This window comes from Moschus berezovskii, chromosome X (genome assembly GCF_049115385.1).
Source record: "Moschus berezovskii isolate FMDL1 chromosome X, NW_MosBer_1.0, whole genome shotgun sequence".
Lineage (NCBI taxonomy): Eukaryota > Metazoa > Chordata > Mammalia > Artiodactyla > Moschidae > Moschus > Moschus berezovskii.
The window spans coordinates 8719030-8791118 of record NC_142488.1 but is presented as its reverse complement, the minus strand read 5'-3'; the positions used below and the strand labels follow the sequence as shown (position 1 = coordinate 8791118).

Sequence of the window (72089 nt, the reverse complement as noted above, 5' to 3'; positions counted from 1 at the left end):
CAAAAAATAGCAGGAAAAAATAGAATGAGAAAGACTAGAGATCTCATTAAAAAATTAGAGACACCAGGGGAACATTTCATGCAAAGATGGGCACAGTAAAAGACAGAAATGGTATGGACCATTTCTGAAGCACTAAATATTAAGAAGAGGTGGCAAGAATACACAAAAGAACTATACAAAAGAGATCTTAATGACTCAGATAACCATGATGGTGTTATCACTCACCTAGAGGCAGATATCCTGGAATATGATGTCAAATGTGCTTTAGTAATCATCAATACAAACAAAGCTAGTGGAGGTGATGGAATTCCAACTGAGCTATTTCAAGGCCTAAAAGATGATGCTGTTAAAGTGCTGCACCAAATACGCCAGAAAATTTGGAAAACTCGGCAGTGGCCACAGGAGTGGAAAAGGTCAGTTTTCATTCCAATCCCAAAGAAAGGCACTGCCAGAAAATGTTCAAACTATTGCACAATTGCACTCATCTCACACACTAGCAAAATAATGCTCAAAATTCTCCAAGTGAGGTTTCAACATACGTGAACCAAGACCTTCCAGATGTTCAAGCTGGATTTTGAAAATGGAGAGGAACCAGAAATCAAATTGCCAACATCCACTGGATTATAGAAAAAGCAAGAGAGTCCCCCCAAAAAATCTACTTCTTATTTACTGACTATGCCAAAGCATTTGACTGTGTGGATCACAACAAACTGTTGGAAAATTCCCAAAAGTTGGGAATACCAGACCATCTTACCTGCCTCCTGAGAAATCTGTATGAAAGTCAAGAAGCAACAGTTAGAAACAGACATGGAACAATGGACAGGTTCTAAATTGGGAAAGGTGTATATCAAGGTTGTATGTTGTCACCGTGTTTACTTATGTGCAGAGTACATCATGAAAAATATCGGGCTGGATGAAGCACAAGCTGGAATCAAGATTGCCGGGAGAACCATCAATAACCTCAGATATGCAGATGACACCACCCTTATGGCAGAAAGTGAAGCAGAACGAAAGAACCTCTTGAATAAAGTGAAAGAGGAGGGTTAAAAAGCTGACTTAAAACTCAGCATTCAGAAAACGAAGATCGTGGCAACTTGTCCCATCACTTCATGACAAATAGATGGGAAAACAATGGAAACAGTAACAGATTTTATTTTCTTGGGCTCCAAAATCACTGAAGATGGTGACTGCAGCCATGAAATTCAAAGATGCTTGCTCCTTAGAAGAAAAGCTCTGACCAACCTAGACAGCATATTAAAAAGCAGAATCATGGGAAGGGAACAAGATGGCAGAGGAATAGGACGGGGAGACCACTTTCTCCAACACAAATTCATCAAAAGAACATTTTAATGATGAGTAAATTCCACAAAACAACTTCAGAATGCTGCCAGAGGACATCAGGCACCCAAAAAAGCAGCCCATTGTCTTTGAAAGGAGGTAGGAAAAAACATAAAAGATAAAAAGAGAGACAAGAGGTAGGGACAGAGCTCTGTCCCAGGAAGGGAGGCTTAAAAAAGAGATAAGTTTCCAAACACCAGGAAACACTTTCACTGGCGAGTCTGTGGCGAGCCTTGGAACCTCAGAGGGTCACATAACCGGGAGGAAAAAGAAATAAATAATTAAACCCCACAGATTATGCACCCAATGGTAACTCCCAGCGGAGAAGCAACGCAGACACCTGCATCTGCCACTAGCAAGTGGGGGCTGGGCAGGGAGGAGCAGGCTGAATTGCTGAGTGAGGTCCAGGCCTGAGTGCCATGAGGGCAATCTGAGAGAGCTAACTGGAGATAGCAAAGCAGACTGTGGGATAGCTACCCTGTGAAAAGGTGAAAAGCCCTAACCTATTTCAAATCTTGAAAGATGATGCTGTGAAAGTGCTGCACTCAATATGCCAGCAAATTTGGAAAACTCAGCAGTGGCCACAGGACTGGAAAAGATCAGTCTTCATTCCAGTCCCAAAGAAAGGGAATGCCAAAGAATGCTCAAACTACCACACAATTGCACTCATCTCACACGCTAGTAAAGTCATGCTCAAAATTCTCCAAGCCAGGCTTCAGCAATATGTGAACCGTGAACACCCAGATGTTCAAGCAGGCTTTAGAAAAGGCAGAGGCACCAGAGATCAAATTGCCAACATCCGCTGGATCATGGAGAAAGCAAGAGAGTTCCAGAAAAAACATCTATTTCTGCTTCCTTGACTATGCCAAAGCCTTTGACTGTGTGGATCACAATAAACTGTGGAAAATTCTGAAAGAGATGGGAATACCAGACCACCTGACCTGCCTCTTTAGAAACCTGTATGCAGGTCAGAAAGCAACAGTCAGAACTGTACATGGAACAATAGACTGGTTCCAAATAGGAAAAGGAGTACGTCAAGGCTGTATATTGTCATCCTACTTATTTAACTTATATGCAGAGTACATCATGAGGAACGCTGGGCTGGAAGAAGCACAAGCTGGAATCAAGATTGCCGGGAGAAATATCAATAACCTCAGATATGCAGATGACACCACCCTTATGGCAGAAAGTGAAGCTAAAATGCCTCTTGATGAAAGTGAAAGAGGAGAGTGAAAAGGTTGGCTTGAAGCTCAACATTCAGAAAAGAAAGATCATGGCATCTAGTCCCATCACTTCATGGGAAATAGATGGAAAAACAGTGGAAATAGTGTCAGACTTTATTTTTTTGGGCTCCAAAATCACTGCAGATGCTGATTGCAGCCATGAAATTAAAAGACGCTTGCTCCTTGGAAGGAAAGTTATGACCAACCTAGATAGTATATTAAAAAGCACAGACATTACTTTGCCAACAAAGGTCCATCTAGTCAAGGCTATGGTTTTTCCTGTGGTCATGTATGGATGTGAGAGTTGGACTGTGAAGAAAGCTGATCACCGAAGAATTGATGCTTTTGAACTGTGGTGCTGGAGAAGACTCTTGAGAGTCCCTTGGAATGCAAGGAGATCCAACCAGTCCATTCTAAAGGAGATCAATCCTGGGTGTTCATTGGAAGGACTGATGCTAAAGCTGAAACTCCAATCCTTTGGCCACTCATGCGACACGTTGACTCACTGGAAAAGACTCTGATGCTGGGAAGGATTGGGGGCGGGAGGAGAAGGGGACGACAGAGAATGAGATGGCTGGATGGCATCACCGACTGGATGGACATGAGTTTGAGTGAACTCCAGGATTAGTGATGGACAGGGAGGCCTGGCGTGCTGTGATTCATGGGGTCGCAAAGAGTCGGACACGACTGAGCGACTGAATTGAACTGAAGACTCCACCAGACCCACTCACAGAACAAAGGACTGAGCAGAGCTAGCATGCTGTGGACGGCCCATCCCCCACCAAGACAGGCAGGGAGTGCAGCCAGAGCCAGAAGGGGGCAACCGCAGCCCCAGAGAGGCATCAGATACCAAGCTGTAAGCAGGCTTCGTTGCTAACCAAGACTTCTTGGGTTTCTGGCCGGTCGATATCTGCCTGAGAAGGTGCACCATTTGTACACCCAGAAAACCCAGCGGCAGGGACCAGGGAGGCGATAAGTCATAGTGACTGCGCTCGCCAAACGCCTGATCATCTGAGCTGCTCAGACCAGGGAAGGGCACAAAACAGAGGTCCAACCAAGTCTGCGCCTTTGTGGAGTACCTGGGTACCTGAATCTGAGCGGCTCAGACCTGGGAAGTGCATGCAACCCAGTGCTGGCCTCAGACAGTTCCCAGCAGAGCAACCTAGAGCCTGTGCAGTGTAGACCGGGACAGCACAGACAGCATGAGCGGGGGCAAACCCAGTGTGACCGAGATATTGCTAGCACTCCCCACAGACGCCAGAGATATTTGTCTGCAGCGTTCTTCCCTTCTCACAGCACGACTGAAAAAGTGAGCCTTAAAAAGTGTCCACCACAGTCCCCTAGTGTCAGGGCAGAAATTAGACACTGAAGAGACCAGCAAACAGAACCTAAAACAGAGTGAACCACCTTGGAAGTGATAGATGGAGAAGTCTTGAGGCTACTGCAAGAATAAGGCTGAAAACCAGAGGCAGGAGGCTTCAGTCCAAATCCTGAGAACACCAGAGAACTCCTGACTCCAGGGAACATTAATCGATAGGAGTTCATCAAACGCCTCCAAACACTGAAACAAAGCACCACCCAAGGGTCAACAAGTTCCAGAGCAAGACATATCATGCAAATTCTCCAGCAACACAGGAAAATAGCCCTGAGCTTCAATATACAGGCTGCCCAAAGTCACTCTAAACCCATTGACATCTCATAGCTCATTACTGGACACTTCACTGCACTCCAGAGAGGAGAAATCCAGCTCCACCCACCAGAACACCCACACAAGCTTCCCTGACAAGGGAACCTTGACAAGCCACCCGTCCAACCCCAGCCACAGTGAGGAAACTCCACAATAAAGAGAACTCCACAAACTGCCAGAAGACGGAAAGGCCACCCCAAACACAGCAATATAAGCAAGATGAAGAGGCAGAGAAATACCCAGCAAATAAAGGAACAGGATAAATGCCCACCAAACCAAACAAAAGAGGAAGAGATAGGGAACCTACCTGATAAAGAATTCCGAATAATGATAGTGAAAATGATCCAAAATCTTGAAAACAAATTGGAGTTACAGATAAATAACATGGAGACAAGGATTGAGAAGATGCAAGAAAGGTTTCACAAGAATTTTGAAGAAATTAAAAAGAGTCAATATACAATGAATAATGCAACATATGAGATCAAAAACACTCTGGAGGGACCCAACAGTAGAATAACAGAGGCAGAAGATAGAATAAGTGAGTTAGAAGATAGAATGGTAGAAATAAATGAAACATAGAGGAAAAAAGAAAAACGAATTAAAAGAAATGAGGGCAATCTCGGAGACCTCTGGGACAATGTTAAACGCCCCAAAATCCGAATCATAGGAGTCCCAGAAGAAGAAAAGAAGAAACACCATGAGAAAATACTTGAGGAGATAATAGTTCAAAATTTCCCTAAAATGGGGAAGGAAATAATCACCCAAGTCCAAGAATCCTAGAGAATCCCAAACACGATAAACCCAAGGAAAAATTCCCCAAGACACATATTAATCAAATTAACAAATATCAAACACAAATAACAAATATTTAAAGCATCAAGGGTAAAGCAACAAATAACACACGAGGGGATTCCATAAGGATAACAGCTGATCTTTCAATAGAAACTCTTCAGGCCAGGAGAGAATGGCAGGGCATACTTAAAGTGTTGAAAGAAAATAACATACATCCCAGATTACTGTACCGAGCAAGGATCTCATTCAAATATGAAGGAGAAATCAAAAGGTCTACAGACAAGCAAAAGCTGAGAGAATTCAGCATCACCAAACCAGCTCTCCAACAAATGCTAAAGGACCTTCTCTAGACAGGAAACACAGAAAGGGTGTATAAACTCGAACCCAAAACATTAAAGTAAATGGCAACGGGATCATACTTATCAATAATTACCTTAAATGTAAATGGGTTGAATGCCCCAACCAAAAGACAAAGCCTGGCTGAATGGATACAAAAACAAGACCCTTATATATGTTGTCTACAAGCGACGCACCTCGAAATGAGGGACACATACAGATTGAAAGTGAAGGGCTGGGAAAAGATATTCCACACAAATAGAGACCAAAATAAAGCAGGAGTAGTACTCTTGCCTGGAAAATCCCCTGGGCAGAGGAGCCGGGTCGGCTGCAGTCCGTGGGTTCGCTATGGGTCGGACACGACTGAGCGACTTCACTTTCACTTTTCACTTCCACACATTGGAGAAGGAAATGACAACCCACTCCAGTGTTCTTTCCTGGAGAATCCCAGGGATGGCGGAGCCTGGTCGGCTGCTGTCTATGGGGTTGCACAGAGTCGGACACGACTGAAGCGACTTAGCAGCAGCAGCAGTAGCAGCAATACTCATATCAGATAAAATAGATTTTCAGACAAAGGCTGTGAAAAGAGACAATGAAGGACAGTTCATAATGATCAAAGGGTCAATCCAAGAAGAAGATATAACAATTATAAATATATATGCACCCAACATAGGAGCACCACAATATGTTAGACAAATGCTAACAAGTATGAAAGGGGAAATTAACAATAACACAATAATAGTGGGAGACTTTAATACCCCACTCACATCTATGGATAGATCAACTAAACAGAAAATTAACAAGGAAACAGAAACGTTAAATGATACAATAGATCAGTTAGACCTAATAGATATCTATAGGACATTTCTCCCCAAAACAATGAATTTCACCTTCTTCTCAAGTGCACACGGAACTTTCTCCAGGATAGATCACATCCTGGCCCATAAATCTAGCCTTGGTAAGTTAAAAAAAAACTGAAATCATTCCACTGGGACAGTGTAAAAGCAGTGCTAAGGGGAAGGTTCATAGCAATACAGGCAAACCTCAAGAAACAAGAAAAAAGTCAACTAAATAACCTAACTCTACATCTAAAGCAACTAAAAAAGAAAGAAATGAAGAACCCCAGGGTCTGTAGAAGGAAAGAAATCTTAAAATTACGGCAGATATAAATGCAAAAGAAACAAAAGAGACCATAGCAAAAATCAACAAAGCCAAAAGCGGTTCTTTGAGAGGGTAAATAAAATTGACAAACCACTAGCCAGACTCATCAAGAAACAAAGGGAGAAAAACCAAATGAACAAAATTAGAAATGAAAATGGAGAGATCACAACAGACAACACAGAAATACAAAGGATCATAAGAGACTACTATCAGCAATTGTATGCCAATAAAATGGACAACTTGGAAGAAATGGACAAATTCTTAGAAAAGTACAACTTTCCAAAACTGAACCAGGAAGAAATAGAAAATCTTAATAGACCCATCACAAGCACGGAAATTGAAACTGTAATCAGAAATCTTCCAGCAAACAAAAGCCCAGGTCCAGACGGCTTCACAGCTGAATTCTGCCAAAAATTTAGAGAAGAGCTAACACCTATCTGACTCAAACTCTTCCAGAAAATTGCAGAGGAAGGTAAACTTTCAAACTCATTCCATGAGGCTACCATCAACCTAATCCCAAAACCTGACAAAGATGCCACCAAAAAAGAGAACTACAGGCCATTATCACTGATGAACATAGATGCAAAAATCCTTAACAAAATTCTAGCAATCAGAATACAACAACACATTAAAAGATCATACATCATAACCAAGTGGGCTTTATCTCAGGGATGCAAGGATTCTTCAATATCCACAAATCAATCAATGTAATACACCACATTAACAAAATGAAAAATAAAAACCATATGATTATCTCAATTCAGTTCAGTTCATTTCAGTTCAGTCACTCAGTTGTGACCGACTCTTTGCGACCCCATGAATAACAGCACGCCAGGCCTCCCTGTCCATCACCAACTCCCGGAGTTCACTCAAACTCATGTTCATCGAGTCGGCCTTTGACAAAATTCAACATCCATTTATGATAAAAACCCTCCAGAAAGTGGGAATAGAAGGAACATTCCTCAACATAATAAAAGCTGTATATGACAAACCCACAGCAAACATTATCCTCAGTGTTGAAAAACTGAAAGAGTTTCCCCTAACGTCAGTAACAAGACAAGGTTGCCCACTCTCACCACTACTATTCAACATAGTTTTGGAAGTTTTGGCCAGAGCAATCAGAGCAGAAAAAGACATAAAAGGAATCCAAATTGGAAAAGAAGAAGTAAAACTCTCACTGTTTGCAGATGACACGATCCTCTACACAGAAAACCCTAAAGACTCTACCAGAAAATTACTAAAGCGAATCAATGAATATAGTAAAGTTGCAGGATATAAAACCAACACACAGAAATCCCTTGCATTCCTATACACTAATAATGAGAAAATAGAAAGAGAAATTAAGGAAGCAATTCCATTCACCGTTGCAACGAAAAGAATAAAACACTTAGGAATATATCTACCTAAAGAAACAAAAGACCTATATACAGAAAACTATAAAACACTGGTGAAAGAAATCAGAGAGGACACTAACAGATGGAAAAATATACTGTGTTCATGGATTGGAAGAATAAATATTGTGAAAATGAATATATTACCCAAAGTAATTTATAAGTTCAATGCAATCCCTATCAAGCTACCAACGGTATTATTCATAGACCTAGAACAAATCATTTCTCAATTTGTATGGAAATACAAAAAACTTCGAATAGCCAAAGCAATCTTGAGAAAGAATAATGGAACTGGGGGTATCAACCTGCCGGACTTCAGGCTTTACTAGAAAGCCACAATCATCAAGACAGTATGGTACTGGCATAAAGATAGAAATATAGATCAATGGAACAAAATAGAAAGCCCAGAGATAAATCCACGCACCTATGGACACCTTATCTTTGACAACAGAGGCAAGAATATTCAAAGGAGAAAAGACAATCTCTTTAACAAGTGGTGCTGGGAAAACTGGTCAACTACTTGTAAAAGAATGAAACTAGAACACTCCCTAACACCATGCTGCTGCTGCTAAGTCGCTTCAGTCGTGTCTGACTCTGTGCAACCCCATAGACGGAAGCCTACCAGGCTCCCCCGTCCCTGGGATTCTCCAGGCAAGAACACTGGAGTGGGTTGCCATTTCCTTCTCCAATGCATGAAAGTGAAAAGTGAAAGGGAAGTCACTCAGTTGTGTCTGACTCTTAGCGACCCCATGGACTGCAGCCTACCAGGCTCCTCCGCCCATGGGATTTTCCAGGCAAGAGTACTGGAGTGGGTTGCCATTGCCTTCTCCCCCTAATACCATACACAAGAATAAACTCAAAATGGATTAAAGATCTAAATGTAAGGCCAGAAACTATAAAACTCCTAGAGGAGAACATAGGCAAAACGCTCTCCGACATAAATCACAGCAGGATCCTCCATGACCCACCTCCCAGAATATTGGAAATAAAAGCAAAAATAAACAAATGGCACCTAATTAAAATTAAAAGCCTCTGCACATCAAAGGAAATATAAGCAAGGTGAAAAGACAGCCTTAAGAATAGGAGAAAACAATAGCAAATGAAGCAAGTGACAAAGGATTAATCTCAAAACTATACAAGCAACTCCTGCAGCTCAATTTCAGAAAAATAAATGACACAATGAAAAAATGGGCCAAAGAACTAAACAGACATTTCTCCAAAGAAGACATACAGATGGCTAAAAAACACATGAAAAGATGCTCAACATCATTCATAATCAGAGAAATGCAAATCAAAACTACAATGAAGTACCATTTCACGCCAGTCAGAATGGCTGCTATCCAAAAGTCTACAAGCAATAAATGCTGGAGAGGGTGTGGAGAAAAGGGAACCCTCTTACACTGTTGGTGGGAATGCAAACTAGTACAACCACTATGGAGAACAGTGTGGAGATTCCTTAAAAAACTGGAAATAGAACTACCATACAACCCAGCAATCACACTCTTGGGCATACACACCAAGGAAACCAGAATTGAAAGAGACACATGTACTCCAATGTCCATCGCAGCACTGGTTATAATAGCCAGGACCTGGAAGCAACCTAGATGTCCATCTGCAGACGAATGGATAAGAAAGTTGTGGTACATATACACATTGGAGTATTACTCAGCCATTAAAAAGAATACATTTGAATCAGTTCTAATGAGGTGGATGAAACTGGAGCCTATTATACAGAGTGAAGTAAGCCAGAAAGAAAAACACCAATACAGTATACTAACACATATATATGGAATTTAGAAAGATGATAACGATAACCCTGCATATGAGTCAGCAAAAGAGACCCAGCTGTATAGAACAGTCTTTTGGACTCTGTGGGAGAGGGCCAGGGTGGGATGATTTTGGAGAATGGCATTGAAACATTTATATTATCATATGTGAAACGGATCACCAGTCCAGCTTTGATGTATGATACAGGATGCTCGGGGCTGGTGTACTGGGATGACCCAGAGGGATGGGATAGGGAGGGAGGTGGGAGTGGGGTTCAAAATGGGGAACACATGTACACCCGGGGCAGATTCATGTCAATGTATGGCAAAACCAATACAATAATGTAAAGTAATTAGCCTCCAATTAAATAAATAAATTAAAAAAAAGAGAAATGAAAGATATGCCCACACAAAGACTTGCACTGAAATGTTCTTATCACTTATTTGTAACAGCCAAAAACTAGAAACCTATAGATTTCTATCAACACATGAATGAATAAACAAATTTGGTATAGCTATACAATGAAATACCACTTAGCAGTAAAAAGTAATTAATATAGACACATGTAACAACAAAAATGAATCACAAAATAATTATGCTGAATGAAAGAAGCCAAACAAAACAAGGATACCTGCGATATGATTCCATATATATAAAACTGTAGAAAGTTCAAACTAATTTGTAATGAAATACAGATCAGTGGTTGCCTGTGGATGGGGGGGAAGGTGTAGGGAGGGAGAGATGGGTGTCAAAGGGTCATAAGGAAATTGTTAGGGGTAATGGATATATTAATTGTTTTTACCGTAGTGATGGTTTTCAAAGTACATACATATGCCAAAATTCACCAAATTGTACACTTTAAATAATTTCCATTTACTATATGTTATTATACCTCAATAAAGTTGTAAAATATATTTTGGAGACAGTGAGAGAAATTTGAAAATGGACTGGAATGCGATATCATATTCAATATCATATGAGAACTAGATTGATAATGATAATCTAGGTATGGGGGTGAATGTCCTTATTTTTAGGCGATGGATGCTCAAGTATTTGAGTGTAATGTTCTCATGTCTGTAATTTGCCTTCAATTACTCAGGAAAAATTTTACGTATACACTGTTGAATCTAGATGAAATTTATGTCTGTTAATTGTACTGTTCTTTTGATGTTTGTACATGATTGAAAATTGACATAATTAAAATGTACGGAAAACACACACACACACAAACAAAAATAAATAATAAAAACCAGAATCATTACTTTGTCAACAAAGGTCTGTCTAGTCAAAGCTATGGTTTTTCCAGTAGTCACCTATGGATGTGAGAGTTGGACTATAAAGAAAGCTGAGTGCTGAAGAATTGATACCTTTGAACTGTGGTCTTGGAGAAGACTCTTGAGAGTCCCTTGGACAGCAAGGAGATCCAACCAGTCCATTCTAAAGGAAATCAGTCCTGAAGATTCATTGGAAGGACTGATGCCGAAGCTGAAGCTCCAGTACTTTGGCCACCTGATGCAAAGAACTGACTCATTGGAAAAGACCCTGATGCTGGGAAAGATTGAAGGTGGGAGGAGAAGGGGATGACAGAAGATGAGATGGTTGGATGACATCACCGACTCGATGGACATGAGTTGAGCAAACTCTAGCAGTTATTAATGGACAGGGAAACCTGCCGTACTGAGGTCCATGGCATCACAGAGTCGCACACAACTGAGCGACTGAACTGAACTGATAAGGGGAAAGAATATGAAGAATAGATATCTATATCTATACCAGACCAGCTGAAATGTAAAGGATGCTGATGGTGACTGATTCTGACCCTCAAGACTTCAATCAACTGAAGGCTGGAGTCTGCCACAGGCCAAGACCCTTAATGAACATATCTTAAATTTAAAGTGTTATTCACTCACTCATGTCTGACTCTTTGCAACCTCATGGACCACCAGACTCTTCTGTCCATGGGATTCTCCAGGCAAGAATACTGGAGTGCATTGCCATGCCCTCCTCTGGGAATCTTCCCTACCTAGGGGTTGAACCCGGGTCTTCTGCTGTGAGCAGATTGCTTACCGTCTGAGCTACCATGGAAGCCTGAACATGCCTGTTCCCATAGATTAAAGCTTCCCCACCTTTGGTTTAGAGAGACACTGCTCTGGAAAGCTGCATGGTGTTCTCCATAGTTCTGCAAGTAATACACTGTTCCTTCCCATGAGCTTTGCCTGGGTTTTATCTTCTGGCTCAACACCCACTAAGATGTAAACTCACTTTTCTGGTAACATTTCTCCATCCAGAGTCCCAACCACCACTAGATACTAATTCTACAGTCAGTCGTCTTGCTTCCAATACATGGAAATCACCTTATTTTTCTGTAAGCAAATTTACCTAACGGCCAGAAACAGTGTCCCTGTTTTATCTTGTGAGACCAATAGGTGTCAAGCAAACTCAGCTCTGTGGATCCATTGTCCTCCAGTTTGATGCCTCGTTTTACAGAAAACACTTGCAAGACTTTGAGTTTTACTTATACTTCATTTCTGAAGGCTTTTGATACCTACATTAAATACACAGATTACTCATCAGTGTCATTTCTGAGGTTAAAAATCCTCCAAGTTTTTTCTAACATACCTATTCCATCCATTGCATTTCAATCTTTGACCATATGTTGTTTATCTTGTGTCTCATCAGAAGTTAATTACACCTTTTTCCCCTGAATAATGCAGTACTCACCCCATAGGAGATCTTGCCAAAACGATTTGACAAAGTAGGGCACAGGTGGGTCTAGGAGAAAGTCCGGGTGCACGACTGCCATCTGGTGGAGCCAAGATTCTAGTTGAGGGCACTGGAAGGAAACATCCAGCCTGAGGACAACCCTCCCACTTGAGGATACAGGCCTAAGAGGCAATGCCTAAAAACAAGCAAAGAAAATGGCCCAGATGCGCCTGCGCACTGGAGGCTTCTCAACAGACACGCCCCCTGAGCAGCCAATCCCTGAGCAGTTGGGTGGGGCCTCCTTCTCTCTCCACACCCTTCCGGTGCCTATTGGCAGGACTGCCTCTATTACAACGCCGATTGGTCGCTTGTGCCGAATAGGTACAAGCCTGCTGCTTGCCCTTCACTTTACCTCAGGGCGGGAGGATTCCATGCCACTGAGCTGTGAACGAGCCTAGGGCCGGGGTTGGTAGCATCGCAGGACAGCTGGGAGACTGACCGGAACGCACCCTGCACAACCCTCACAAACCCTTTCCCTGACGGCTTCAAATTACAGGGTGAGAGGCCCCAAATCCTGTCAGCTTTGAAGAACCTGGGTCCGAACCTGAAGGGAGCTCGCGTCTCGTCAGCTTCAGGGACTACAAGTCCCTTCACCTCAAATACCTAGAGTAACCCCAGTTCCTCTCAGACTGAGGCACCTTCAAAATAGCACCCGCAGAGAGACCAAATTTCCTTAACCTCGGAGACCCTGAATACCTCAGCCTGGGAGCTCTTAAAACTCTGTCCTCAAGACTCCCACTGTCCTTCCTGTCAGAGACCTAAAGACCCTTAATAAGAAACCTCCGGTTTCCTTAGCCTCAAAGATCCCAAATTCTCTCACCCTGCACATTCTACATTAGCCAAAATATCCCCAGTGCCCTCTGAGGATCACAGTTCCTTCAGCCCCTGTGTCGCAGATCTCCTCAAGCGGAGCGACTTGTCCCTTAAACGGAGAACCCATGTTATGCCCAGGTTTTTCCAAGTTCCCAGGCGGAGATCCTCAAAACCCTTCTTGGAGAAATATTCCCTCTCCTGCACTGGAACAGAGCCCTGATTTCAGCCTGACCCCAGTATAGAAGTTAGGGACTTCTAGGTCTCCTCAGGTGGAGAAGGACATGGCAACCCACTCCAGTGTTCTTGCCTGGAGAATCCCAGGGACGGGGGATCCTGGTGAGCTGACATCTATGGGGTCGTACAGAGTCGGACACGACTGAAGCGACTTAGCAGCAGCAGCAGCAGGTCTTCTCAGGACTCCCTCTGTCACCCACAGACACGTCCCTCCCAGTGCCTTTCCTCAGAGGGGCTGAATTGTAGGGGAACCATAGAAAAAAAAATCTAGTTAACATTAGGCTGGCCTGTCATAGCTGGTCAGGATCCGTCCATCCCACCAACACCCTCACTCCGACTTTCCCCACACCTTCCTGCCCTGGACACTCCACCCAAGGAAGACAGACCAGGCTCTGGACAGTGGTCTGGGCTATCTCAGCATCTGCTTCTTCCACAGACACCTTGGCATTGAGGTAGTCCCATGGCCATGAGCCCAAACAGGTCTCCAGAGGAGAGCACTGAGGGAGATGCTGGGAGAACAGAGTGGAAGCCCATGGTGAGAGGCAGAGGCAGCAAAGCTGGGCTCTAAGCCAGCTCTATAGGAAGTACCTGGTGCTGGTCCCTGAAGGACCACAGACTACTTGCCTGGGCAGCTGAGTGAACTTCTCTGTGAACGTACACAGGATGGGAATGCCTGGTCCTGTCTGAGATGGTGGGGTGGAGTGGGACAAAACAAGACACTAGCATCATCAACTGCTCTGTGTCCAGGGAGAGTTAGGAAAATGCTCAGTGTTCAGTTAAGCAGGACACAGGCAGGAAGGAAAGTCCTCATCCCTGTCTCACAGAGACCATCCAGTAGCTTCAGGCTACTCCCTGCACAAAAGGTGGAGAAGTTAGCTCTAAGGTCTGGCATATATTAGTAAATCACTGATGGAATCTACTATTTTCCTTAGGCCAAAGATGATTTCAAAGACATTTCCATATACTTCACCAAGGAAGAATGGGCTGAGATGGGAGAATGGGAAAAAATCCGATATAGGAATGTGAAAAGGAACTATGAAGCGCTGATTACTATAGGTAACAGTAAGTGCTGGGTGCCTGTGAGCCTGGGAAACATGAAACAGGTCTTCACCCTTAGTGTTTCCTTGGCCCTCTCTTAGGTGGCTTCTTCTGCTCAGAGTTCCCTTTTGTGTGGAGACTAACCTGGAGGAAATTTTTATTATTTTGTACCAAGGTGGGGTTGACCCTGGCAGTGCAGAGCTCACCTCTTGCCTTGTTCTATATTCTTCCAGCCCATCCTACTGATTTCCCTGACTTTGTGACACTTTCCATTGCTTCTGTGCTTTGTGCCTCCTCCTTAGAACATATATTTTGCTTCTCTCCAGGTTTCAGAGCCACTCAACCAGCCTTCATGCATCACCGCAGGCAGGTCATCAAACCCCAGGTAGATGACACTGAGGATTCTGATGAAGAATGCACACCAAGGCAGCAAGGTGAGGGGCCAGAAGGATTTAGAGTTATCTTCAAGAAACCAGCCTGGGCTTAGGTCTCAACTGCATCTCAACCATTAGCAAAGAAAACATAATTTTCAGCATTCTGAAGTGGTTGTGGCCGAGTATTGACATGAGCCTGAATGAAGGTGAAGGTATAGGTTTTCCAGTGTAATTCTCAAAAGTATTATGTTTAAAATTTATCATTCTTTGTAAAAAGAATTATTTTTGCTAAACATCCTTAATGAAAGGCAATTAAGCATACCCTAGACTATAAATTCACCAAAGAGATTTCTAATACTAATCTCATAATAATTTGGTTATTGGATTAAATCTCTTAGAAGAGGAAATGATTAACATATTATGTCAAGATACATTATTTTTGTCTATATAAAAAAATAACACCACTTAAGAGTTGGACTGTGAAGAAAGCTGATCGCCGAAGAATTGATGCTTTTGAACTGTGGTGTTGGAGAAGACTCTTGAGAGTCCCTTGGACTGCAAGGAGATCCAACCAGTCCATTCTAGAGGAGATCAATCCTGGGTGTTCATTGGAAGGACTGATGCTAAAGCTGAAACTCCAATACTTTGGCCACCTCATGCAAAGAGTTGACTCATTGGAAAAGACTCTGATGCTGGGAGGGATTGGGGGCAGGAGGAGAAGGGACGACAGAGAATGAGGTGGCTGGATGGCATCACCGACTCAATGGACATGAGTTTGAGTGAACTCCGGGAGTTGGTGATGGACAGGGAGGCCTGGTGTGCTGTGATTCATGGGGTCACAAAGAGTCAGACACGACTGAGCGACTGAACTGAACTGACCCTAAGGTGAAACTAATACTTTGTTTTGATTCTTGGAAAGGGTTTGAGAGAACTATTTATTCTCCCTGATCTTTCCCACATTTCACTGACCAGAGACAGCATCAGGTAAATAAAAAATGAAGTACAATCATTATAAAATAGAAGTGAGCAGCTCACTTCCTCTTCCACTGCTCAGAGAGTTTATAAGAGTTAATCTGCCCATACTAGAGAAAACAATTTAGATAGTTCTAGGATATTCCATCTATGGATTTCTGTTCTCCCAGATTTTAAAAAATTATTTCGTTTTGGCTGCACTGGGCCTTCGTTGCTGTGCATGGACTTTCTCTGGTTGCAGTGACTGGCTTCTTGTTGCAGAGCACATGCAGGCTCAGTAGTTTGTGACACACAGGCTTAGTTGCCCCGCAGAAAGTGGAATCTTCCTGGACTAGCCATCAAACCTGGGTCCTCTGCATTGGCAGGCAGATTCTCATCCATTGTGCCACCAGGGAAGTCCATCTGTTCCCTTAGGTTATCAAAACTAGTGTAAGAAACATGAAAACCAAAGATTTTGACATGAAGAGAGATTCTTCATAGGGAATAATACCCCACGGTTCACTGTGTCTCTACACATCTTTATTTTCTTAATTTATGAGTATATGGTACACTATTGCTAACTATGTACACATTGTTCTACAGCAAATCTGTAGAACTTTTTCATCTTGCATGCCTGAAGCCCTACACCCATTGAGCAACAATTTTCCAATTCTTCCTCCTCACAGACCTTCACAACCACGATTATATTTTCTATTTCCATGGATTTGATTAATTTAGATACCTCATAGAAGTGGAATCTTGCAATATTGTCTTTTTATTTGTTCACTTCACTTAGCATAATATCATCAAGGCCCATCCTTGATGTGGCATATGACAAAACTCTATTTTAAGGGTTCAAAACATTCCATTGTGTGCATGTGTATATAATATATATAAGATATACATAATCTTTACCTGTTTATCCACCAATGAACATTTAGATTGCTTCCACATCTTTCCAAGTGGGAATAATGAAGCAATGACCATAGATGTGCACATGATTTATTCAAGATCTTGCTTTCAATTTTTATGGAAATATACTCTGGATTTAGATTGCTAGATCATACGGCAGTTCTAATTTTCTGATGAAACTCCATACTGTTTTCTATAAAGTTTGAAAGATTTTACATTTCCAACAATAGTGTGTAAGGGTTACAATTTCTCCATATCCTTACCAAACTTGCTATTGTCTTTTTATTCATATTGGCCATCACAGAAGCTAGGAGATAATTTCCACTGTGGCTTTAATTTGTATTTCCCTATTGGTTAGTAATCTTGAGCATCTTTTCATATGTTTGTTGGCCATTTGTGTATCTTCTTTGGAGAAATGTCTATTCAATTCCTTCTCCCACTGTGTTAGTCAGCTCAGGCTGCCATAACAAAACAGACTGCATGGATTAAACCACAGAAATTTGTTCTCTTCAATGCTGGAGCATGGAAGTTTGATATCAGGGTGCCATCGTGGTCAATCAGGTTCTCTTCCTGGCTTATAGGTAGCCTTCATATTGGTGTATGCTTATTAACCCCTTATCAGATATATATTTTACAAATATATTCTACCATCCTGTAGGGTGTCTTTTCACTCTGTCCCTTTGTTTCACTCTGTTCCTCTGTTTCACTCTGTGTCCTTTGCTGTACAGAGGTTTTAAGATTAAGGTAGTCTCATTTGTCTATTTTTACTTTGTTACTAATACTTGTGCACTTGGTATCATGTCTAAGAAATCATTGCTGATTCAATGTTGTGAAGCTTCACCCTTTTTTTTTTCTAAGAGTCTTATCAAGTCTTACATTTAGGTCTTTAATCCATTCCGAGTTGATTTTTCTTCATGATGTAAGATCTTCATTATTTTGCATATGGATATTTTGTTTCCCCAGCGCCATTCATTACAGGGGTTAAACTTTCCATGTTGTCTTGACACCCTTGATTAAGATCATTAGACCAGGTATATAAGAGTTTATTTCTAGCTGTCTATTCTGTTCCATTGATTGGTATATCTGTCTCTATGCCAGTGGGCTTCCTCAGTGGCTCAGCAGGTGAAGAGTCTGCCTTCAATGCAGGAGACAGGAGATGTGGGTTTAATCCATGAGTTAAGAAGATGCCCTGGAGAAGGAAATGGTAACCCCTTCCAGTATTCTTGCCTGGAAATCCCCTGGACAGAGGAGCCTGGTGGGCTACAGTTTAAAAGGTCACAAAGAGTCAACACGACTGAGCGACTAAGCATGCACTTTATGCCAAAACTACACTTTTTGGTTATTGTACCTTTGTAATATGTTCTGAAATCAGAGGCCTCCAGCTTTTCTGTTTTTTCTAAGATTGTTTTGCCTATTTGGGGTCCTCTGATATTCCGTATTAACTGTAAGATGGATTTTCTATATCTGAAAAAAATTCCATTGGGATTTTAATAGGAATTGCATTGAATCTTTAAATTGCTTTGGGTAGTATGAACAGCTTAATAATATTAAGTCTCCAAATCCATAAACGTGAGACACCTTTCTATTTACTTGTGTCAGATTACTTTCAGCAATACTTCGTAGTTTTCAATGTATAAGTCTTTCATCTCCTTATGTTCGCTCCCAATTATTTCATTCTTTTTGATACTATTATAAATAAGATTATCGGGACTTCTTTGGTGGTCCAGTGTCTTAGACTACACACTCTCAGTGCAGAGAACTTGGGTTCAATCCCTGGACAGGGAACTAGATCCCACATGCCACAACAAAGACCTGGCACAAATCAATAAATAAATATATTTTAAAAAAAAATTTAAACTTAGCTCTTGACTATAGCTTTAAAAAATAAAACATAAATAAGATTGTTTTCTTATTTTTCTTTTTGGAATGGTTGTTGTTCATGCATGTAAAGATATTTGAATGTTGATTTTGCACCGTGCAACTTTCTGTGCAGGTTTTGTGTGTGTGTAATTTAAAAAATTTTCTGCACATAAAATCATGTCCTCTGTGAACAGACATAATTTTACTTCTTTCTTTCCAAATGTAAGCCTTTCATTTCCTTTTCTAATCTAATGCCCTGGCTAGGACTTCTAATATTATGTTTAATAGAAGTGTTGAGAATGGACATCCTTGCCTTTTTTTCTTGATCTTAGAAGTTTACAGCTTTTCACTGATGACTATGATGTTAGAGATAGACTTTTCACATATGACCTTCATTATATTGCAACCAGTTCCTTTTATTTCTACTTTATTAAGTATTTTTTGTCATGAAAGTCTAGTAAATTTATTACTTTATGGACATCAGATGAAGCACAGATGAAGTTTCATATTTTTTTAAATTTTAACAAAACTATGTAATGCTCCCAGTGGAAGCATAGGAGTTGATGACACAGAAATCACTTTCCATTCCTCCTTTGGTAATCCTTGTCCTTGTCACTCTCTGGCTCAGAATTCTGTGTCCTTAATTAGAATGCCCAGAGTTTGGAAACATTTACCAACCAAAACACTGATTCTCATCATTTTTTAGGTAAACCTTCTGGGATGGCCTTCAGAAGAGAGCCCAGTAAACACCAGAAGGTGAATATTTCCAAAATCTTGTTGACAAAAAAATCCTCCTCATGCATCCAGTCACAGGTGAGAACAGGAGAAAACACAGAGATCCTGGAGACTGATGCCTTCCTGTCCTGAACCTTTAGCACAATGTCTGATATCATCACCATCTTTATAGTTAGTAAGAATAGCAACAATAGTAGGCCGTTCTATTGTTACATTATTTTCACAGTATTTCAGACTTTAAGCATTTTATGTGAATAAACTTACTTAAACCTTAAAACAATCCTACAGTACCTATAAGAAGTTATATAGCTATCACCATTATAGATCAAGAAACTGAGGTAAAAAATGTTTGATTATATGCATGGGATCACAGTATCACTGGTGGTACAATCTAATCCAAAGCACCTTCTCTAAACCCCTTACAAACTGGTTAGAGCTTCCATAGTTCTATAAAGTTTCTTCATACATCTTTATATCATTCATCTGAGAGATGTTTGCAACCTCAGTTCTTTTGTGCTGTGCTAGTGAAGGTTATCTAAGGGAAGCTTAAGGATATGTTGGGCAGTTTGTAGAGTGGACGGTCCAAGATGAAGAAGGTGATGTGATCCCTACTTCAGAGACTCCTACTCCAATAAGAGGAAGTAACTTGCAGCTCTGACAAGACTCAGGTTTATGATTCAAAAACAGCAAATAAGAAAATAACTGAAGGACTTCACATAGGTTACCTGCTTTTGAGTAGAAACTCATCATCTGGTCATGATTTCGAATGCTCATTCTTGTAGGAGGAAGTAACAAGTCCTTCCTCTGAGCTCTGATTAGACAACTCTCCTGTTTGGGATCATTTGTTTAGCCTGCCCGTTTTGTGAGCTTTGAGAGTGTCAATACCCGTTAATTCTCAGAAGTCCAGGCCCAGCTCAAAGCCCCCGAGAGCCCTCTGAATGTTTTGTGAATGAGTGACTCCACATTTAAACATTCATCTAGGAATAAGAAGGTTGAGGAATACTGAAGATAGTACTTGTGAGCTAGACTTCAAATATAGAAGCAGTCAGGGGGATATATTGATGGCAGGGATGTACGTTCACATTCATACTGTATTAAATAGCTCACACAATGATTTGTTGAATGTTATTAAACTTTATGTCCACTAAAACATTAAGAATTAGCATGTATACCAATTTATGGATCAGGAAACTGAGGAGAACCAGCTAGTCATACAGCCTTCTTCAAGAAGAATTGATGAGGCCAGCTACTTTAATTCCAAACATTGTCTCTAGGACATTGCAACCTGCAACTTTCAGCTCTTTTTCTTTATTGTCTGAATGTGTTTCTGTGGATCATCTTTTCTATTCTTAATCTCACTGCTTTGTCACCTTATTTTCCAGATGTGTTTTGTCCCCTCTGTAATTTTCCATACTTCCTCATCCATCAAATGTCCACTAATTAATAGAAAACCTCACGGATTTCTCTATGAGCCCTTACCCTCTTCTTTTCCTGACCTCCAGCTATTCTCCCTGTGTTGTTCTCACTTTTATGCAAAAAATTTAAGGGAAAGAATCTTAAGATAGGAATTCTAGTTTTGATTCACTACCCACTTAGGTCCTTTTTTTACACTCCAGTGTTCAGACCCCCCCCCAGGTATTTCCAAGAATTGTCAAAGTATTAACTGAAGTCATGCATGTGAAAACACTTAATATAGTCCTAAAGAACTAAAGAAATGCATGTTGTCTTTTACTCACATTGAAGAGAATGTCCAGGGGACCATCAAATAAGGTATGTAGTTTGAAGAAATTGCCGGGAGCAGCAAAATTGCTGAAGAAAAGTGGCTCCAAACAGGTTCAGAAGCCAGTGCCCCCTCCCAGAGAAGCAAGGACCCCTGGACAGCACCCCAGACACAAAGTCGGTAAGAGAAAATTTGGGGAGTTCCTCTAATTAGTTCCTCCAATCCTTGTAGAAAAGCTAATAACTATGGCCTAGGTGTGGGGTGTGGACTTCGGGTGGGCATGGTTTAAGCTGCACTGATCTGAGACATGAAGTTAGCAGTGGGGCCTTGGGAAAATCTTATACATTTTCTGCGGTCCTGATTGTTCATCTGTAAAGTGAAGATACAGGTACATAACTCATACAGTGTTTGGAAGCATTACGTTAAATGCAAAAGTGCTGACACCTACAAGTAGTTCAATATATCCAACTGTGATGATAGGGACCATGCTTTATTAGTATTTATACACAGACCTCTGCTCAATGCCTTACGTGTCATGCCCTTAACATATATTTTCTGAGTAGATGTCAGTGAACTATTTCCTAAGTAAGAAGGTTGGGAAGTTAAACCTACTAACAGGAAGTGCAGGAAGCTAACACTGAACTGGGCATCTGTGGTCAGTGTGGAGCCTCAGTCTCCTGAACCAGTAGTTAAAGGGAGAAGAAACAAAGTATAGAGAAGGTTACAACTCCACACTTCCACTGCAGGAGGTGTGGGTTCCATTCCTGGTCAGGGAACTAAGATCCCACAAGCCATGCAGCGTGGCCTATAAATAAATAATGTATCATTAAAACATAAAAATACAAAAGTAAAACTTTGAAAAATAAATGTGAAAAAGTTTTAACAAACTGTATAGGTGGACAAGTAGGAGATCTCACACTTTCTGATAAAACAGGGATTAACTCTCCAGACCCCACCAGCCTTGCTTAGCTTCTGTTCTCCATGTTAGAACTCAGAAGAAAGGAGACTGAAGTGAAGAGGTACAGTCCAAGAGAAAGAAAGGGCCATGTGTACCAAGAGGTCAGCGAGCCCCAGGATGACGACTACCTCTGTGAGTGACCCTGCTGGCCCACTCATGGAGAAGGGATTATGAGGCCTTGGTACAATAACCTCACCTCACCATTTGGTCCCCCAGTCATCCCCTTCCTCTATGTCTTGGGGTACAGGATCGAGGCCAAAGGCCGTGAGTGCCCCAGTTCTTTCTGAAGGTCTTTACCACCAGCAACATCACTATACCTCCCCTCATCCCTGTTGCTCTCACCTCCAGATTGTGAGGAATGTCAGAACTTCTTCATTGACAGCTGTGCTGCCCATGGGCCCCCAACCTTTGTAAAGGACTCTGCAGTGGAAAAGGGGCATGCCAACCGCTCAACCCTCACTCTGCCCCCTGGGTTAAGTATCAGACCATCGAGCATCCCTGAGGCTGGGCTTGGAGTGTGGAACGAGGCATCCGATCTGCCACTGGGCCTGCATTTTGGCCCCTACGAGGGTCAGATCACAGACAATGAAGAGGCCGCCCACAGTGGATACTCCTGGATGGTGAGAAATAGCCCTCTTTCCCTGTCCTCTGGCTCTAATCGCTTGTGTGTGGTGGGGGTGTACTTCATGTCTACATGCAAGGAATGACACAGTCAGCCCTGTGTACTGTGTGCACTGGAAATGAACACAGGACTTTTATCTAAAGATCAGAGGAAGGTGGGAGACAGTGGTACAAGCACACAGGACTTCTATTTCAACATCAGAGGAGAGGTGGGAGACAGTGGTACAGGCATACAGAAGTGACTCCTCATTTGTGGAGCCCTTGCCTTCAATGTGCCAATAGACTCAGACTTGAAATGATGATTAAGGAGCTTACTGTGTGGTCTGACTGGCAGTTGAATCCATGTAGGCTGAAGAGCACCAATGACAGCAGAGGGAAAGTTCTTCTATTACTTCCTACAAAAATAAAATAAAATGAAAGAGAGAAGAAAGCTTGTATCTCTTTTCTGACACTCAGGTCACCAAAGGGAGAAACAACTACGAGTATGTGGATGGAAAGGACATGTCTTTGGCCAACTGGATGAGGTGAGTGCAGTGTGTCTGAAGTTTGTAGATGTCGCTCCTCCCTCAAGCCCACACCCCTTTCCTTCTCAGCCCATTTCCCTCACTACCTTTCACATCTTATTTCCTCTTTTCCTTCCATATCGTGCTCTTTCATTTCAAAATACCTTAGAAAAAAGAAAGAAAAATATAGCATGTGCTCTCAAAATGTAAGTCTATATGCTCAGCAAAACTGAGGTACTTGAAAATAACTTGAGGAGTCTAGATTCACCAGCGACACTTTAACTCACTTAATTGACACTTACCAAGCACTCTATGTCCCAGTTTAGACAATGAACTTCATTACTGAAGCAGATCACACAACCCATTTCCTCTTGGAGAACATACTGAAGGCAGATATTAACTAATTGATTTTAGGAATAGTAACCTTAAGTTTTTTTTATTTTTGAATAATTGCACAGCACTAGGATAACCTAACATGAGAGACCTTGAGTCCGTGTGGGCAACAACATCCCCAGGCTTGGTTCCAGTGAGAAGTTGGCCCTGAGGCCTGAGAAGGGATGGGGGGCAGGATCCTTTCATCAGGGCAGGCAGAAAGTGAATAAACTATTACTGTTCTGTGTCTCAAGCTATGTCAGAGCACTCTCAATGTTTCCATGGGAGGAGGGTGGGCAAGTTGAATAGGACTCTGGATACATGTGGGGAGATTGGAGAAAAGCCTCTGGAGAAAAGACAGGCTGGGGTAAGTGCTGAGGGGTGCACGCTAGTCTAGGAGTACCAAGTCCTGCGGAATGGAAGAGAACTTAATTTAGAGTTTAGAGGAGCTGGAGGTCACCAGTCTTATGGACAGTCCAGGTGGAGACAAGTCTGGAACTGGGCTCTGGACAATGGCTAATTAGGTAAGGAGAGAAAAGCATTCCAGCCAGGAAGAGGACCGGAAACAGGATCTGGAAATAGGAATTCACACAGCCAGGTCGAAGGTATGAACAGAAGGTCCCCATGAGGGGCGGTGGGAACCATGGTGGCCTCAGAGCCTGAAGGCAAGGAGCTGGGCATAGTCCGACAGTGGAGGGACTTGTCACCTGTGGTTTCTTTCCCTTTCCCGGCCTTGACCCCAGGTATGTGAACTGTGCCCGGGATGACGAGGAGCAGAACCTGGTGGCCTTGCAGTATCACGGGCAGATCTTCTACCGAACCTGCCAGGTGGTCAGGCCGGGCTGTGAGCTGCTGGTCTGGTACGGGGATGAGTATGGCGAGGAACTTGGCATCAAGCGGGACAGCAGGGGTAAGAGTGAGCTCTCGGCCAGGAGAGGTGAGTGCCACCCCTCTTCCAGAGTCCCACCCCATCCTGGGGAGTTTCTCTGGTACGATTCTGAAGCAGAGTCCAATCCAGTCTAAAGTCAGTCAAGTCGCAATTAAAATGCCTCAGAATTTGATTCATTTCATAAGACTGTTAGGAAAAATCTTTATATTAAAAATGTTAGTTCTAATCTTCAATATTTCGTGCAAAAAATATGTAACATCACCTTCTGCTGAAAGACTTAGAAGCAAAAGGCAAGATTTCTAGCATCTACCAGCTGTCTCACCTTTACCAGTTTCTTCCCCATTTCCTCCACATTTCTCAGTGACATGCGTACAGTGGCTTGCATTCAGTTACTGTTTCAGTTTGTTGTCATGTGAGTTCATACGCTGTGCTAGACAGGGCTACATGCACTGAAACAGACAGAACCACTGCCTTGGGGCAGCATGGGCTTCGTACCAGACAGGGCTGGTGCTCTGAGGAAAACCAGTGCAGGAAAAGTGCCTCAGATCAGCATGAGCAAAGTGGGGTGTGGCAGAGGATGGTGGGACAGGGTCTCTGCAGAGATAACACCTGTGGATTCTAGGATTCCAGGCAGGGGAGCAGCCAGTGCTTCAGCCCCAGGGCCGGGAAGAGAGGCCATGCCAGTGGTTGCAGGAGGAAGCACAGAGGGAGAGGAAGGAGGCTGGATGGAACAAGGAAACCTCAGAGCTCGTGTCCACGTGCAGGCCCCGGGGTCTTCCTGGGTGACACAGAAGAACAATGCGGCTATCAGCTGCAGGCAGCATGTTCTCTGTGCTAAGATGATGCTTCGGTTCATTTTTGGGAAGAGATAGCAGCAGGGAGTCCCCTCAGAGGTCAGTTCATTGCCAGACATGAGGGGAGAGTGGCCTGGGTAAAGATGCATGGGAGTGAGGGTGTGAAGAGTCTGGCTGGAGATGTATTTTTAAGCAGGACTTCCTAGTGCGTGTTAAATGGACTAAGACTGAGTGAAATAAAAGAGGTATGAATATTGGTGAGGCTTGAGAAAGGACATGTCTTTATTTTATGATGTACAGAAAACTGAGAGAGGAGCAATTTGTGAACCAACTGGGGCATCAGGAGCCAGAGACCTGTAGTCAGTGGGACATGGGCCTCTTGGTCTCGTCCAGTCTGAAACCCACCTCCTGCAGAGAGCGACACAAAGGCTGCTCTTTGAACAAGGAGCCTTAAATTCAGCTTTCCTCACACGTGCTCTAACCACCCCCTGTGCTGCCTCCCATATGCAGAGAGCTCTAGGCCAGGTGTTCCTAACTTAATAGACCCTTTCCCCTCACAGGGAGCCATTCAGGAAGATTACACCTAAGTCCTCAAGTGTCTTATCTCTCAGTAGGGTAAACTACCTGTGACCACTGTGACATGACTTTCCAGATACTTACACGCAGGGAAAGGTCCCTGCAGATCCACCTCTATCAGGAGAGACACTGCCTCTGATGCTACTGGAAGGTCCCTAGTCTGGGATATATGTAGAAAAGGCCCTTGATGCAAGCTTCCTGGATTTCTGTAGATGCAGAGAATAAGAATGGAATGGAAAAGTGGACTGTAAAGACACACTTGATGGGAGACAAATCGTGCACTCTCAACACTAAGATGATTACTGGGGCAGGCTTTACCACGGCAAACCAGCTACCTGACTAAAATCTTCCTCTTTCAGCAGAACCAAAGCCCAAGATCCACCCATGTGCCTCCTGCTCTCTGTCCTTCTCCAGTCAGAAATTCCTCAGCCAACATGTCCAACGCAATCACCCCTCTCAGATCCTCCTGAGACCATCTGCAAGAGACCACCTCCAACCAGAGGATCCCTGCCCTGGCAATCAAAATCAGCAGCAACGATATTCTGATTCACACAGCCCAAGTGACAAACCAGAGGGTCAAGAGGCCAAGGAAAGGCCCCATCCTTTGCTGAAAGGCCCCAAACTTTGTATAAGGCTGAAGAGTATTTCAATAGCCTCTTACTACTCACCTACAGGACAAATGGGGGGTTCTGAGGTGCATGAGAAAATAACAGAAGAGCCCAGCACAAGCCAGAAACTGAATCCAGAGGACACGGGCAAATTATTCATGGGGGCAGAGGTCTCAGGGATTATAAGAGTCAAGCACGGAGAGCATGGGCAAGGCTCCAAGGATAGGTCAAGTCTAATCACACATGAGAGGATACACACAGGGGAGAAGCCCTATGTTTGCAAGGAGTGTGGGCAAAGCTTCAGTGTGAAGTCACATCTCACCAGACATGAGAGGACACACACAGGGGAGAAGCCCTATGTGTGTGAAGAGTGTGGGCAAAGCTTCAATCAGACGTCCCATCTCACCACACACCAGAGGACACACACAGGGGAGAAGCCCTATGTTTGCAGGGAGTGTGGGCAAAGCTTCAGTCAGAAGTCAAATCTCACCAGACACCATAGGACACACACAGGGGAGAAGCCCTATGTTTGTGAGGAGTGTGGGCAAAGCTTCAGTTGGAAGTCACGTCTCACCACACACCAGAGGACACACACAGGGGAGAAGCCCTATGTTTGCAGGGAGTGTGGGCGAAGCTTCAGTGTGAAGTCCAATCTCATCAGACACGAGAGGGGACACACAGGGGAGAAACCTTATGTTTGCAGGGAGTGTGGGCAAAACTTCAGTGTGAAGTCTGATTTCATCGGACACCATAGTATACACACAGGGGTGAAGCCCTATGTTTGCGGGGAGTGTGGGCAAAGCTTCAGTTGGAAGTCACGTCTCATCAGACACAAGAGGGCACACACAGGGGAGAAGCCCTATGTTTGCAGGGAGTGTGAGCGAAGCTTCAGTGTGAAGTCCAATCTCATCAGACACCAGAGGATACACACAGGGGAGAAGCCCTATGTTTGCAGGGAGTGTGGGCAAAGCTTCAGTGTGAAGTCCAATCTCATCAGACACCAGAGAACACACACAGGGGAGAAGCCCTATGTTTGCACGGAGTGTGAGTCATGATCAATAAACCACGTCCTAGCCACAGAAGGATTACTGCAGCCACCGCATGCCTCAGCTCTAAGGGGGCCTCAGAACAGGTTTATGACCTGTTACTGTCCCCAAGAGTATGAGGAGAGATTTCCCAGGTTGTCCAGTGGTTACAACTCCAATGCATAGACCCATGTTCAATACCTGATTGGGGAACTACCTCCCACATGTGGCAACAAAGACACAGTGCAGCCATATAAATAAATACATAAACAAATATTTTAAAGAAACAGTGTGATGAACACAGAATTGATTGATTAAATAGACCTTCCACTTTCATGACAGGAGAGGAGGTAGATAAACAGCAGATGGTTTCTTAAGTGTTCTGGAGATATTCATGCCAATTGCCTTCATGGTGTTTTGTACTTCTTCTAATAAATTTTGTCTCCAAACAAATCTGAAGCCCAGACTACATACTCATTCACCCCTTATTACCGACAGCAGTGGAGTCAATGGTAGCTGAACTCCTGGGAAGGCATTATTCTGGCTCCAACTCAATTAGGTCACTGGACAGTCACTTCCAGGGTCCAGGGAGAGGAATCTAGGGTTTGAGACAGACTCATCAGGGAAGAGAAAACTCTGGCTTCCTGGGAGGTGTGGCCTCTTCTCCTTGTAGAGCTAGACTCTACTTTGGCCTCTCCTGGTTGCCCTCTGTCTTCCTCTGACTTCTGTAGCCTCAAAAGTGAAGGCCACGTGCATGTATATGTGTGTATGTGCGTGTGCCTCACTCAGCCTGGGCCATCTGGTCTCCCCCACTCTGTCTTTTCCACTTCATCAAGGTCATCACAGCATCTGGACTCCAGATTCAACCACAGGGGTCCAGTTCTCAGCCCTGCCCTCAGCAGTTGTGTGACATGGGGCAAGATGCTCAACCTCTCTTGTGTCTCTGTTCTCATCTGGGAGCACCAGCATTTTGGTCTGTTGCAAAAGCACAGGCAGGATCTGGCAGAGGCTGGCTGAGAATGCAAGCCCCACTGTTGCTGTTATTTGTGTTTTTTTCTTTAATCCTTAAAAAATTTTAATTTAAAGAGAATTACTTTACAGAATTGTGTTTTCTGCATGTTCTTCAGCCCCCACATCTTCCAGGTGTTCAGAGCTAGACAAGGAAGGGGCTGTTTAAGCACTTGGCTGCCCTGATGACGACATGTGATGTCAGGGATGCTAAGGGAGCATGACCTCCCTTCCCACCATTGCCATTCCTACTGAGCTGGGCAACCCCAGAGCCCCTCCACACAGGCAGTGCCGACAGTAGTCCACCCTGCGGACAACAGAGCCTGGAGCCATGTGTGCAGGAAACTCCTGTCCGGACCCCATCCCAACCCCCACCCGGAGGGTCCTTGAAGCCCACATAGTGGCTTCTCTAATGCACGGGTCTTGCACCTGTGCCCACGTGCTTTGGTCAATGCTGTCGTGACCTTGAAATTCTTAACTATGGAATAATTCATCCTTACTTCCTTTTTATGAGTGAAGTCTGATGGACCATGGGGTGCACTGTGAGCAGAGCAGATGCACACAGCACAGGCCCCAGGGGTGACCAAGCTGCACGTGGGGACAAGGTGGACACAAAGTCCCCCCACCAGGTGAGTGAAGGTGGTGACCACACCAGGAAGCCACGCTTGCTTAGACCCAGAACTGAGTTCCAACACAGAGTGGAGGCAATGGCGTTCTTGAGTTGACCACACCCTCCCCTCTGTGAATGACCTCTGCTCTGTCCTGATCCTTCCAGAATGGGTTCAGGAGGCTGAAGTCCACCTGGTCACCAGAAGACACCAAGGGGTGAGTGGGCTATGGGGCGGGGGGTGGGGTGGGAGGTGGTAACTCCAGGACTGGGGGCAATGGCCCTCAGTTCCCTCCCTATGCCAGACTTGTGAAGTGTCTCTACATGAACTGTGTCAGTAATAACCACCCACTATTATTTTCTCATTTCTTTCATGCTTTCTTAAAGGAACACATTTGTCTGTGGCTTGGTTTCCAGGCAGGAAGGGTAGCCACATAAACTCTCCATCTTCCGTGGCTTGTGGCCAGGGTCACAGGAGTGAGAGAGAGTTAGGGGTGATGCAGGCAGAGGGGCTTCAACTGAAATACGGTGGGGACCCAGAAACTTGCAGGGGCTTCTCACCTGCACCTCCCACCAGAGCAGGGCATGGAATCCCCTGGAATCCTGAGCAGGTCAAAGTTTCTCCCTCCCCTTCCCTCTCCTCTCCTCCCCTCAAAAAGATGGCTCCTGGGCCAGCCCACAACACCCCCAAATTCCCCATCACCAACAGCCCTGCACAGGCCCTCTTTCACAGAAGTGGGACGACCTGCATGGTGGCAGTGATGGTGTGTGACCCCAGAGCTTGGGGTCTCAGCCGACCTTGAGCAAGGGGGCTGGCGCTTTACACACCCTCCCAGTCCAGGGAGATACCAGAAGCCACACGCCATAATCTGAAGCAGAGTTGGCAGGGGGAGTGTTGATGTGAGCTGTCTGAGGTCCCATCCTGTCCCCATGACAGCAGCTAGGCCTCACCTGACACCATGACTGCCGTGCAGGGGCACACAAGACAGCAGCAGTCACAGTGACAGGGCAGCCATCTGCCTCCACTGCACACTCCACTCTGACCGCAGAGGCCCCACAGCTGTACCTGCCCCACCTGGGCGCTGCTCTGCTTGGCTTCCAGGGCTCGGGGACCCTGGGTGAGTATGTGAGGGAAGAGCACAGGAGGCCAAGCCTGTTTTAAGCCTCCAGGCCCTGGTCACCAGACCCATGAGCCCAACCAATATCTGAAGCCAAGATGCCTTTGGGAGAATGACACCACAGACGCTGACCTCCTGAAAATTTACTAAACAGGTTGTTTTTAGTCTTTTTTTTTTTTTTAAGTAGGAGGTTGGCAGGAAGAGGGAGGGGAATGACTTCCTTGGTGGTGCAGTAGTTAAAAATCTGCCTGCCAATGTAGGAGAATGGGTTCATTCCCTGATCTTGGAAGATCCCACATGCTGTGGAGCAACTAAGCCTGTGCACAACTACTGAAGCCCAAGTGCCTAGAGCCCATGCTTCCCAACAAAAGAGGCCACCACAGTGAGAAGTTCAAGCAGAGAAACTAGAGAGTAGCCCCCACTCTCTACAACCAGAGAAAAGCTCACATAGCAACAAAGACCCAGCACAGCCAAAAATATTTTTTTTTTAAAGAAGGATGCTGCAGCATTCCCTCTGGTCCAGAGGCTAAGACTCTGAGCTCCCAACACAGGGGGGCTGGGTTCAATCCCTGGTCAGGGCACTAGATCCCACATGCCACAACTGAAGACCTTGTATACCACAACTAAGACCCAGTGCAGCTGATTAAATAAATATTTAAAAGTAGGAGGCGGGGCGGTCCTAAGATGGTGGAGGAATAGTAAGAGGAGACCACTTTCTTCCCCACAAATTCATCAAAAGATCATTTGAATGCTGAGCAACTTCCACAAAACAACTTCTGAACACTGGCGGAGGACACCAGGCACCCAGAAAGGCAGCCCATTCTCTTCGAAAGGAGGTAGGACAAAATGTAACAGATAAAAAGACAGACCGAAGAGTTAGGGAAGGAGACCCGTCCTGGGGAGGGAGTCGTGAAGGAGGAGAAGTTTCCAATCACCAGGAAACCCTCTCACCAGGTCTGTGGGGGAGTTTTAGAATTGCAGAGGGAAACATAACCGGGAGGGGAAAAAAATTCCACAGAATATGTGCCTTAACCACAACTCCCAGTGAAGAAATAGCCCAGACACTCACATTTGCCACAGCGAGCAGGAGAGGCGTGGGTTGCATGCTTAGGGTAAGGACCGGGCCTGAATGCCCTGAGGACAATCTGAGGGAGCTCAGGTGAGATAGCAACCCAAACTGTGGGATAGCCAGAGAGAGAGAACTTTTCTGTGAAAGATCTAACCTAAGGCACAGTCTGGCCAGCTCACAGAACAAAGGACTGAATGAACACCAAAGGAGAGGTAGCTAGCTGTGGACTGGCCCCTCACCCCGCCGGAGGCAGAGAGGCAGATGGACGACAGCCAGAGCTGGAAGGCGAGGGGCAATCTCAGCCCCAGAGATGGCATCCTCCACCAAACTGTGAGCAGGCTCCTAGTTGCTAACCACATCTTCCTGGGATCCTGGACGGTTGACATCTGCCAGGAGGGTCGCAACCTGAGATCAGCTCCCCCAGAGGAGACATATGGCACACCTGAGACAGTGCTTTTCTGGCGCACATGGGACACCAAGCAGCCAGGACCAGGGACGTGATTAAGACACACGGCCCACCTGGAACAGTGCGCTTGCCAAGCACCTGGTCGCCTGAGCTGCTCGGACCTGGGAAGGGCACAAAACGCAGGTCCAACTGAGTCTGTGCCTTTGTGGAGTACCTGAGAACCTGAACCTCAGCAGCTCAGACAAGGGAAGTGCATGAAATGCAGAGCTGGCTTTGGACAATTCCCCTGCAGAGCACCTTGGAGCCTGAGCAGTGTAGACTGGGAAAGCACAGGCCATCATGAGCTGGGGCAAACCCCATGTGGTCCATATACCATGAGCACTCGAGCCCACACACGCCAGTGATATTTGTTTGCAGTGTTCCTCCCTCTCCACAACAGAACTGAACAAGTGAGCTGAAATAAGTGACCGCTTTCACTCTCTTGTGTCAGGGTGGAAATTAGATACTGAAGAAACTTGCAAACAGAGGAAGGTAAAATAAACAAAGAAGAGGGAGCCGCTCTGGAAGTGACAGGTGCAGCAGATTAAAACCCTGTAGTTAGCATTGACTAAGCATTGGAAGGGGCCTATAGACCTTGAGAAGAAGTATAAGCTGGAACAGGGAACCATCTGAAACTGAACTGACCCCACACTGTCGGCGGCAGCTCCAGAGAAATTCCAAGATCTATTTTTACAATGATCACTTTTTAATTATTTTATTCTCAAGTTCTTTCAGTTCAGTTCAGTTTAATTGCTCAGTCGTGTCTGACTCTTTGCGACCCCATGAATCACAGCATGCTAGGCCTCCCTGTTCTTTACTACTCCTTTAACTTTCATTTTTAAAACCGACTATTACCTTGCAAAAAAGACCCTATTTTTAAAGCAAATTTCACATATACATTTTTATAAGTTTTTGTTACTGATTTTGTTTTGTATTTTTAATATTGTATTTTTTTTTTGTAATTAATTTTTTATTGGAGGCAAATTATTTTACAATATTATATTGGTTGGTTTTGCCATACATTGACATGAATTCGCCCCGGGTTTACATAAGTTCCCCCTCCTGAACCCCCCTCCCACCTCCCTCCTCCTTTATCCTCCCTCTGGGTCATCCCCGCATGCCAGCCCTGAGCATCCTATAACATGCATTGACCCTGAACTAGTGATTCGTTTCACATGGGACAACATACGTGTTTCAATGCCATTCTCCCAAATCATCCCACCCTCACCCTCTCCCACAGAGTCCCAAAGACTGTTCTATATATCTGTGTCTCTTTTGCTGTCTCGTATACAGGGTTATCGTTTGCATCTTTCTAAATTCCATATATATGCGTTAGTATACTGTATTGGTGTTTTTCTTTCTGGCTTACTTCACTCTGTATAATAGGCTCCAGTTTCATCCACCTCATTAGAACTGATTCAAATGTATTCTTTTTAATGGCTGAATAATACTCCATTGTGTATATGTACCAAAGCTTTCTTATCCATTCGTCTGCAGATGGACATCTAGGTTGCTTCCATGTCCTGGCTATTATAAACAGTGCTGCAATGAACATTGGAGTACATGTGTCTCTTTCAGTTCTGATTTCCTTGGTGTGTATGCCCAGGAGTGCGATTGCTGGATCATATGGCAGTTCTATTTCCAGTTTTTTGAGGAATCTCCACATGGTTCTCCATAGTGGCTGTACTAGTTTGCATTCCCACCAACAGTGTAAGAGGGTTCCTTTCTCTCCACATCCTCTCCAGCATTTATTGCATGTAGACTTTTGGATAGCAGTCATTCTGACTGGTGTGAAATGGTATCTCATTGTGGTTTTGATTTGCATCTCTTTGATTATGAGGGATGTTGAACATTTTTTCATGTGTTTGTTAGCCATCTTTATGTCTTCTTTGGAGAAATTTCTCTTTAGTTCTTTGGCCCATTTTTTGATTGGGTCATTTATTTTTCTGGAATTGAGCTTCAGGAGCTGCTTGTATATTTTGGAGATTAATCCTTTATCAGTTGCTTCATTTGCTATTATTTTCTCCCATTCTGAAGGCTGTCTTTTCACCTTGCTTATAGTTTCCTTTGCTGTGCAGAAGCTTTTGATTTTGATTAGGTCCCATTTGTTTATTTTTGCTTTTATTTCCAATATTCTGGGAGGTGGGTCATGGAGGATCCTGCTGTGATTTATGTCGGAGAGTGTTTTGCCTATGTTCTCCTCTAGGAGTTTTATAGTTTCTGGTCTTACATTTAGCTCTCTAATCCATTTTGAGTTTATTTTTGTGTATGGTGTTAGGAAGTGTTCTCGTTTCATTCTTTTACAAGTGGCTGACCAGTTTTCCCAGCACCACTTGTTAAAGAGACTGTCTTTTCTCCATTTTTATATTCTTGCCTCCTTTCTCAAAGATAAGGTGTCCATAAGTGCATGGATTTATCTCTGGGCTTTCTATTTTGTTCCATTGATCTATATTTCTGTCTTTATGCCAGTACCATAGTGTCTTGATGACTGTGGCTTTGTAGTAGAGCCTGAAGTCCGGCAGGTTAATTCCCCCAGTTCCATTTTTCTTCCTCAAGATTGCTTTGGCTATTCGAGGTTTTTTGCATTTCCATACAAATTGTGAGATTATTTGTTCTAGTTCTGTGAAAAATATCGTTGGTAGCTTGATAGGGATTGCATTGAATGTATAAATTACGTTGGGTAGTATACTCATTTTTACAATATTTATTCTTCCAATCCATGAGCATGGTATATTTCTCTATCTATTAGTGTCCTCTTTGATTACTTTCAGTAGTGTTTAATACTTTTCTACGTACAAGTAAGTCTTTTGTTTCCTTAGGTAGATATATTCCTAAGTATTTAATTCTTTTCGTTGCAACAGTGAATGGAATAGTTTCCTTAATTTCTCTTTCTATTTTTTCATTATTAGTGTATAGGAATGCAAGGAATTTCTGTGTGTTGATTTTATATCCTGCAACGTTACTGTATTCATTGATTAGCTCTAGTAGTTTTCTGGCAGAGTCTCTAGGGTTTTCTGTGTAGAGGATCATGTCATCAGCGAACAGTGAAAGTTTTACTTCTTCTTTTCCAGTTTGGATTCCTTTTATGTCTTTTTCTGCTCTGATTGCTGTGGCCAAAACTTCCAGAACTATGTTGCATAGTAGTGGGGAGAGTGGGCACCCTTGTCTTGTTCCTGACTTTAGGGGAAATGCTTTCAGTTTTTCACCATTGAGGATAATGTTTGCTGTGGTTTGTCATATATAGCTTTTATTATGTTGAGGTATGTCCCTTCTATTCCCACTTTCTGGAGGGTTTTTTATCATAAATGGATGTTGAATTTTGTCGAAGGCTTTCTCTGCATCTATTGAGATAATCATATGATTTTTATTTTTCAGTTTGTTAATGTGGTGTATTACGTTGATTGATTTGCGTATATTGAAGAATCCTTGCATTACTGGGATAAAGCCCACTTGGTCATGGTGTATGATCTTCTTAATGTGTTGTTGGATTCTGATTGCTAGAATTTTGTTAAGGATTTTTGCCTCTATGTTCATCAGTGATATTGGCCTGTAGTTTTCTTTTTTTGTGGGGTCTTTACCAGGTTTTGGGATTAGGGTGATGGTGGCCTCATAGAATGAGTTTGGAAGTTTCTCTTCCTCAGCAATTTTCTGGAAGAGTTTGAGTAGAATAGGTGTCAGCTCTTCTCTAAATTTTTGGTAGAATTCGGCTGTGAAGCCATCTGAACCTGGGCTTTTGTTTGCTGGAAGATTCCTGATTACAGCCTCTAGTTCCGTGCTTATGATGGGTCTGTTCAGATTTTCTATTTCTTACTGGTTCAGTTTTGGAAAGGTGTACTTTTCTAGCACTTCCCTGGTGGCTCAGACGGTAAAGCGTCTGCTTACAACGCGGGAGACCTGGATTCAATCCCTGGGTCGGGAAGATCCCCTGGAGAAGGATATGGCTACCCACTCCAGTACTCTTGCCTGGAAAATCCTATGGACAGAGGAGCCTGGTACTTTTCTAGGAATTTGTCCATTTCTTCCAGGTTATTCATTTTATTGCCATATAATTGCTGATAGTATTCTCTAATAATCCTTTGTATTTCTGTGTTGTCAGTTGTGATCTCTCCATTTTCATTTCTAATTTTATTGATTTGGTTCTTCTCCCTTTGTTTCTTGATAAGTCTGGCTAGTGGTTTGTCAATTTTATTTACCCTCTCGAAGAACCAGCTTTTGGCTTTGTTGATTTTTGCTATGGTCTCTTTTGTTTCTTTTGCATTTATCTCTGCCCTAATTTTGACGATTTGTTTCCTTCTACTGACCCTGGGGTTCTTCATTTCTTCCTTTTCTAGTTGCTTTAGATGTAGAGTTAGGTTATTTAGCTGACTTTTTTCTTGTTTCTTGAGGTGTGCCTGTATTGCTATGAACTTCCCCCTTAGCACTGCTTTTACAGTGTCCCAGAGGTTTTGGGTTGTTGTGTTTTCATTTTCATTCATTTCTATGCATATTTTGATTTCTCTTTTGATTTCTTCTATGATTTGTTCATCACTCAGCAGCGTGTTGTTCAGCCTCCATATGTTGGCATTTTTAATAGTTTTTCTCCTGTAATTGAGATCTAATCTTACTGCATTGTGGTCAGAAAAGATGCATGGAATGATTTCAACTTTTTTCAATTTACCAAGGCTAGATTTATGGCCCAGGATGTGATCTATCCTGGAAAAGGTTCCGTGGGTGCTTGAGAAAAAGGTGAAATTCATTGTTTTGGGGTGAAATGTCCTATAGATATCTATGAGGTCTAACTGGTCTATTATATCATTTAAAGTTTGTGTTTCCTTGTTAATTTTCTGTTTAGTTGATCTATCCATAGATGTAAGTGGGGTATTAAAATCTCCCACTACTATTGCATTATTGTTAATTTCCCCTTTCATACTTGTTAGTAATTGTCTTACATATTGCGGTGCTCCTATGTTGGGTGCATAAATATTTATAATTGTTATATCTTCATCTTGGATTGATCCTTTGATCATTATGTAGTTTCCTTCTTTGTCTCTTTTCACAGCCTTTGTTTTAAAGTCTATTTTATCTGATATGAGTATTGCTACTCCTGCTTTCTTTTGGTCTCTATTTGCATGGAATATCTTTTCCCAGCCCTTCACTTTCAGTCTGTGTGTGTCCCTCGTTTTGAGGTGGGTCTCTTGCAGACAACATATATGGGGGTCTTGTTTTTGTATCCATTCAGCCAGCCTTTGTCTTTTGGTTGGGGCATTCAACCCATTTACGTTTAAGGTAATTATTGATAAGTATGATCCCATAGCCATTTTCTTTATTACTTTGGGTTCGAGTTTATACACCCTTTCTGTGTTTCCTGTCTAGAAAAGATCCTTTAGCATTTGTTGGAGAGCTGGTTTGATGATGCTGAATTCTCTCAGCTTTTGCTTGTCTGTAAATCTTTTGATTTCTCCTTCATATTTGAATGAGATCCTTGCTGGGTACAGTAGTCTGGGCTGTAGGTTATTTTCTTTCATCACTTTAAGTATGTCTTGCCATTCCCTCCTGGCCTGAAGAGTTTCTGTTGAAAGATCGCCTGTTATCCTTATGGGAATCCCCTTATGTGTTATTTGCTGTTTTTCCCTTGCTGCTTTTAATATTTGTTCTTTGTGTTTGATCTTTGTTAATTTGATTAATATGTGTCTTGGAGTATTTCGCCTTGGGTTTATCCTGTTGGGGACTCTCTGGATTTCTTGGACTTGGGTGATTATTTCTTTCCCTATTTTAGGGAAGTTTTCAACTATTATCTCCTCAAGTATTCTTTCATGGTCTTTCTTTTTGTCTTCTTCTTCTGGGATTCCTATGATTCGAATGTTGGAGCGTTTAACATTGTCCCAGAGGTCTCTAATATTGTTCTCATTTCTTTTAATTTGTTTTTCTTTTTTCTTCTCTGTTTCATTTATTTCTACAATTCTATCTTCTAACTCACTTATCCTGTCTTCTGCCTCTGTTATTCTACTGTTTGTTCCCTCCAGAGTGTTTCTGATCTCATCTATTGCATTATTCATTGTATATTGACTCTTTTTTATTTCCTCTAAGTCCTTATTAAACCTTTCTTCCATCTTTTTAATCCTTTTCTCCAGGTTCTTTATCTGTAACTTCATTTTGCTTTCAAGATTTTGAATCATTTTCACCATCAAAATTCGAAATTCTCTTTCAGGTAGATTCCCTATATCTTCCTCTTTTGTTTGTGTTGGCGGGCATTTATCTTGTTCCTTTACTTGCTGGGTATTTCTCTGCCTCTTCATCTTGCTTATAATGCTTTGCTTGGGGTGGCCTTTCCCTCTTCTGGCCGTTTGTGGAGTTCTCTTTATTATGTAGTTTCCTCGCTGTGTGTGGGGTTGAACAGGTGACTTGTCAAGGTTCCCTGGTTATGGAAGCTTGTGTCGGTGTTCTGGTGGGTGGAGCTGGATTTGTTCTCTCTGTAGTGCAATGAAGTGTCCAGTAATGAGTTATGAGATGTCAGTGGGTTTGGAGTGACTTTGGGCAGCCTGTATATTGAAGCTCAGGGCTAGTTTCCTGTGTTACTGGAGAATTTGCGTGGTATGTCTTGCTCTGGAACTTGTTGACCCTTGGGTGGTGCTTGGTTTTAGTGTAGGTATGGAGGCGTTTGATGAGCTCCTATCGATTAATGGTCCCTGGAGTCAGGAGTTCTCTGGTGTTCTCAGGATTCAGGCTTAAGCCTCTTGCCTCTGGTTTTTGGTCTTATTCTTGGAGTAGCCTCTAGACGTCTCTACCTGTCATTTCCAAGGTGGTTCCCTCTGTTTTAGCTTCTGTTTGCTGGTCTCTTCAGTGTCTAATTTCCGCCCTGATACTAGGGGGTGGGTGGACACTTTTTAAGGCTCAGTTGTTCAGTCCTGTTCTGGGCAAGGAGGAACGCTGCAGACGAATATCTCTGGTGTCTGTGGGGAGTGCTCACAGCGTCTCGGCCACACTGGGTTTGCCCCCGCTCACAGCACGTATGCTGTCCCAGTCTACACTGCACAGGCTCTAGGTTGCTCTGCCGGGAACTGTCCGAGGCTGGCGCCGGGTTGTATGCACTTCCCAGGTCTGAGCGGCTCAAGTTCAGGTTCTCAGGTACTCCACAAAGACGCAGACTTGGTTGGGCCTGAGTTTTGTGCCTTCCTCGGTCCGAGCAGTTCAGGGGACCAGGTGTTTGTCGAGCGCTGTCTCTGCGACTTATTGCCTTCCCAGTCCCCGCCACTCGGTTTTCTGGGTGTACAACCGGCGCACCTTCTCAGGTGGATATCGACCGGCCCGAGCCCAAGAAGTCCTGATTAGCAACAAGCCTGTCTGCAGTTTGTATCAGATGCCTTTCTGGGGCCGCGGTTGCCTGCTCCGGCTCTGGCTGCCCTCCCTGCCTGTCTCGGAGGGGGATGGGGGATGGGCCGACTGCAGCCAGCTCGCTCTGCTCAGTCCTTTATTCTGTGAGCGGGGCTGGCCGAGTCTTAGGTTAGAGCTTTCCGCCTTTTCGTGGGGAATATATCCCACAGTCTGCTTTGATCTCCCCAGTTCTCTCAAATTGTTCTCGCGGCATTCAAGCCCAGTCCTCTCTCTAAGCAGTTCAGCCGGCTCCTCCCTGCCCAGCCCCCGCTTGCTAATGGCGTATGCAGGCGTCTGCGTTGCTTCTCCGCTGGGAGTTACCGTTTGGCGGGTAGTCTGTGGGTTTTAAAAAAATCTTAAAATAAAAGAGGGTTATGTGGCCCTCTGATCTTCCAAGGCTCGCCACAGATTCGCCAGTGAGAGTGTTTCCTGGTGTTTGGAAACTTCTCTCTTTTTAAAGCCTCCCTTCCCGGGACGGAGCTCCATCCTTACTTCTTTTGTCTCGCTTTTTATCTTTTATGTTTTTTCCTACCTCCTTTCGAAGACAATGGGCTGCTTTTCTGGGTGCCTGACGTCCTCTGCCAGCATTCAGAAGTTGTTTTGTGGACTTTACTCCGCGTTCAAATGTTCTTTTGATGAATTTGTGGAGGAGAGAGTGGTCTCGCCGTCCTATTCCTCTGCCATCTTGTTCCTTCCCTTAATATTGTATTTTTGAGAATCTAACCTCTACTCTAGATTTTTAATCTTTGCTTTTTGGTATTTGTTGCCAATTTTGTACCTTTAAGAGTCTAATCTTCACTACCTATTTTTACTTAGGGGTGTGATTACTGGCTTGATTCCTCTCTCCCCTTTTGACTCTCCCTTTTCTCCCCCATGTCACCTCTATCTCCTCCCTCCCCATTCTCTTCTCTACTTAACTCTGTGAAGTGTGTTATGGGCTGTGGAGAACACTTAGGGAACTGATTACTGGCTATATTGCTCTCTCCCCTTTTGACTGACCCTCTTCTCCTGGTCACCACTGTCTCCTTCCTCCCTCTTCTCTTCTCCATATAATTCTGTGAACCTCTCTGCGTGTCCCTCACTGAGGAGAATCTTTTCACCGTTAAGCCAGATGTTTTACCATCAGTGCTGTATGGATGGAGAAGTCTTGAGGCTACTGTAAGAATAAGACTGAAAGGCAAGAGCAGTAGGCTTAAATCCAAAACTTGAGAAAACCAGAGAACTCCTGACTCCCGGGAATATTAATCAACAAAAGCTCATCCAAAAGCCTCCATACCTACACTGAAAAAAAGCTCCACCCAAAAGCCAACAAGTTCTAGAGCAAGACACACCATGCTAATTCTCCAGCAATGCAGGAATATAGCCCTGAGCATTAAAATACGGGCTGCCCAAAGTCACACCAAACCCATAGATACCTCAAAACTCACTACCAGACACTTCATTGCACTCCAGAGAGAAGAGATCCAGCTCCACCCACCAGAACACTGATGTAAGCTTCCCTAATTGGGAAATATTGAGAAGTCACTAGTCCAACCCCACCCACAGGGAAGAACCTCCACAATAAAGAGGAACCAAAAACGTCCAGCATACAGAAAGGCCACCCCAAACACAGCAATCTAAACAAAATTAAAAGGCAGAGAAATATTCAGCAGGTAAAGGAACGTGGTAAATGCCCACCAAACCAAACAAAAGAGGAGGAGGTAGGGAGTTTACCTGAAAAAGAATTCAGAATAATGATAGGAAAGATGATCCAAAATCTTGAAAGCAAAATGCAGTTAAAGATAAAGGGACTGGAGGCAAGGATTGAGAAGATGCAAGAAATGTTTAACAAGGACCTAGAAGAAATAAAAAAGTGTCAATCAATAATGAATAATGCAATAACTGAGATCAAAAGCACTCTGGAGGGAACCAACAGTAGAGTAACTGAGGCAGAAAATAGGATAAGTGAGGTGCAAGATAGAATGGTGAAAATATATGAAGCAGACAGTAAAAAAGAAAAACGAATTAAAAGAAATGAGGACAACATCAGAGACCTCTGGGACAATGTTAAATGCCCCAACATTCGAATCATAGGTGTCCCAGAAGAAGACAAAAAGAAAGGCCATGAGAAAATACTTGAGGAGATAATAGTTGAAAAATTCCCTAAAATGGGGAAGGAAATAACTATCCAATTCCAAGAAACCCAGAGGGTCCCAAACAGGATAAACCCAAGGTGAAACAACCCAAAACACATATTAATCAAATTAACGAAGATCAAACACAAAGAACAAATACTAAAAGCAGCAAGAGAAAGCAACAAATAATATATAATGGATTCCCATAAGGATAACAGCTGATCTTTCAATTGAAACTCTTCAGACCAGAAGGGAATGGCAGGACATACTTAAAGTGATGAAAGAGAAAAGCCTACAACGCAGACTATTATACCCAGCAAGGATCTCATTCAAATATTAAGGAGAAATCAAAAGCTTTACAGAGAAGCAAAAGCTGAGCGAATTTGGCACTACCAAACCAGCTCTTGAATACATGCTAAAGGATCTTCTCTAGACAGGAAACAAAGAAAAGGTTTATAAACTTGTACTCAAAACAACAAAGTAAACGGTAACGGGATCATACTTATCAATAATTACCTTAAATGTAAATGGGTTGAATGCCTCAACCAGAAGACAAAGACTGACTGAATAAATAAAAAAACAAGACCCCTATATATGTTGTCTACAAGAGACCCACCTTAAACCAAGGGACACATACAGACTGAAAGTGAATGGCTGAAAAAAGATATTTCATGCAAATGGAGACCTAAAGAAAGCAGGAGTAGCATTACTCATATCAGATAAAATAGACTTTGAAATAAAGACTTTGAAATAAACAAAGCTAGTGGAGGTGATGGAACTGCAGTTGAGCTATTTCAAATCCTGAAAGATGATGCTGTGAAAGTGCTGCACTCAGTATGCCAGCAAATTTGGAAAACTCAGCAGTGGCCACAGGACTGGAAAAGGTCAGTCTTCATTCCAGTCCCAAAGACAGGCAATGCCAAAGAATGCTCAAGCTACCACACAATTGCACTCATCTCACAGGCTAGTAAAGTAATGCTCAAAATTCTCCAAGCCAGGCCTCAGCAATACATGAACCATGAACTTTCAGATGTTCAAGCTGGTTTTAGAAAAGGCAGAGGAACCAGAGATCAAATTGCCAACATCCGCTGGATCATGGAAAAAGCAAGAGTTCCAGAGAAACATCTATTTCTGCTTTATTGACTATGCCAAAGCCTTTGACTGTGTGGATCACAATAAACTGGAAAATTCTGAAAGAGATGGGAATCCCAGACCACCTGACCTGCCTCTTGAGAAACCTGTATGCAGGTCAGGAAGCAACAGTTAGAACCGGTCATGGAACAACAGACTGGTTCCAAATAGGAAAAGGTGTACGTCAAGGTTGTATATTGTCACCTTGCTTATTTAACTTATATGCAGAGTACATCATGAGGAACGCTGGGCTGGAAGAAGCACAAGCTGGAATCAAGACTGCTGGGAGAAATATCAATAACCTCAGATATGCAGATGACACTACCCTTATGGAAGAAAGTGAAGAGGAACTCAAAAGCCTCTTGATGAAAGTGAAAGAGGAGAGTGAAAAGGTTGGCTTGAAGTTCAACATTCAGAAAACAAAGATCATGGCATCTGGTCCCATCACTTCATGGGAAATAGATGGAAAAACAATGGAAACAGTGTCAGACTTTGTTTTTTTTGGCTCCAAAATCACTGCAGATGCTGATTGCAGCCATGAAATTAAAAGACGCTTGCTCCTTGGAAGGAAAGTTATGACCAACCTTGATAGTATATTAAAAAGCAGAGACATTACTTTGCCGACCAAGGTCCGTCTAGTCAAGGCAATGGTTTTTCCCGTGGTCATGTATGGATGTGAGAGTTGGACTGTGAAGAAAGCTGATCGCCGAAGAATCGATGCTTTTGAACTGTGGTGTTGGAGAAGACTCTTGAGAGTCCCTTATACTGCAAGGAGATCCAACCAGTCCATTCTAAAGGAGATCAATCCTGGATGTTCATTGGAGGGACTGATGCTAAAGCTGAAACTCCAATACTTTGGCCACCTCATGAGACGAGTTGACTCACTGGAAAAGACTCTGATGCTGGGAAAGGTTGGGGGCGGGAGGAGAAGGGGACGACGGAGAATGAGATGGCTGGATGGCATCACCGACTCTGTGGACATGAGTTTGAGTGTACTCCGGGAGTTGGTGATGGACAGGGAGGCCTGGCGTGCTGTGATTCATGGGGTCGCGGAGAGTCTGACACGACTGAGCGACTGAACTGAACTGATGTAGTTGAATGACAAGGTTGTGGTGTATTTTGTTTTTTTTGGATCAACAGCAACTTGATTCACTTGTACATAGATGTGTATATCTTCTCTTCCAGGTTCTTTTTTGATATAGGATGCTGCTGCTGCTAAGTAACTTCAGTCATATCCAACTCTGTGTGACCCCATAGATGGAAGCCCACCAGGCTCCCCCATCCCTGGGATTCTCCAGGCAAGAACATTTCCTTCTCCAATGTGTGAAAGTGAAAAGTGAAAGTGAAGTCACTCAGTTGTGTCCGACCCTTAACGACCCCACGGACTGCAGCCTACCAGGCTCCTCCATCCATGGGATTTTCCAGGCAAGAGTACTGGAGTGGCTTACCCTTGCCTTCTCCGGATATAGGATGCTACAGAGCGTTAAATAGGATTCCTGTGTTACACAGTGGTTCCTGGTGGATATTTTTTTTTTTTTGTAAATAATGTTAACCTCCCTATGTTAGATTGAATCAATTCATTACTCCATGTTCCACAGTTTTTTTTTTTTCTTTCTTGGGACCACTGATTCTTTTCTGAGTCTGTGAGACTGTTTCTCTTTGGTAAAGAAGTTCATCTATATGCATTTTTAGATCCCAGCTACAAGTGATATCTTATGCTAATATCCCTCCCTGTCTCCTTCACCTCACTTACTATGATCATCTCTACTTTATTCCCTGAGGCTGCCCATGGCATTCTTTCCTGCTTGTTATGGCTGAGTGATGTTCATTGTCTATATATCCCATCTTTTTTATTCATTGTGGATGTCTTTGTTTACAAATATTTTTTCCCATTCTGAAGACTGTCTTTCTCTTTCATTTAGGGTTCCTTTGCTGTGTAAATGCCTTTAAGGTTAATTCAGTCCTGTTTTCTTAGTTTTGATTCATTTTTCATTATTCTGGGCACACTTGGTAGAATTGATGTTACCCCATGTTTCCCCTATATTGTCCTTGAAATTGTGTAGTATTTGTCCGACATTTAGATCTTTATCTTATTTGAAGTTTATATTTGTGTATGGTTTGAGGGATATTCTAATTTCATTCTCATTTTCATTACTGATGCATGTCCACGCTCTCATCCATAGTGGCTTTCTCCTATTTTCATTTTAGCAATAGAGGTGGAGGGTTCCCTTTTCTTCATGGCATCTGGTGGATTTAACTTTTGTAGAGTGCTTAACAGTCACCATTCTTATTGATGTGAGGTGATACCGAACACCCTTCCCTAATATTTGGCAATTTTTACATCTTTTCATGTGATTTTTTAAAGTATGAGTTAAAGGTACCTGTTAAAATTGGCTTTGTGATGATCTACCCAGTTATGAAGTCTTTTTTGGTGACCACCCCTAGGAGACTCCAGGAGATCAGTTGTTGTTTACTTAGAAACCCTTGGACCTTATGAATATTAAATGCCTGTCAACACGGCTTTCTTTTGATGGGCAGGGCTGTGGCCCTCCCTGTTGTTTCACCTGTGACCAAACTATTGTGGAGGTATTGAAGACAATGGCGACCTCCTTCAAAAGGTCCCGTGCATGCACTGCTGCACCCAGTACACCCGACCTTGCAGCAGACAACCACTGACCCGTGCCTCTGCTGGAGTCCCCTGGGCACTCACGGGCAAGTCTGGGTCAGTCTCTTTTGGGGTCACTGCTCCTTTCTCCAGGGTCCTGGTGCACACAAAGTTTTGTTTGTGCCCTCCAAGAGTCTGTTTCCCCAGTCCTGTGGAAATTCTGTAATCAAATCCCACTGGCTTCCAAAGTCTTAATTCCCTGGGTGTTTTCAGTCCCTTTGCTAGATTCCCAGGTTGGGAAATCTGTTGTGGGTCCAAGAACTTAATAGTGTGGTATTTCCTTTGGTATAAGTGCTCTGCAGTTTGTGGGTCATCTGCTCAGTGTCTCTATGGTGGGGTTAGTGGCAAACTCCTCCAAGAGGGCTTATGGCACACTCAGGACTGCTGCACCCAGAGCCCCTCCCACTGTGGCAGGCACCGTTGACCCGTGCCTCTGCAGGAGATGCTCAGACACTCAAAGGCAGGTCTGGTCAGTCTCTGTGGGGCCTCCTGGTGAGCACAGGGTTTTGTTTGAGCCCTCCAAGCTCAGTGTCTCTGGCGGGTGTGGGGTTTGCTTCTAAACATGATTTCGCCCCTCCTACCATCTTGTTGGACCTTCTCCTTTGCCCTTGGATGTGGGGTATATTTTTTTGGTGGGATCCAACATTCTCCTGTTGTTCAGCAGTGAGTTGTATTTTGGAGTTCTCACAGAAGATGATCACACGTCCTTATACTCCACCATTTAACCACTTTGGATTAAAGATTTACTGAGCATGGCCCTGCCCATCAGAACAAGACCCAGTTTTCCCCACAGTCAGTCTCTCCATTCAGAAAGCTTCCATAAGCCTTGTATCCTTGTCAGTCAGAGGGCAGACAGAATGAAAACCACAATCACAGGAAACTGATCTATCTTTAATGCTGAAGAAGCTGAAGTTGAAAGGCTCTGTGAAGACCAACAAGACCTTCTAGACCTAACACCTAAAAAAGATGTCTTTTTCTTTATAGGGGACTGGAATGCAAAACAGGAAGTCAAGAAATACCTGGAGTAACAGGCAAATTTGTCCTTGGAGTACACAGTGAAGCAGGGCAAAGGCTAACAGAGTTTTGCCAAGAAAATGCACTTGTCATAGCAAACACCCTCTTCCAACAACACAAGAGAAGACTCTACACATGGACATCACCGGATGGTCAATATCAAGATAAGATTAATTATATTCTTTGTAGGCAAAGATGGAGAAGCCCTATACAGTCAGCAAAACAAGACTGGGAGCTGACTGTGGCTCAGATCATGAAGTCTGTATTGCAAAATTCAGACTTCAGTTGAAGAAAGTATGTAAAACCAATAGACCATTAGGTATGACCTACATCAAATCCCTTATGATTATCCAGTGGAAGTGACAAATAGATTGAAGGGGTTAGATCTTATAACAGACTGCCTGAAGAACTATGGACAGAGGTTCATGACATTGAACAGGAAGCAGGGATCAAGAACATCCCCAGGGAAAAGAAATGCAAAAAATTCTGTGTGGTGACCTGGCATGGATGGAGGTCGTGTTGTCTGTGTGCTGACCTGGCATGGATGGAGCTGGGGTGGTCTGTGTGTTGCCCTGGTGTGGATGGAGCTGGGGTTGTTTAGTGCTGACCTGGCATGGATGGAGCTGCTGTGGTCTGTGCACTGACTGGCATGGATGGAGCTGGGGTGGTCTGTGTGTTGCCTTGGCATGGATGGAGCTGGTGTGGTCTGTGCCCTGACATATGCATGGAAGTCGGGTGGTCTGTGTGCTGATCTGGGATGGATGGAGCTGGGGTGGTCTGTGTGTTGCCTTGGCATGGATGGAGCTGGGGTGGTCTGTGCCCTGACATATGCATGGAAGTCGGGTGGTCTGTGTGCTGATCTGGCATGGATGGAGCTGGGGTGGTCTGTGTGCTGACCTGGCATGGATGGAGGTGGGGTGGTTGTGTGCTGACCTGGCATGGACGGAGGTGGGGTGGTCTGTGTACCGACCTGGCATGGATGGAGCTGGGATGGGACCAATCTATGTGTTCCTAAGCTACAGAGTTAAGCTGTGTTGGCCGGTGGGTGGGAGAGCTGGTTGACGATCAGGCAGGGAGGAGGCATATACCTGGAGGTGGGTTTGATTTCTTTGCTGGACCCCTTGCTCTCTGTAAATGAAAGACCAGCTTTCTGTGCATGTGAAGTGACTATTAATTAGCAGCAGGTCTCTCTGACTCTCATTTTCTTTAACTGAGAGCATCAAAACTATTTTTGCAGTGATTTACATTAGCCCCAAGAAGCTCCGTAACTCACATCCCCATCCTTTGCTCCTCGCTCAGGGAGGCTTAGTGGGTTGACTGGCGTGCCCCTTGGGAAAGTCTGTGGAATTCAGTGCTGGCACTGCATTTACTGCCACTGTTTAAGCCATTTCAATGAGTGTATTGGTTCGTTTTTTACTCTAATGTGTATTTGCAAAGCCATGATGAGATGTTCTCTTGAGATTTCTTATTCTCAGAGTGGTTGATGCGGTGTAGCTTGGAACAGATCTAGAAATCAGTAAATGTAAGGTACTCTATACTTGTCCTTTTTTCTTTCTTTAGAGTTTTATTTCATTTTTACTTGCAGGATAATTACTATACGATATTTTGATGGTTTCTGCTGTACATCACCATGAATCAGCCATAGGTATACACATGTCCCCTCCCTCTTAAAAACCTCCCCATCCCAGCCCTCTCAGTGTCACAGATTGGGGTCCCTGTGTCATGCAGCAAATTCCCACTGGCTATCTGCTTTACATATGTTAATGTATAGGTTTCCATGCTAATCTCTCAATTCATTTTACTCTCTCCTTCTGGCACTGTGTCCACAAGTCTGTTGTCTATGTCTGCATCTCCACTGCTGCCCTGCAAGTAGATTCATCAATGCCATCTTCCTAGATTCCCTGTATATGCATTAATATTAATACACAATATTTATCTTTCTCTTTATGATTTACTTCACTTTGTGTAATAGGCTCTAGGTTCATCTACCTCATTAGCAGTGACTCAAATGTCTTCCTTTTTATGGCTGAGTAGTATTCCACTGTATATGTGTACCACATCTTCTTTATCCATTCATCTGTTGATGGAGCTCTAGGTTGCTTCCATGTCCTAACTATTGTAAAGAGTACAGCAGTGAGCAATGAGGTACATGTCTTTTTCAGTTATGGTTTCCTCTGGGTGTATGCACAGTAGTAGGACTGCTGTGTCATGTGGTAGTTTTATTACTAGTGTTTTACAGTAATGGAATCTCCATACTGTTCTCCATAGTGGCTGTATCGGCCTCTGTTCCCACCAGTGGTGCAAGAGGATTCCCCTTTCTTCACACCCTCTCTAGCATTTACTGTGTGTGGACTTTTTGATGATGGCCATTCTGACCCTTGTTGGATGGTATATCAATGAAGTTTTTATTTGTACTTCTCTAATAATAGCAGTGTTGACCATCTTTTCATGTGTTTTTAGCCGTCTGTATGTCTTCTTTTGAGAAGTGTCTATTTAGGTCTTCTGTCCACTTGTTGATTGGGTTGATTATTTCTCTGATATTGAGCTTCATGAGCTGCTTGTATATTTTGGAGATCAGTCCTTTGTCAGTTGTTTCATTTGCTGTTTTTTCTCCCATACCGAGGGCTGTCTTTTCACCTTGCTTATAGTTTCCTTTGTTGTGCAAAAGCTTTTAAGTTACCTAGGTGTCATTTGTTTATTTTTGTTGTTCCGTCCTGTGGGTTTTAACCATGTTCCTTCATCTGCTGGATGTTTTTCTGTCATTTTGTTTTGTTTAATTTGCTGTGTTTGTGACCCCTTTCTTGGTTGAAAGGCTGTAGTTCCTCTTAACTATGAAGTCTACCTCCCCTGAGTGTGGTTGGACCAATGCCTTGTGAATGTTTCCTGGTTGGGGGGATTTGTGTTTGTGTTCTGGTAGGTGAAACTAGATCTTGTCTTTCTGAAGGGCAGTGGCTGGGTCCAGTAGTGTGGTTTGGGGCATCTATGGGTTCAGTATGGCTTTGAGCACCGTGTCCGCTGATGTTCAAGGCTGTGCCCTATTTGGCTGAAGGATAGGTGAGGGGTGTTTGGCACTACAGCCTGCTGGCTTTTGGGTGTGGCTTAGTCTTAGTGCTGAGATGGAGGCCTTTGGGAGGGTACACGGCTATTAATGTTCTACGGGGCCAGGAATTCTCTAGTGTTTGAAAGTCCTGGAGTCGTTAGCCATCAGACATTTCCTTCCCCAGGGGATCTTCCCCACCAAAGGATCAAAGCCAGGTCCCTTGCATTGCAGGCAGATTTTTTACTGTCTGAGCCCCCAAGGAAGCCCTTAGAGAATGCTGGGCACTGATCAAATCCGACTCTCCGAGACCCCATGAATCACAGCACGCCAGGCCTCCCTGTCCATCACCAACTCCCGGAGTTCACTCAAACTCATGTCCACAGAGTCGGTGATGCCATCCGGCCATCTCATTCTCTGTCACCCCCTTCTCCTCCCGCCCCCAACCTTTCCCAGCATCAGAGTCTTTTCCAGTGAGTCAACTCGTCGCATGAGGTGGCCAAAGTATTGCAGTTTCACCTTTAGCATCAGTCCTTCCAATGAACATCCAGGATTGATCTCCTTTAGAATGGACTGGTTGGATCTCCTTGCAGTCCACGGGACTCTCAAGAATCTTCTGCAGCACCACAGTTCAAAAGCATACAGATACACAAAGTCAGTCAGTCAGTTCAGTCGCTCAGTTCTGTCTGACTCTTTGCAACCCCATGAATCACAGCACGCCAGGCCTCTCTGTCCATCACCAACTCCCGGAGTTCACTCAAACTCATGTCCATCGAGTCGGTGATGCCATCCAGCCATCTCATTCTCTGTCGTCCCCATCTCCTCCCACCCCCAATCCCTCCCAGCATCAGAGTCTTTTCCAGTGAGTCAACTCGTCGCATGAGGTGGCCAAAATATTGGAGTTTCAGCTTTACCATCAGTCCTTCCAATGAACACCCAGGATCAATCTCCTCTAGAATGGACTGGTTGGATCCCCTTGCAGTCCAAGGGACTCTCAACAGTCTTCTCCAGCATCACAGTTCAAAAGCATCAATTCTTCAGCGATCAGCTTTCTTCACAGTCAAACTCTCACATCCATACATGACCACGGGAAAAACCATAGCCTTGACTAGACGGACCTTGGTTGGTGAAGTAATGTCTGTGCTTTTTATTATGCTATCTAGGTTGACTCATTACAGCTCTGGAAAGTGGGATCGAGAGACTGGGTTTAATCTGGCTCCAAGGAGTTGAGGGATCTATGTCAGTCCCAGGGCCAAAGTCCAGACCAGAGCTGCTGAAGAAGGAGCCCAGGGGATTTATTGAAAACCCAGTGAAATTGGTTATTAGAAAGCAGCACTGAAAAGACTACAAACAATAACCTGATATAAACTGAAGTGTGAAACAAATGTGAAGTATTGCTGTCATTGGTGTTTTGAATAGAGCACATTTGGATTAAATGTGTTCTATAATTGGCACATTTCTCCCAGAACTTTCAGTTGTATTTCCACCACAGAGCATCAGCAGTGAGCAGTGGCTGTGCAGCGCTGGAGTAGCGACTGCCTGAGAGGAGATACCCTACGTCAAACGTCAGGAGCGGTGGTTGTGAGGAGATACCCCATGTTCAACGTAAGGAGTGGTCTAATCACATGGGACACAGCCTTGCCTAACTCAACGAAACTATCAGCCGTGCTGTGTAGAGCCTCCCAAGACGGACAGGTCATGGTTGGAGAGTTCTCCCAAAACGTGGCCCACTAGAGAAGGGAATGACAAACCACTTCAGTATTCTTGTCTTGAGAACCCCATGAGCAGTATGAAAAGGCAGAAAGATAGGACACTGATTGATGAACTCCCCAGGTTGGTAGGTGCCCAATATGCTACTGGAGATGAGTGGAGAAATAACAACAGAAAGAATGAAGAGATGGAGCCAAAGCAAAAACAACACCCAGCTGTTGATGTGACTGGTGATGGAAGCAAGGTCGAATACTGTAAAGAGCAATACTGCATAGGAACCTGGAACGTTAGGTCCATGAATCAAGGCAAATTGGAAGTGGTCAAACAGGAGATGGCAAGAGTGAATGTCAACATTTTAGCAATCAGCAAACTAAAATGGACTGGAATGGGTGGATTTAACACAGATGACCATTATATTTACTACTGTGGGCAAGATTCCCTTAGAAGAAAAGGAGTAGCCATCATGGTCAACAAAAGAGTCCGAAATGCAGTACTTGGATGCAATCTCAAAAATGACAGAATGATCTCTGTTCGTTTCCAAGGCAAAGCATTCAATATCACGGTGATCCAAGTCTATGCCCTGACCAGAAATGCTGAAGAATCTGAAGTTGAATTGTTCTAAGACCTACAAGACCTTTTAGAACTGACACCCAAAACGGATGTCCTTTTCATTATATGGGACTGAAATGCAAAAGTAGGAAGTCAAGAAACATCTGGAGTAACAGGCAAATTTGTCCTTGGAGGACAGAATGAAGCTGGGCAAAGGCTAAGTGGGTTTTGCCAAGAGAACGCACTGGTCATAGCAAACACCCTCTTCCGACAACACAAGAGAAGACTCTACACATGGACATCACCAGATTATCAACACCGAAATCAGATTGATTGTATTCTTGCAGCCAAAGATGGAGAAGCTCTATACAGTCAGCAAAAACAAGACCAGGGGCTGACTGTGGCTCAGATCATGAACTCCTTATTGCCAAATTCAGACTTAAATTGAAGAAAGTGGGGGAAAACCACTATGACCGAAATCAAATCCCTTACAATTATAGAGTGGAAGTGAGAAATAGATTTAAGAGACTAGATCTGATAGACAGAGAGCCCGATGAACTATGGATGGAGGTTCATGACACTGTACAGGAGGCAGTGACCAAGCCCATCCCCAAGAAGAAGAAATGCATGAAGGCAAAGGGGCTGTCTGAGGCGGCATTACAGATAACTGTGAAAAGAAGAGAAGTGAAAAGCAAAAGAGAAAAGGAAAGATATACCCATTTGAATGCAGAGTACCAAACAATAGCAAGGAGAGGTAAGAAAGCCTTCCTCAGTGATCAGTGCAAAGAAACAGAGGACAACAATAGAAGGGGAAAGGCTCTAGCCTTTCTCTTCAAGAAAATTAGAGATACCAAGGGAAGATTTCATGCAAAGATGGGCTCAATAGAGGACAGAAATGGTATAGACCTAACAGAAGCAGAAGATATTAAGAAGAGCTGGCAAGAATACACAGAAAAACTGTACAAAAAAGATCTTCACGACCCAGATAATCATGATGGCAAGATCACTCACCTACAGCCTGACATCCTGGAATGCGAAGTCAAGTGGGCCTTAGAAAGCATCACTACGAACAAAGCTAGTGGAGGTGATGGAATTCCAGTTGTGCTATTTCAAATCATGAAAGACGATGCTGTGAAAGTGCTGCACTCAATATGCCAGCAAATTTGGAAAACTCAGCAGTAGCCACAGGACTGGAAAAGGTCAGTTTTCATTCCAATCCCAAAGAAGGCAATGTCAATGAATGCTCAAACTACCACACAATTGCACTCATCCCACAGGCTAGCAAAGTAATGCTCAAAATTGTCCAGGCCAGACTTCAAAAATATGTGAACTGTCAACTTCCAGATGTTCAAACTGATTTTAGAAAAGGCAGAGGAACCAGAGATCAAATTGCCAACATTCCCTGGATCATCAAAAATACAAGTTTCAGAAAAGCATCTGTTTCTGCTTTATTGACTATGCCAAAGCCTTAGACAGTGTGGATCACAATAAACTGTAGAAAATTCTCAAAGAAATGCGAACACCAGACCATCTGACCTACCTCTTGAGATCTCTGCATTCAGGTCAGGAAGCAACAGTTAGAACTGGACATGGAACAACAGACTGGTTACAAATAGGGAAAGGAGTACGTCAAGGCTGTATATTGTCACCCAGCTTATTTAACTTACATGCAGAGGACATCATGAGAAACACTGGGCTGGATGAAGCACAAGCTGGAATCAAAGTTGCTTAGAGAAATATCAATAACCTCAGATATGCAGATGACATCACCCTTATGGCCGAAAGTGAAGAGGAACTCAAAAGCCTCTTGATGAAAGTGAAAGAGGAGAGTGAAAAAGTTGGCTTAAAGCACAACATTCAGAAAACTAAGATCATGGTATCTAGTCCCATCACTTCATGGCACAAAGATGGGGAAACAGTGGAAGACTTTATTTTTTCACATGAGCTGCGTGTCCTTGTGTGGCTGTGTGGAGAAGTGTCCCCAGGACCCCCAGTGTTTCCCCGAGCCCACCCCTGTGCTCACGCCTTGCCCCCATCCACCTGGGGCAGCTCCTGTCGACCTTGCCTTGTGACTGCAACCACCTTGCAGGGGACAGGAGCAACTTCACTGAAGCCTGAGTGACACCTGCCCCTGTAACATGGGGCCAGGATGTCCCAGGGAAAGTGTGACCCTGATGCTCATGAGGAACACGCCCACCCTGCCACTTGGGGGTGGCTCGGCCTGCCATGGCACCATGTCCAGGCTCACAGGCTGGCTGCCAGTCAACCACTAGCTCCCTCGGTATGTGGTGTAAGCCCACAGGCTCAGCAGTGGTAGCCCATGGTACTTGTGGGTCTCGTCTGTGATGGTGAAAACGACCCGCAGGCAGACGGGGCGCTGGGAGTGCACACAGCCTGGCCCAGTGCTGCCCTGGGCCCGGCATTCCAGGGCTGGATTTGGGGGGACAGGAGCCCCAGGGCCTCCCCAGAGGAAGTGCTCTGTCTGAGGGGCCCCTGGGCCTGAAGGTTCCCAAGGGTTAGGACACCCTGAACAGGTTGGGCAGATGGGACAGGGAGCTGGAGGGGCTCGGGTGAATCTCTGTCCACAGGGGCTGAGTCAGCCTGACCTTGGGGTGGGGTGGCGCGGTCGTGCTGTGGTCAAGGCTGGGGGCTCAAAGCAGGTGCCCATTGGGAATGGTTGGGGGCAAGACCGGACGTGGGTCACAGTGCATCTCAGTGCTCCAGCCGTCTGGCCCTCACACACACGTATGGGTAGAAGCTCTCCTGGCCCCTCTTCTGCCAGTAGCCCTTGGTGTTGAAGGACAGCTTGCAGGCGAGTGTCTTGATCTGGCCTGGTGGCAGGAGCCCAGGGCAGCGGTCGTCCAGGACTGTGCAGCTGGGGAGAGGAGTGGGTGCTGTTGCAGGGTCCCCACATGGTCTCCTGGGTCTGCGTGCTCAGTGACCTGACTCACCTGGGTGAGCAGGGCCTGGATGGCTGTGCAGCAGGGCAGTGTCCTGGAACTGAGGCTATACTGCCTCACTGTCCTTAGGGAATCCCAGAGAAGGGGGAGAATCTCCATGTCCACCCACAAGCAGTAATCACTCATGTCTGACATGAACAGATTTGCTCTATGTGTAAGTGTACTCATTTACAAACTTAAATGAAGTGGGTTGTTCTAGCCATACTGCCCTGCCCTGGCAACTCCCAGGAGCCACGTGTCTTGCCAATCCCCGGGAGGAATGGAAGGTGCCCACCCAGGGCATCCCAGTGGGGTTCTGGGTGGTGGTTAGGGGGTCAGCAGGGCGACTGCAGTGCGCAGACCTGCGGGGCCATGGAGGCTTCTCAGGACAGTGGAGGGCATCAGGATGGGGAGGGGCGAAAGTGGAGTGGTCCTGCAGCCTAGGGGTGGGAGTCGGGGTGAGGTAGGAGGGTCGCGGCTGGGGAATGTGGGGGTGGAGTGCTGGGGAGAGCGACAGGGAGAGGCGAGTTCAGGGAGGAGATCAGGATGGGGAGGGGGTGCGGGACCCAGGAAGGGGGGCGGGACCATAGGAGATCAGGACAGTGAAGAGCATCGGTAAGGGGATTGGATGCAGGACAAAGGAAGGGGCGCAGCACGGGTTGGGACGAGATCAGGATGGACGGGGCGGGGGGGGGGCAGGGGAGAGACAGGATCCGGGAAGAGGTTAGGGTCAGGATAGGGGTGGTAGGAAAATACCTGGATGGCGCTGCTAACAGTGAAGGAGGAGCCCCACCACTGCCCAGGTCCCTCAACCAGTGCAGTTTGTTTTCCTTCCTGGTCAGGATTTGCTGGAAGCCCCGACAGGCCTCAAGGAGCTGCCTCAGGCAGGACGAACACCGGGTTGGGAGTGACAGTCCGGGGTAACCCCTTGTGGCACCGTTACCCCCACCCCCCTGCTCTGTCTCTTGATCCCCAAAGTGCAACACACCGCACACTGACAGCATAGGGTCAGGGCTATGCAGAAATGAGGGAACAGACAAGGCTGAGCACACCGGGTGAAACCCATCATTGTATTATATACCACATGATGTGCAGACAGAACCGATTTTATGTGACAGATAAAAGTAAGGGCCTTCTGTGTTTACAGGCTGCATGATGGGGCCTGATGGGTTGTGTTGCTCTGGGTGTGGGGTCCTTTTTCTTCTCCCTAACGTGCATGTTCTAATGATTGGATCGTGAGCCTGGTCAATTTGAGCCTGAAGGATCAGGCCCCTCAGAGGTGGGGAAGGAGACCTCTTGCAAACTTTGTACACTGATTACCACTGCTTTGAAAGTAACCAGAAAGTGTGTGTTGGAGATGTAAATGCCATGAGGTTTGGCGGGGCTTAGGTTTCTAGGAGGTGACCACACAGACACACACACACACACATCCGTTTTGGCAAATGGCCAAAGGATCGGAAAACATCAGTTTTCATTCCAATCTCAAAGAAGGGCAATGCCAAAGAATGTTCAAACTATTGCACAATTGCACTCGTCACACATGCTAGCAATATAATGCTCAAACTTCTCCAAGCCAGGGTTCAACAGTATGTGAACTGAGAACTTCCAGGTGTTTAAACTGGGTTTAGAAAAAGCAAAGGAACCAGAGATCAAATTGCCAACATCCAGTGGATCATCAGAAAATCAAGAGAGTTCCAGAAAAACATCTGCTTTGTTGACTACATGAAAGGCTTTGACCATGTGGATCACAGCAAACTGTGAAAACTTCTTAGAGATTAGTATACCAGACCACCTTACCTGCCTCCTGAGAAACCTGTATGCAGGACAAGAAGCAACAGTTAGAACTGGACATGGAACAACAGACTGGTTCCGAATTGGAAAAGGAGTACATCAAGGCTGTATATTGTCACCCTGCTTATTTAACTTATAGGCAGAGTACATCATGCAAAATGCCAGGCTAGATGAAGTACACTCTGGAATCAAGATTGCTAGGAGAAATATCAATAACCTCAGATATGCAGATGACACCACCCTTACGGCAGAAAGCGAAGAAGAACTGAAGAGCCTCGTGATGAAAGTGAAAGAGGAGAGTGAAAAAGTTGGCTTGAAGCTCAACATTCAGACAACTAGGATCATGGCATCTGGTCCCATCATTTCATGGCAAATAGATGAGGAAACAATGAAAACAGCGACAGACTTTATTTTCTTGGGCTCCAAAATTACTGCAGATGGTGACTGCAGCCATGAAATTCAAAGATGCTTGCTCCTTGAAGAAAAGTTATGACTAACCTAGACAGCATATTAAAAAGCAGAGAGATCACTTTGCCAACAAATGTCTGTCCAATCAAACCTATGGTTTCTCCAGTACTCTTGTATGGATGTGAGAGTTGGACCATAAAGAAGGTTGAGCACCAAAGAATTGATGCTTTTGAACTGTGGTCTTGGAGAGGACTCTGGAGAGTCCCTTGGACAGCAAGGAGTTCAAATCAATAAATCCTAAAGGAAATCAACCCTCAACCTAAATAGACTTTGGAAGGACTGGTACTGAATCTGAAGCTCCAGTACTTTGGCCACCTGAGACAAAGAACTGACTCATCAGAAAAGACCCTGATGCTGGGAAAGATTGAAGGCCGGAGGAGAAGTGGATGACAGACGATGAGGTGGGTGGATGGCATCACTGACTCGATGGACACGAGTTTGAGCAAGCTCTGGGATTTGATGAAGGACAAGGAAGCCTGGAACCCCCTGCTGCAGTCCACGGGGTCACAAAGATTCGGACATGACTGAGTGAACAACAACATGGGGACAGGACCAGAAACGAACATGCTGCCACCACGAGAGACAATTAAATAAATCACACTCCCACGCCCTGGCAGCTGTGCAGCTGAGTGCAGAGAGCGAGCCCCGCTGGTGTGTAAGGTGAGCAGTGAGTACCAGTTGGTAACCTGGGGGAGCGGCAGTATAGCTTTGTGGTTTGAATCTGCGGCAGCTTTCACTCCATACGAGGGTTCAATCACCTCATCACCAGCAAGGCTCAAGGTGCAGCTGTCAGAGTCCCCATGTCCCAGAGGACGAAGCTGACGTGCAGAGCGCTGTGTGCTGGAACGCTTTCTGGTGTGGGACACAGAAGAGTGATGCCAGGACCACGTCTGGGGCGAGCAGTGTCGACAGGCTGATCAGTTTCACTCTGCAACCTTCCCTTCTGGGCTTCCCTGGTCGCTCAGCTGGTAAAGATTCTGCCTGCAATGCGGGAGACACTGGTTCAATCCCTGGATTGGGAAGATGCCATGGAGAAGGGATAGGCTACCCGCTCCAGTATTCGTGGGCTTCCCTGGTGGCTCAAATAGTAAAGAATCTGTCTGCAATGTAGGAGACCTGCGTTCAATCCCTGGATTGGGACGATCTCCTGGAGGAGGGCATGGCAGCCCACTCCAGTATTACAGTCTCAAATGTCAGAAGCAAGCCAACAAAAACAACAATCAAAACTTTTTTGGTGGTTACCTGTCACCTGCTCTGCCTAGAGCCCTGACGCCTTCTCTGCCCCAAGGGGGAACCTAGGACTGGGAGACCACATGACACCGTAGGGCAGGGCATTGCCACAGGTGCTTCTGTCACCTCAGCAAGGCCCCTGCCCATCCTACAGGCTTCACCGGAACCTGAGAGGGCAGCAGGCTGACTAAAAGCAGGCAGGAGGTCCAGCCTAATAGTGCCAGGGCCAGCCTTGCCATGCTCACCGTGTGACCCCAATGCGTTAGCTGCCACACAGCACCTTTAGGCTCTCGGGAGCAAAGTGCAGCTCTGCTGGTGGGCCTGCTCTCCTCCTTCCACTCCCTTATGACTATGTGATGTGATGCTGTAGAAACAGCAGCCCCTGGGCACCAGGAGGGCACGACTCATGCCAAGAAAGACACAAGACGCCGAGGAGGAGACAAGCAGCTCCCTTCCAGGTTGTTGTCCCTGGGCCTCCTGGCAGGTAGTGGGGCCTTTTGTCACTGGATTGTGTTACCTCAAGTGACCTTAAACCACTAAAGAGCCTCTTGATGAAAGTGAAAGAGGAGAGTGAAAGTTTGCTTAGAACTCAACATTCAGAAAATTAAGATCATCAGAAAACTAATGTCCCATCACTTCATGGCAATTAGATGGGGAAATGGTGGAAAAAGTGACAGACTCTATTCCGGGGGGCTCCAAAAAAACTGCAGATGGTGATTGCAGCCATGAAATTCAAAGACGCTTTCTCCTTGGAAGAAAGGTTATGACCAACCTAGACAGCATATTAAAAAGCAGAGACATTACTTTGCCAACAAAGGTCCATCTAATCAAGGCTATGGTTTTTCCAGTTGTCATGTATGGATGTGAGAGTTGGACTAAAAGAAGGCTGAGTGCTGAAGAATTGATGCTTTTGAACTGTGGTGTTGGAGAAGACTCTCGAGAGTCCCTTGGGCTGTAAGGAGATCCAACCAGTCCATCCTAAAGGAAATCAGCCCTGAACATTCATTGGAAGGACTGATGTTGGAGATGAAAGTCCAATACTTTGACCACCTGATGCAAATAACTGACTCATTGGAAAAGACACTATGCAGGGAAAGATTGAAGGCAGGAGGAGTCAGGCTGCAGACTGGGGGTTAAGTAGATTAGGAGGCAGAGACAGTAGAGAGGCATACAGGGTTTCTGAGTCTGGTCTCCCAGCCCCCTTTGGCTCAGCTCCACCCAAGCCAGTCTGTTCCCCAGACACTCTGTTTTTTACGGGAAACTCCCTCTGGCCTTCACTCACCTGCGTGTCCTGCCCTGCATGACTTAAAAAGAAACTCAGAGTCTGTTCCCACCACCTGAGCCTGAAGCCTCTGAAGCCATTTCCACCTCTGCCTGTCCGGTGGTGCTGAGAGGTCAAGTGTTGGATGTGGAAATTCAGAGAAGACCCCAGAGTCAGCACAAAATGCAATGGGACACCAGAGACAAAGCCCTTGCTTTGGGTAAGCCCTCCAAGGAGGAGGAGTGGGAGTGAAGGGCTCAGGCGATACCAGTCTCCATGAGCAGCAGGAAGCCAAGGGGGCAGCAGGACCCAGGGAAGGATGATTCTGACAGGTGCTTAATTTACCCTGCCTCTGTGCGAATCACCTGGGTCTCGCATGCTGTAAGCAGAGCTACTCGGAATGAGACTAGGACACATGAAGTCCCCAAGCCTCCAGTCTCAGCCTGTTACCTGTTACCCGCATGACCTGAATCCAGGATCTGTATCCAGGCTGCACGAGCCTGAGCTTCCCCACCGGGGAAAGGAGAGGGTCCTGGCCTCTACACGGATCTGCCTTTAGGCCTCACCTCTTGATCCCCCCACAACCTCTGCATCTCGTCACTTACCTCTAATGGCAGGACCTTCCTCCCGGGGGTAGTACTGCAAGGGATTGACCCACAGGCCCTCGCCAATGATCTGCTGGCTGCACGAAGGAGGTCGGCATGGGGATGACCAGGCCCCGAGCCCTCCAATGTCCAGGCAAGAACCTAAACTTCAATCACCCATTCCGGGGAGGCCCAGAGGGACCCCACCTCAGCAATCCTGTTCCATCCTTGACAGTTGTGGTCCAACAACCAGTTAAGGAAGTTCAGGCTGCTGGTGTCCAGCCTGAGGCTGGGAGCTCCCCATCCATCCTCAGAGAACCAGTGGACTGGGAAGGAAGTACATGCGCTGTTATCCTGAAGGAGGACAGGGGAGACAGGGAAGATTCAGGTAGTAGGAGCATCCACTTCCCTCTCCCACCCACCCACACCACCCCGGGAGCCAGGTCGTACCAGTGATGCCAAAGTGGTATCTCTTTAACAACTCCTTAACGACCTTAAGGGTTGTCTATACAGGTTGTCCCGAAAGGAAAAGACCAGCTTGCAGCGAGACTGGGGATGGCCGGGTTCCTGCACCTGCCAGGACCAGGACGATGCAAACAGTGAAGGTGCAAGCTTCTAGGGTCCTCAGCTTGCCTGCCAGGCAGGCATCAACCTCGTCCACTTTTCCTTCCCAAAGGTTCATGCTGAACGCACGCACCCGTGTAATAGGTTTCCCCCACCCCCATTTGCCTGCCCATCCGCCACACCCGCCTGTCCTCAGGCTCCCTCCCTGCCCTTCAGAGCCATCATGGAGCTAAGCATGTCGTCATCTTGGTCACTGATCGTGACGGACATCTGGAGACGGTTCATAATCTGATTTAGGTCAAGGAGCCAGTCACGCCACATGCCGGGCAAGGAAGAATCTCAAGTAACAGAGATAGCCTCGGGCAGAGCAAGGGCCCCTCGACAGGCCTCGGTGCTTGTTTCCTTCTGGAACCACCCTTCGTTCTGGAACCGAGAGACCGTTAAGGGATACCACTTTGGCATCGCCAGTACTCTGCATCTGGGTACTCCCGCTTGCCCAGCCGCCACACCGACATCCCCAGCCCCATCCACACCTTCAGACACGCTCAGCCCTCTGGGTTCCCTGTGGTCCTCTGCGACGCTTGTCCGCATCTCCCAAGGGAGGATCTGTTTCCGACGGCTCCTGATGGATGCCTGGCATGTGTGTCCTGGATAGTGGCATGTCAGTTGCTGAAAACGTCAGGATCTGCAGTCCCTGCAGCATGATTCCTGAGTGCGCAAGTGCGGGTGTCTGTGCTTTAGCAAGAGAGGCCTGGGTCTCTGACGTGCTGCCTGTCTTCACAAGGGGTGGCATGTATGTACGGGAGTCATCTGGCACACTGTCTCTGGTGCCTGATGACATACATTGCCCGCCACAGTGTGTGGCTTCTAGTCGGTTGCGAGCCCACAGGAGCCTCCAATGGTCATTTGCTCAGACACATACAGGTAGAGAGATTCCCAGGCTCTGCTGTCACTGTGCCTGTGGACATCACAACTACCTGTGCCCTCAATTACCTTGCCCCCCCCATGTCCTCAGCTGGCTGGTGCCCTCACCCACACCCCTCCTCCTGTTCCTTCTCCGCCTCCCGAGCATCTGAGCCCTATGAAGCGGCAGTAAGGATGCGGCTTTTGCCCAGAAGCCAGGGATGCCCTGGATGACGGCACTTCTCTGATTCAAGGGACGCTTTCTCCTCTGACGTTCCTTCCTCTGGAGCCGAAGATAGGCTTTGGGATCTCTCTCCTTCTCAGAGCACAGCTCCACCTGCAGGGCCGCCAGCACCTCCAGTGGGGGCCAGTCACCCGCGGCTCCTGTCCTTGGATGTTCCTGGCCCTGCTCCTCCGGCTTCTCCTCCCGCCCCTGCGAGGACAGCTTCTCCTGCTCCTCCTCTGCCACCACTTCAACCTCCTCAATGATGTCTTCCACCATCCGCTACAACACTTGCTGGTCCGCAACACCTCTCCCTCCTGAGGGCCGCTCCGCCCCCTGCTGCCTCCCCACTGCAGAAAGCAGCCTCCTCACCTGGTGGGCCTCCTGCTGCCTGCGACATCCCTGACGGCCCCGGCATCCTGAATACTCGGGCTCACACCGAAGAAGATCAGGGTGGTCCCAGGGTGCTCCCGCCTTCCTCTGATCTCACTCTCCATGTGGCCCTAGCCATGACCCAGACCTGCGAACAACCTGGACACCAGAATACACTAGGTGACAGGCAAAGTCGTTGCAAAGGCTCAGTCAGGCCCCTCACATTGGTTGCCGGCCCACAGCGTATCAACAGGGAAGCTGAGATACGCATGTGCTGGGAGGCTTGTGCCCTCACACAAGCATAGAATGCTGGTGGGTGGGGGCCGACTTCCACAGCTTGACCTCCAAACCCCATCACGAACCAATCAAATGGAGCCTAAAGGCCTTTCCTTACAGGGACACACCCCTTGGAATTCTGACCACTCTGGCTGCGGTGATCCAGCTGCCAATCTCGGCTCAAGACAAAGCGGTGAGCAGGTCCGCCGAAGCCGTTTGCTTGAGCCACATGGCGAATGTGCCAGACAAGCAAGTGGGACAGCCCAGCCAGCTGGGCAGTAAAGGCAAGGAACCCGACCCTGATGCTGCAGTCCTCCTCAATCTTGAAACTGCCTCTGAGTCAGCGGGCAACTACGTGTGTTCAGGAGGCCACACAGGTGAGACAGGTTTCTGGGGAACCTCAGGGACAGAGGTGCTCACCTCAGATCCAATCTGCAAGCCCTGTGCAGTGCGGAGGGGCGAGGGGCATGGGGTGGTTGGTTGGGGAGAGCACACACTGATCTCAGCGTCACTCAGCTGCTGTAGAGTCCATCTCAAAACTTGTACCTTAGGTTAGAGCAGTCTTGGGAACACAGCCATCCTCTGAGGAAGGAGCACACCACTTCCCTTGGCTCCCTGTCCGGCTGCCAATCCGCACCCACAAACCACACCATCCTGGAACCCCTGGCTGTAGGTCTGTCAGCCGCAGGCTTTCCCCATGCCTGCAGCTGAGAGCCGGGACAAGGCTGCCCACGTATGCGGCAGTGGATGCCCTTCCGAGAGGAGGAGAGCTCCTGACCCAAGTGTTGCAGGGGGCAAACGTGCTCCTCCTGGCCATCAGTTACTGTGTACTTGCCGGCTGCCTAGATCACGTGGGCACACTTGGTAGCAGTTTTGGCCTATGTGTAATATACACCGATTAACAGTTACTCCCAGCCCCTCAGGTCACCCGGGAGGCAGAAACCCAGTTGACACACATGTGCTTTGGAAAGGCAGGTGCCCGTTCCCTCTCTACCCCCTGCCTGCACCCACACCTTTGGCCCTCTGCCTTCCACAGACAAGGATGAGATCCCAGAGAAAGGAAAGAATTCAGGGCAGGAATTCTGGCATGAGCAATGTGGCTTCTTTGGCCAGACTGCTATTCCCTATTCCCTGAGCCTGAAAAGCAGCTGGCTCTGAGCGGCCCTCTGAGGCATCCCTGTCTCTGACTGTCCCAGGGTGCATACAGGCAAACAGCCCACCACCCTTGCTTCCTCCCTGTTCCCTCCCTCACAGGCACACACAGGCAGAGGGGTACACACATACAGCCCAAACGTGAACTTTCTTCTGCTTTCTGCACTGCCACGTAGGCTGGACGTGCCTGAATGGATTCCCACGCTCACACCTGTCTCATCAGACGCTGGGGGATCCACACTGAGAGTTTACTTAACACGGTATTTCTCTCCCATGGTGTCAGTGTGAGCCACACTCTTTGAGGTACGGTCCTGTCTGACGCGCTGGTCCTTGGCAGCACTAGCTCAGCCCCTTCCCCAGTCTCCTCCTCACATGTGTGGAACACATCTCCAGGGCAGCAGGCTCTCTTTCTGTGCCTCCTCTTCCCAGGCTCTGCTCTTATCTGAAGGACCTTGTCCTTACCACAGTCGCAGGTCCTGCCCTGGCCTCGTCCCCATTTCCACAGGTTAGCTCACGTGCCACAGACTGATGGGTCCACAGGCCGTGGTGTAAAAGCTCCACACCACGTGATTTGCTCCGGGTGACGCCTCAAGCCTTCAGCCCTGCTCCTAGGTACAAACACATGTGACAACACAGCAGAAATTGTGACCATGTTTATGTCTCTTGATGTGGTTCCAGATTAGTGGGCCCACTGTCCTGAGTTGTCAGTGGCCATCCTTTCCTCATTCTTGTCCTGGACAGGGGCACCGCACAGATGTATCAACCAGTCTCTCTGAGTCTGTGCATGCCTCCTGCCTCCTCCTCTGTTTGCTCCACATCTCATGTCCTGTTGCCTTCCTTTCTGTGTCTGCAGTGGGCCAGAGACACCCCCACACAGAAACACACACAAACACAGGCCACACAAGCACACGCCTGTACACACACACACGTTCAAGGCACAAGGACACAAACGCAAACAGGGAACACAGGTGTTTCAGTAGCTGAGGGACCGTGGTTCATATGCAATGTGGACATTTCCACACCTCTTATAGGAAAATCTCCAGTTGGTTGTTTTCGCATGAAATACAGAGAAGTCCAACTTGCATGAGGGAGAATTGGCGCCTGGATTGTGATACAGGAGATACAGAGAATTCCAAACTTCCGGGTGGAAAATCTGTGTCTTGAGATTCAGATATATATATATCTGAGAAGGACAAGTAATTCCATATTTCATGAAGAAACAATGGATGCCCAGATTTTCCCTTATGAAATAGAGATCATTCCAATTCCATACTGGTTCTCTGTGTCTTAAGGAAACCAATGCCAAATGGTGACATATGAAATGTAGAGGATTTTGAGTTTCAGGTAAGGAAATCACTGTCCAGATTTTCACACAGAATGTATAGGGAATTCCCCATTACAGGTACGAAAATCAGCCTCCAAGTTTTGTAGTGTGAAATACCGAAAGTTCAGTATATCTTGGCATTAAGTCAGCATTGATATATTCATAGGTAAAAATTAGAGAATTTGCTAGGAAATTGAGTGAAATTGTCAACCTGATTTTCATTTATGAACTATACAGTATTCCAGAGTTTTATGTAGTAAAGTCATTGCACAGATGTTCATATCTGAAAGATGTGAAATTTCAGATCTCAGTGGGGATGGGTTTTCATATGTGTACACAGAAGATTCAAAGCTTCATGTGTGAAAACTTGAGCAGGGATTTTCATATGTGATATATAGAGTATTTCCTATTTCACGTAGGAAATCAGTGGCCAGATTTCAAATGTGAAATATAGAGAATTCCTATGTGACGTGAGAAAATTGGCACTGTATATACATACATGAAATATAGAGAAAAAGAAATTCTATATTTTTCACAGGAGTATCTGGGAAGATTTTTCTATACATTAAACATGAAAAATTGCATATATGAAAATCTGTTTCCAGTGGTCTATATGATCATTCTAGAATATTACTTATTTTTGTCAGAAAATCAGCATACCGATTTTCTAATATGAAATATCCAGAATGACTTAGAACTAGCAGAACAATATATGCTCAGATTTTCAACTGTAACATACACAGCATTCCGTATTTCACTTAGGAAAATCTGTACTATGAGTTCCACATGTGAAACATACAGAGCTCCATACTTCACATTTGAAAATCTCTGGCTAGAAAACAGTGCAAATGCTTTAATGTGTGAAGCATAGAGAATTTGGCATCTGATCCCATCACTTCATGGCAAATAGATGGGGAAACAATGGAAACAGTGACAGACTTTATTTGGGGGGACTCCAAAAATCACTGCAGGTGGTGGCTGAAGCCAGGAAATTAAAAGATGCCAGCTCCTTTGAAGAAAAGTTATGATCAACCTAGACAGCACGTTAAAAAGTGGAGACAATCATTTGCCAAGAAGGGCCTGCCTAGTCAAAGCTATGGTTTTCCCAGTACTCCTGTATGACTGTGAGAGTTGGACTATAAAGAAAGCTGAGCATGGAAGAATTGATGCTTTTGAACTGTCCTGTTGTAGAAGACTCTTGAGAGTCCCTTGGACAGCAAGGAGATCCAACCAGTCCATCCTAAAGGAAACCTAAGAAGAGGTGGCAAGAATACACAGAAGAACTGTAAAAAAAAGATCTTTTACCACCCAGATAATCACGATGGTGTGATCATTCACCTAGAGCCAGACATCCTGGAATGTGAAGTCAAGTGGGCCTTAGAAAGCATCACTATGAACAAAGCTAGTGGAGGTGATGGAATTCCAGTTGAGCTATTTCAAATCCTGAAAGATGATGCTGTGAAAGTGCTGCACTCAATATGCCAGCAAATTTGGAAAACTCAGCAGTGGCCACAGGACTGGAAGAGGTCAGTTGTCATTCCAATTCCAAAGAAAGGCAATGCCAAAGAATGCTCAAACTAGCGCACAATTGCACTCATCTCACACGCTAGTAAAGTCATGCTCAAAATTCTCCAAGCCAGGCTTCAGCAATACATGAACCGTGAAATTCCAGATGTTCGAGATGATTTTAGAAAAGGCAGAGGAACCAGAGCTCAAACTGCCAACATCCACTGGATCGTCAAAAAAGCAAGAGAGTTCCAGAGAAACATCTATTCCTGCTTCATTGACTATGCCAAAGCCTTTGACTGTGTGGATCACAATAAACTGTGGAAAACTCTGAAAGAGATGGGAATAACAGACCACCTGACCTGCCTCTTGAGAAACATGTATGCAGGTCAGGAAGCAACAGCTAGAACTGAAGACAGAACAACAAACTGATTCCAAATAGGACAAGGAGCACGTCAAGCCTGTATACTGTCACCCTGCTTATTTAACTTATATGCAGAGTACATCACGACAAACGCTGGGCTGGAGGAAGCACAGGCTGGAATCAAGATTGCTGGGAGAACTATCAATAACTTCAGATATGCAGATGACACCACCCTTATGGCAGAAAGTGAAGAAGAACTAAAGAGCCTCTTAATGAAAGTGAAAGAGGAGAGTGAAAAAATTGGCTTAAAGCTCAACATTCAGGAAAATAAGATCATGGCATCTGGCCCCATCACTTTATGGCAAATAGATGGGGAAAACAGTGGGAACAGTGGCTGATTTTATTTTGGGGGGTTCCAAAATCACTGCAGAAGGTGATTTCAGCCACGAAATTAAAAGATGCTTACTGCTTGGAAGGAAAGTAATGACCAACCTAGACAGCATATTACAAAGCAGAGACATTACTTTGTCAACAAAGGTCCATCTAGTCAAGGTTATGGTTTTTCCAGTGGTCATATATGTACGTGAGAGTTGGACTATAAAGAAAGCTGAGTGCCAACGAATTGATGCTTTTGATCTATGGTGTTGGAGAACACTCTTGAGAGACCCTGGGACAGCAAGGATTTCCAAGCAGTCCATCCTAAAGGAGATTAGCCCCGGCTGTTCATTGGACGGACTGATGTTGAAGCTGAATCTCCAATACTTTGACCACCTGATGCGAAGAGCTGACTCATTGGAAAAGACCCTGATGCTGGGAAAGATTGAGGGCAGGAGGAGAAGGGGACGACAGAGGATAAAATTGTTGGATGGCATCACAGACTCAATGGACATCTGTTTGGGTGGACTCCAGGAGTTGGTGATGGACAGGGAGGCCTGGCGTGCTGTGATTCATGGGGTCGTGGAGAGTCGGACACGACTGAATGACTGAACTGAATATACCACTGAGTATATGTACTACAACTTTCTTATCCATTCCTCTGCCTACGGACATCTAGGTTGCTTCTATGTCCTAGCTATTGTAAACAGTGCTGCAATGAACATTGGGGCACGGCTGTCTCTTTCAGATCTGGTTTCCTCGGTGTGTATGCCCAGCAGTGGGATTGCTGGGTCATATGGCAGCTCTATTTCCAGTCTTTTAAGGATATTCTTTGCAGCCAAAGATGGAGAAGCTGTATACAGTTAGCAAAAACAAGACCAGGAGCTGACTGTGGCTCAGATCATGAACTCCTTATTGCAAAATTCAGACTTAAATTGAAGAAAGTAGGGAAAACCACTAGACCATTCAGGTATGACATAAATCAAATCCCTTATGATTATAGAGTGGAAGTGAGGAATAGATTTAAGGGACTAGATCTGATAGATAGAGTGCCTGATGAACTCTGGAGGGAGGTTCGTGACATTGTACAGGAGACAGGGACCAAGACCATCCCCATGGAAAAGAAATGCAAAAAAGAAAAATGGCTGTCTGAGGAGGCCTCACACATAGCTGTGAAAAGAAGAGAAGCGAAAAGCAAAGGAGAAAAGGAAAGATATAAGCATCTGAATGCAGAGTTCCAAAGAATAGCAAGGAGAGATAAGAAAGCCTTCCTCAGTGATCAATGCAAAGAAATTGAGGAAAACAACAGAATAGGAAAAACAAGAGAGCTCTTCAAGAAAATTAGAGATTCCAAGGGAACATTTCATGCAAAGATGGGCTCGATAAAGGACAGAAATGGTAGGGATCTAACAGAAGCAGAAGATATTAAGAAGAGGTGGCAAGAATACACAGAAGAACTGTACAAAAAAGATCTTCACGAGCAAGATAGTCACGATAACGTGATCACTGACCTAGAGCCAGACATCTTGGAATGTGAAGTCAAGTGGGCCTTAGAAAGCATCACTACGAACAAAGCTAGTGGAGGTGATGGAATTCCAGTTGAGCTATTTCAAATCCTGAAAGATGATGCTGTGAAAGTGCTGCACTCAATATGCCAGCAAATTTGGAAAACTCAGCAGTGGCCACAGGACTGGAAAAGGTCAGTCTTCATTCCAATCCCAAAGAAAGGCAATGCCAAAGAATGCTCAAACTACCGCACAATTGCACTCATCTCACAAGCTGGTAAAGTCATGCTCAAAATTCTCCAAGCCAGGCTTCAGCAATATGTGAACCGTGAACTCCCAGATGTTCAAGCAGGTTTTAGAAAAGGCAGAGGCACCAGAGATCAAATTGCCAACATCCGCTGGATCATGGAGAAAGCAAGAGAGTTAAAGAAAACCATCTATTTCTGCTTCATTGACTATGCCAAAGCCTTTGACTGTGTCGATCACAATAAACTGTGGAACATTCTGAAAGAGATGGGAATACCAGACCACCTGACCTGCCTCTTGAGAAACCTGTATGCAGGTCAGGAAGCAACAGTCAGAAGTGTACATGGGACAACCAAATAGGAAAAGGAGTACGTCAAGGCTGTATATTGTCACCTTGCTTATTTAACTTATATGCAGAGTACATCATGAGGAACGCTGGGCTGGAAGAAGCACAAGCTGGAATCAAGATTGCTGGGAGAAATATCAATAACCTCAGATATGCAGATGACACTACCCTTATGGCAGAAAGTGAAGAGGAACTCAAAAGCCTCTTGATGAAAGTGAAAGAGGAGAGTATAAAGGTTGGCTGTAAGCTCATCATTCAGAAAACGAAGATCATGGCATCTGGTCCCATCACTTCATGGGAAATAGATGGAAAAACAGTGGAAACAGTGTCAGACTTTATTTTTTGGGGCTCCAAAATCACTGCAGATGCTGACTGCAGCCATGAAATTAAAAGACGCTTACTCCTTGGAAGGAAAGTTATGACCAACCTTGATAGTATATTAAGAAGCAGAGACGTTACTTTGCCAACAAAGGTCCGTCTAGTCAAGACTATGGTTTTTCCCGTGGTCATGTATGGATGTGAGAGTTGGACTGTGAAGAAAGCTGATCGCCGAAGAATTGATGCTTTTGAACTGTGGTGTTGGAGAAGACTCTTGAGAGTCCCTTGTACCGCAAGGAGATCCAACCAGTCCATTCTAAGGGAGATCGATACTGGGTGTTCATTGGAAGGACTGATGCTAAAGCTGAAACTGCAATACTTTGGCCACCTCATGCGACAAGTTGACTCACTGGAAAAGACTGATGCTGGGAGCGATTGGGGATAGGAGGAGACGGGGACGACAGAGAATGAGGTGGCTGGATGGCATCACCGACTCGATGGACATGAGTTTGAGTGAACTCCGGGAGTTGGTGATGGACAGGGAGGCCTGGCGTGCTGTGGTTCATGGGGTCGCTAAGAGTCGGACACGACTGAGCGACTGAACTGAACTGAACTGAGGGTTACTTCTCTGGTAGTCTAGGGTCTTGGAGTCAGTGCTCTCACTCCAAAGGCTCAGGTCTTGATTTCTGTTCAGGAATGAAGATTCCACAAGTGGTTTGTTATGGCAGTAAGTGAGATTATAAGAAATATCCAACGACGAGAAATCACAGCTGAACCCCAGACAAAATCAGCGAAAAAATCATTAATATAATACATACCCATGAGCAAAGTGAAAAGAGCCCAACAAAAATAAAGGACAGTAGATTGAGCTGGCAAACAAAGTAAATCAAAAATTATATTTACCAGTTAAGATCAAAGCTAGGTGCCAAGTTGGCAATAAAGCAAGGTGCCAAGTGGGGAATCAAGCTATGAAAAGAAAACTAACAAATATGTTGCAAGGAAAAGAAAGAAAGAAAAGAATTTTAGATATTCAAAATTAAATAGAGGCAGATGAAGAGAACGTATATACATTAAAGATGAACTGCAAGGGGAAAACAACAGTAGGAAAGGCAAAGAAAGGGATAAAAGTAGAAAAATACAATAAGTTGAAAGAAAATTTTAAATTAAAATTATAAAAAAGGGGAAAACAGTGGAAGAAGAAAGAAAAATGAAAAAGAAAAGAAAATTCCACAGAACTGCAAAAGCCCAACTTAGTAGCAAAATAAAAATTGTCACTGAATACACACACACAGATATATATACACACCCATAAGCAAAATCCAAACAGTCCAACAAAAATAGGGTATGACAGATCAACCTGTCATACACAGAAAACCAAAAATCATATCTACCAGGAGAAAACTAACTAAAGCACAAATTGGAAAACAAAACTGGAGCAAAGTGCCAGTTGGGGTATAAAGCAGTGAAAACAAAACTTACAAAATGTTGAGAGTGAAGGAAAGAAAGAAAGAATAGATATGCAAAGGTAAAAGAAGTAGACGAAGAAGATTTATATATATTAAAGAATAACCACAAGGGGAAAGGATGAGTAGGAAAGGGAAACAAAAGAATATATGTAGAAAAAATAAAATAGTTTTAAATAATTAAAAATTTAAATTCTAAAACGAGGAAAAAAACGGTAGAAAAAAGTAAAAAGGGGGAAAAAAAGGAAAACTCTGCTGCTGCCGCTAAGTCGCTTCAGTCATGTCCAACTCTGTGCGACCCCATAGATGGCAGCCTACCATCTATTTTCTACCATCATTATTTTCAATAATGAAAATGAGAATGAAATTAGAATATCCCTCAAACCAGACACAATATATAAACAAATATAAACTTCAAAGAAGATAAAGATCTCAATGTCGGACGGATACTATGTAATTTTCAGGACAATACAGGGGGGACATGTGTGCCCAGAATAATGACAAATGAACCAAAACTAAGAAAACAGGACTGAATTAACCTTAAAGGCATTTGCACAGCAAAGGAACCCTAAAGGAAAGAGAAAGACAGTCCTCAGAATGGGAAAAATTGTGTGCAAGCAAAGACATCGACAACGAATAAAGATGGGATATATAGACGATGAACCCCCACTCAGCCATAACAAGCAGGAAAGAATGCCATGTACAGCCTCAGGGAATAAAGTAGAGATGATCATAGCAAGTGAGGTGAGGGAGACAGAGAGGGATATTAGCATAAGATATCTCCTGTAGGTGGGATCTAAAAATGGATACAGATGAACTTCTTTACCAAAGAGGAACACTCTCACAGACTCAGAAAAGAATCAATGGTCCCCAGAAAGAAAAAACAAAACAAAATTCTGGGACATGGAGTAATGATTTGATTCCATCTAACATAGGGACTCAAATATTATTTACAAAAAAGAATGCACCAGGAAAAGGAGGTTCTTTTTCAACTCAACATCCAGAGACCACATGGCCCGACAAACCCATGACTGGGCCACACCCAGACAATATCAGAATTCACAGTGACCCGTGCACTCTTGTTTTCAGGGCAGCTCGATTGACAATGGCCAAAAACTAGAATTGTTGCTGGCCAAAATCTTGGCTTTCTCTGCCAAGTGAAGCCAAATAAAAATTACAGAGACAGCGTTTGAAGGAGATACGAAGGTGGCTTTTATTCTCAAGCCAGTGGAAAGGGGAACACAGTAGGGTCATGACTCAAGGACTGTGCACACCCCCCCACGCCCATGAAGAGTCTAGGGCCTTCTATAAGGCAAGTGCTCAGTCAGGAGTCAGTGATGAGGAACAAAGGTGATGGGATCTAGATTTCACCCTTGTGCATTTTTTCAAAGACAGTCATAGACTGAAGTCAATAACCCAATAAGTGACTCTGGCAGTTGGGGTGGCTCCCGGGCCTTCTTTCTGGTATGTAAGTACAAGGGGAAGGGTGTTGTAAGGGGAAACACCAGATAGGGGATGTATTTAGCATGGAGTCCAAGGAATAAATGTTAATTGTAGCTCCTGCAGAGTTAGGGGGCAGAAAAGCAAACTTCGTCACAGACATTCAGAGTTATGAGCAGTT

At 44.9% G+C, this 72089-nt stretch overlaps 1 protein-coding gene across 1 annotated transcript; it reads left to right on the top strand.

Moving 5' to 3' along the window:
• Positions 1–13965: 13965 nt before the first annotated feature.
• On the top strand, positions 13966–53531 carry LOC129534947 (histone-lysine N-methyltransferase PRDM9-like). The gene is made up of 12 exons (XM_088834009.1): positions 13966–14040; positions 14438–14561; positions 14870–14977; positions 19347–19396; positions 21119–21275; positions 22084–22185; positions 22402–22673; positions 23131–23198; positions 24293–24486; positions 26171–27460; positions 30031–30174; positions 53407–53531. Exons 1-12 carry the CDS (start codon positions 13966–13968, stop codon positions 53529–53531), a joined length of 2709 nt encoding a protein of 902 aa, XP_088690135.1.
• The last annotated feature ends 18558 nt before the right edge of the window (positions 53532–72089 follow it).

Coding starts and splice junctions, on each gene's coding strand:
- LOC129534947 (XM_088834009.1), top strand. CDS start 13,966: ATGGCCATGAGCCCAAACAGGTCTCCAGAGGAGAGCACTGAGGGAGAT. Junction 14,562..14,869: donor TGAAGCGCTGATTACTATAG/GTAACAGTAAGT, acceptor GCTTCTCTCCAG/GTTTCAGAGCCACTCAACCA. Junction 24,487..26,170: donor TGAGCTCTCGGCCAGGAGAG/GTGAGTGCCACC, acceptor CTCTTTCAGCAG/AACCAAAGCCCAAGATCCAC.